The sequence below is a fragment of the Rhinoderma darwinii genome, chromosome 8 (assembly GCF_050947455.1).
Source record: "Rhinoderma darwinii isolate aRhiDar2 chromosome 8, aRhiDar2.hap1, whole genome shotgun sequence".
Taxonomy (NCBI): Eukaryota; Metazoa; Chordata; class Amphibia; order Anura; family Rhinodermatidae; genus Rhinoderma; species Rhinoderma darwinii.
In genome coordinates, this window is record NC_134694.1 from 105,219,616 (window position 1) to 105,280,489 (window position 60,874).

The 60,874-nt window shown below is 41.2% G+C and overlaps 1 protein-coding gene and 1 long non-coding RNA gene across 5 annotated transcripts; both read left to right on the plus strand.

The window, feature by feature from the left end:
* Positions 1-371: 371 nt before the first annotated feature.
* Positions 372-51,815, plus strand: LOC142659714 (cytochrome P450 2F2-like). Of its 4 annotated transcripts, none has more exons than XM_075836122.1 (10): positions 372-427; positions 12,820-12,997; positions 16,818-16,980; positions 18,340-18,489; positions 20,408-20,568; positions 23,778-23,954; positions 24,068-24,209; positions 24,315-24,499; positions 24,581-24,722; positions 25,716-27,555. In XM_075836122.1, exons 2-10 carry the CDS (start codon positions 12,821-12,823, stop codon positions 25,910-25,912), a joined length of 1,494 nt encoding a protein of 497 aa, XP_075692237.1. In that variant the 5' UTR covers positions 372-427; position 12,820; the 3' UTR covers positions 25,913-27,555. The 4 variants fall into 4 exon arrangements, with proteins under 4 accessions (XP_075692237.1, XP_075692236.1, XP_075692235.1 ...); XM_075836121.1 differs by lacking the exon at positions 372-427 and adding an exon at positions 12,189-12,390; XM_075836120.1 differs by lacking the exons at positions 372-427; positions 20,408-20,568; positions 23,778-23,954; ... (2 more) ...; positions 24,581-24,722; positions 25,716-27,555 and adding exons at positions 12,398-12,504; positions 44,655-44,815; positions 48,933-49,109; ... (2 more) ...; positions 49,711-49,852; positions 50,938-51,815.
* On the plus strand, positions 36,313-41,273 carry LOC142659716 (uncharacterized). Its single transcript, XR_012850366.1, has 3 exons — positions 36,313-36,345; positions 40,623-40,826; positions 41,140-41,273. It is a non-coding gene; the product is annotated as an uncharacterized LOC142659716 (long non-coding RNA).
* Positions 51,816-60,874: the final 9,059 nt, after the last annotated feature.

A 60,874-nucleotide genomic window follows, 5' to 3' on the forward strand; every position in this document is an offset into this window, starting at 1 on the left:
CACCGCAGACGTGAACTTAGCCTCAATAGACTGCTTATGAAGCTTAATGTCTGTGTTTAAGATTGGGACTTTTGAAAAACAAAAATTGTAAAAAAAGTTGTCGCACATAAAAAGTCCCAAACATTCTGAGTCCTGATGAACAAATAACCTCAGGTTTAGTTGTCTGTAATTAAATCACATGGAAATAATACTGCACCCAATAAATTGCAGACTAAGTTAAGAGGTGGCCAAGAAATCCGTTGTCAATACAAAATGCCTGGCTTGATATTGTTTTTCTTAAAAATAATTTTGCATCTCATCCAAGTGTTCCTGGCTCTCAGCATATAAATGTGACTCCAAAACCTGAAGATTATTTAAAGCTAAATGTTGTGTGCTCAGAGAACATTCTGAAAAGGAAGGGATTGAGATTCACACCCTGCAGTCTGAAGTAAGTGAGCTGTGATTCTCACCAGTTTATGTTACTTCTATTGAAAGGGTTTATTTTCTTATGATACTGTGGTGTTGGACTTGGTATTATGTGGTTCTTTATCTGCTCTATTATGTGTGTTGAGTGTCTACATGACTGGCTTTATAGAAAATGGGGCCCTGGGTAACAGGCAAAGTAGGACCCCCCTCCTGTTTGCCATTTTAGGACAGATAATCTAGGTGGTATTAGTTGGACCCCGGGTTGCCATCCTCAATGGCACCCTGGTAGATAGGGGCCTGGGCAATCTTTCTATACATGTATTGTGTTTCATGCTCTTGTTTTTCATTATAATTGGATTCACACAGTGGGACAGATTTTCTATTGCAAATTGCACCCAAAAAAGCTGGCATACATGCCGTGTGCTAGATTTGTTATGTGTTGTAGACACTTTTTGCGCCTTACTAGACATATTTCAGAATTGTCTTGAAAAGAGGGCGCGGCTAAGTGAAGCCCTGAAATGAAACTATTTATTAATTGTGCGCCACAATTTTGGTGCAAAATAATGGTCCAAAGTAAGTTAAGCAAGAGTTATTGGAAAAACGTTTCTAACATGTCTATCAGGATGCACTAAATCTCCCAGCGTGCGCCAATGTAATAAATTTGACGTATTTTCTGCCCATCTCTTCTAGGGTTATGCTGTCTTTATTTCGGACAATATTAATAAACTTACCCCAGTGTGTCAGTACTGAGCTTGTTGCAAGCATTTTTTTTAATTTTTTTATTTTTTTACATTTTCCTTTAATATTTGTCCTCTGTTCAGGATTACATTTTGGCATTGCAGAAAAACTGTAAAGGGTGAACCGACAGCGACCACAATGTGCCCTGCACTCCGTCATACATATTAGATAATTAGAACCGATAAAAACAAGGGGACATATATGAAAACACAGAAAAAGGCCATACTTGCAAATGGACACAGCCAGGTCAGAAAATGCTGATGAAGGAGTGAGCAGGTGCTTTAAATAATAATAGCCACTCCCACTGGTCTTGAGGGGAGTGGTGTGTGGTGCATGGGATGTGTAGTAAGAAATAATAAATGAATAGTGTGTGTGTGCAAGTGTAATACTATGAGTGAAATATAGGGGGCAGTAATGAGTAAAGTGCCTCAATAGAAATAAAATGGATAATGGGGTGCAAGTGTGTGAAACATGGAGGGATAGTGTGTACGTCATGAGGCACAACGTGTATAGCCAGGTAGAAGCCTATTTGTGACGCCTTGATAGTTCATAGAGCGGGCTACCCTGCTTGCTATGCCAAACAACAACACACCATGCTCTCCCAGCATCAAAGACCCAGCTGTGTCCAAGAGAAGCGAATATATGTAGTAATGAAAAATACCTGGGGTATTAGTAATCATTTTGGCCAAAAGGACGCAAGCTCGCAATCCACGACAAGGATCCCCAGACTTGCGAGTCCCTAATTCCTTAAATGGAACAGAACGTTCCTGATGTACAAACAGAACCGATAAAAACAAGGGGACATATATGAAAACACAGAAAAAGGCCATACTTGCAAATGGACACAGCCAGGTCAGAAAATGCTGATGAAGGAGTGAGCAGGTGCTTTAAATAATAATAGCCACTCCCACTGGTCTTGAGGGGAGTGGTGTGTGGTGCATGGGATGTGTAGTAAGAAATAATAAATGAATAGTGTGTGTGTGTGCAAGTGTAATACTATGAGTGAAATATAGGGGGCAGTAATGAGTAAAGTGCCTCAATAGAAATAAAATGGATAATGGGGTGCAAGTGTGTGAAACATGGAGGGATAGTGTGTACGTCATGAGGCACAACGTGTATAGCCAGGTAGAAGCCTATTTGTGACGCCTTGATAGTTCATAGAGCGGGCTACCCTGCTTGCTATGCCAAACAACAACACACCATGCTCTCCCAGCATCAAAGACCCAGCTGTGTCCAAGAGAAGCGAATATATGTAGTAATGAAAAATACCTGGGGTATTAGTAATCATTTTGGCCAAAAGGACGCAAGCTCGCAATCCACGACAAGGATCCCCAGACTTGCGAGTCCCTAACTCCTTAAATGGAACAGAACGTTCCTGATGTACAAACAGAACCGATAAAAACAAGGGGACATATATGAAAACACAGAAAAAGGCCATACTTGCAAATGGACACAGCCAGGTCAGAAAATGCTGATGAAGGAGTGAGCAGGTGCTTTAAATAATAATAGCCACTCCCACTGGTCTTGAGGGGAGTGGTGTGTGGTGCATGGGATGTGTAGTAAGAAATAATAAATGAATAGTGTGTGTGTGCAAGTGTAATACTATGAGTGAAATATAGGGGGCAGTAATGAGTAAAGTGCCTCAATAGAAATAAAATGGATAATGGGGTGCAAGTGTGTGAAGCATGGAGGGATAGTGTGTACGTCATGAGGCACAACGTGTATAGCCAGGTAGAAGCCTATTTGTGACGCCTTGATAGTTCATAGAGCGGGCTACCCTGCTTGCTATGCCAAACAACAACACACCATGCTCTCCCAGCATCAAAGACCCAGCTGTGTCCAAGAGAAGCGAATATATGTAGTAATGAAAAATACCTGGGGTATTAGTAATCATTTTGGCCAAAAGGACGCAAGCTCGCAATCCACGACAAGGATCCCCAGACTTGCGAGTCCCTAACTCCTTAAATGGAACAGAACGTTCCTGATGTACAAACAGAACCGATAAAAACAAGGGGACATATATGAAAACACAGAAAAAGGCCATACTTGCAAATGGACACAGCCAGGTCAGAAAATGCTGATGAAGGAGTGAGCAGGTGCTTTAAATAATAATAGCCACTCCCACTGGTCTTGAGGGGAGTGGTGTGTGGTGCATGGGATGTGTAGTAAGAAATAATAAATGAATAGTGTGTGTGTGCAAGTGTAATACTATGAGTGAAATATAGGGGGCAGTAATGAGTAAAGTGCCTCAATAGAAATAAAATGGATAATGGGGTGCAAGTGTGTGAAACATGGAGGGATAGTGTGTACGTCATGAGGCACAACGTGTATAGCCAGGTAGAAGCCTATTTGTGACGCCTTGATAGTTCATAGAGCGGGCTACCCTGCTTGCTATGCCAAACAACAACACACCATGCTCTCCCAGCATCAAAGACCCAGCTGTGTCCAAGAGAAGCGAATATATGTAGTAATGAAAAATACCTGGGGTATTAGTAATCATTTTGGCCAAAAGGACGCAAGCTCGCAATCCAAGACAAGGATCCCCAGACTTGCGAGTCCCTAACTCCTTAAATGGAACAGAACGTTCCTGATGTACAAACAGAACCGATAAAAACAAGGGGACATATATGAAAACACAGAAAAAGGCCATACTTGCAAATGGACACAGCCAGGTCAGAAAATGCTGATGAAGGAGTGAGCAGGTGCTTTAAATAATAATAGCCACTCCCACTGGTCTTGAGGGGAGTGGTGTGTGGTGCATGGGATGTGTAGTAAGAAATAATAAATGAATAGTGTGTGTGTGCAAGTGTAATACTATGAGTGAAATATAGGGGGCAGTAATGAGTAAAGTGCCTCAATAGAAATAAAATGGATAATGGGGTGCAAGTGTGTGAAGCATGGAGGGATAGTGTGTACGTCATGAGGCACAACGTGTATAGCCAGGTAGAAGCCTATTTGTGACGCCTTGATAGTTCATAGAGCGGGCTACCCTGCTTGCTATGCCAAACAACAACACACCATGCTCTCCCAGCATCAAAGACCCAGCTGTGTCCAAGAGAAGCGAATATATGTAGTAATGAAAAATACCTGGGGTATTAGTAATCATTTTGGCCAAAAGGACGCAAGCTCGCAATCCACGACAAGGATCCCCAGACTTGCGAGTCCCTAACTCCTTAAATGGAACAGAACGTTCCTGATGTACAAACAGAACCGATAAAAACAAGGGGACATATATGAAAACACAGAAAAAGGCCATACTTGCAAATGGACACAGCCAGGTCAGAAAATGCTGATGAAGGAGTGAGCAGGTGCTTTAAATAATAATAGCCACTCCCACTGGTCTTGAGGGGAGTGGTGTGTGGTGCATGGGATGTGTAGTAAGAAATAATAAATGAATAGTGTGTGTGTGCAAGTGTAATACTATGAGTGAAATATAGGGGGCAGTAATGAGTAAAGTGCCTCAATAGAAATAAAATGGATAATGGGGTGCAAGTGTGTGAAACATGGAGGGATAGTGTGTACGTCATGAGGCACAACGTGTATAGCCAGGTAGAAGCCTATTTGTGACGCCTTGATAGTTCATAGAGCGGGCTACCCTGCTTGCTATGCCAAACAACAACACACCATGCTCTCCCAGCATCAAAGACCCAGCTGTGTCCAAGAGAAGCGAATATATGTAGTAATGAAAAATACCTGGGGTATTAGTAATCATTTTGGCCAAAAGGACGCAAGCTCGCAATCCACGACAAGGATCCCCAGACTTGCGAGTCCCTAACTCCTTAAATGGAACAGAACGTTCCTGATGTACAAACAGAACCGATAAAAACAAGGGGACATATATGAAAACACAGAAAAAGGCCATACTTGCAAATGGACACAGCCAGGTCAGAAAATGCTGATGAAGGAGTGAGCAGGTGCTTTAAATAATAATAGCCACTCCCACTGGTCTTGAGGGGAGTGGTGTGTGGTGCATGGGATGTGTAGTAAGAAATAATAAATGAATAGTGTGTGTGTGCAAGTGTAATACTATGAGTGAAATATAGGGGGCAGTAATGAGTAAAGTGCCTCAATAGAAATAAAATGGATAATGGGGTGCAAGTGTGTGAAACATGGAGGGATAGTGTGTACGTCATGAGGCACAACGTGTATAGCCAGGTAGAAGCCTATTTGTGACGCCTTGATAGTTCATAGAGCGGGCTACCCTGCTTGCTATGCCAAACAACAACACACCATGCTCTCCCAGCATCAAAGACCCAGCTGTGTCCAAGAGAAGCGAATATATGTAGTAATGAAAAATACCTGGGGTATTAGTAATCATTTTGGCCAAAAGGACGCAAGCTCGCAATCCACGACAAGGATCCCCAGACTTGCGAGTCCCTAACTCCTTAAATGGAACAGAACGTTCCTGATGTACAAACAGAACCGATAAAAACAAGGGGACATATATGAAAACACAGAAAAAGGCCATACTTGCAAATGGACACAGCCAGGTCAGAAAATGCTGATGAAGGAGTGAGCAGGTGCTTTAAATAATAATAGCCACTCCCACTGGTCTTGAGGGGAGTGGTGTGTGGTGCATGGGATGTGTAGTAAGAAATAATAAATGAATAGTGTGTGTGTGCAAGTGTAATACTATGAGTGAAATATAGGGGGCAGTAATGAGTAAAGTGCCTCAATAGAAATAAAATGGATAATGGGGTGCAAGTGTGTGAAACATGGAGGGATAGTGTGTACGTCATGAGGCACAACGTGTATAGCCAGGTAGAAGCCTATTTGTGACGCCTTGATAGTTCATAGAGCGGGCTACCCTGCTTGCTATGCCAAACAACAACACACCATGCTCTCCCAGCATCAAAGACCCAGCTGTGTCCAAGAGAAGCGAATATATGTAGTAATGAAAAATACCTGGGGTATTAGTAATCATTTTGGCCAAAAGGACGCAAGCTCGCAATCCACGACAAGGATCCCCAGACTTGCGAGTCCCTAACTCCTTAAATGGAACAGAACGTTCCTGATGTACAAACAGAACCGATAAAAACAAGGGGACATATATGAAAACACAGAAAAAGGCCATACTTGCAAATGGACACAGCCAGGTCAGAAAATGCTGATGAAGGAGTGAGCAGGTGCTTTAAATAATAATAGCCACTCCCACTGGTCTTGAGGGGAGTGGTGTGTGGTGCATGGGATGTGTAGTAAGAAATAATAAATGAATAGTGTGTGTGTGCAAGTGTAATACTATGAGTGAAATATAGGGGGCAGTAATGAGTAAAGTGCCTCAATAGAAATAAAATGGATAATGGGGTGCAAGTGTGTGAAACATGGAGGGATAGTGTGTACGTCATGAGGCACAACGTGTATAGCCAGGTAGAAGCCTATTTGTGACGCCTTGATAGTTCATAGAGCGGGCTACCCTGCTTGCTATGCCAAACAACAACACACCATGCTCTCCCAGCATCAAAGACCCAGCTGTGTCCAAGAGAAGCGAATGAAATTAGATAATTATCTTGACATTTTTCATTTTGCATATTTTTGGACTATAAGACACTTTTTTTTAATTTGCATTGATAAAAGCATTTTATAGTCCACAAGTCAAGTGAAGCCATTTGTCACAGCTGATCAACATGAATACTTAAAAGACCCTTTGCTTGCCTCCAGCTATTATTACAGGGGTCAAAATTCATAATGGCTGTTGATAGATTAAAGGCTCTTGTGACACCATAGTTGCAAGTTCCAAAGGGACAATGTGAAGGACAGCAGCTTTATCCTGCAGTGTCTTGTGTAGTCATGCTAATCAGTCCCTCTCTATCATGCTACTGAGAAGGACTGACAGCAGGGGGAGCTAGAGAATGCCAGAGGTATTATGTTTCTGGATTGTAAATCTGATTACATGTCTGGGAACATCTATCTATCCATTGGGGCTCACAATCTAAATCCCATTTAAAAAAAATAAATCTAATTTAATCCCTTCAAACTATTGGGCAGTACACTTGAAGAGTTATAGTAGTTGCCCCAGTATTAAATGTAATTGCAATATAATTCAACATTAAAAATTAGTTTTATAACTTACCTTATGTTACAAAAATGCTCCAGTTGTGAGAGATTCCTTTTACTTAATTATAATGGCACCCCCTGGTGTTTACTCTGTTTAGTAATGTACATGTCCTCCCACTGAGCTGAATTAGGGAGGACGCACATGTTCAGTTCCAATCTCTAACTCCCAATAGAAAATGTCTTCTCTGCTTGTCAGCAAAAAAGTATCTTTATAGTAGCTTTTATTCAGAAACACGGCTTGTAGCGTGGATGGAGATTCACACAGTAAGAAACACACAGGACAGCCAGCAGTTTGCTTAGATGGAGAGAGCTGGCATACAACATTGAGCTCTCCCCTCTCCTGCCCCTCTCTCAGGCCCTCTGCACACGTCAGTATTTTGCTTCAGTATTTGGAAGCCAAAACCAGGAGTGGAACATAAACAGAGAAAACCTATAATGGAAAGATTTGCACCTCTTCCGTGTTTTGGACCCACTCCTGGTTTTGGCTTCCAAATACTGAAGCAAAATACTGACCAGAATACTGACGTGTGCATGAGGACTCACTGTGTGTAAGCTGCAGGCTCTCCCTCTTCTTCAGTTATATAGGGCTGGGCTCTCCCTCTAAAAAGACATGTAACAGGGGCATTTATAAAGCTTCTCCTAGAGAGGAGGCAGCGAAACAGAACAATCTATGACAGGCTATGACAGGGAGGGGGAGAAGCTGCAGCAGACTTTATCTACGCCCTGAGCTGCCTTCTTGCAGAGGAATTGGTCCAATGGATGTCTGATTTTGTTTCTTTTTTCATTAATTCTGTGACAACCTCCTTAAGTTTTTATTTACAAAAAAGATTCAGAAGTGTCAGGATTCTGAGTACACATGACGTCCAGGCTGGATGGTCATGTGTATTCATTATCAGGACACTGTAGTAATGTTAGGGCTTGTGTATGAGGCTGCACATAGCGATATATCTGTATCGCTAGTGCAGTGTAAATGAATGGAGAGGAGTGCATGATGCCGATTGGTCAGCGTCATGCACTCCTCTGTACAACGCCCACTTGGTTGAAAGTAAAAGTACGCCCACTTGGGCATTAAGAAAGCTCATTAGCATAAACCAAAATCGCTCCTAACGTTGTGAAAAAAGATCGTTTTTTTAAAATAAAAAGCATTACTGTCACCTACATTACAGCGCCCATCTCCTTATATAGGAGATAGGGCACTTATAATGTGGTGACAGAACCTCTTTAAATCCGGCTGGCCCGTCAGCCTAATGCTAGTTTCTCACCTCACCGTAAACATGCACGCTGGGCTTGGACAAGAATCTATCTTTATTTCATTGGGGAGTGAGACAAGCTGCTGCCTGACGCTACTACAATAGCTGATCCAGAAAGAGATGGTACATGTTGGTATTCCACATGCCTAATCCTTGTTTACACCAACATCTGATTTTGGGGGACAGCCGCATATGGCAGGATCCCTTTGGACTGTCAATTATTTCCCTTTCCAAAACAACTGCTATAGTAAAAACAAACCAAAAAGCAGAATTTAATTTTTACAACTTAAAAAAAAAAGAGAAAATGAAGAATTTTTGTGAAAAAAGCAGCACCTTCTAGCTCAGTCTACAATGAAGACCAGGAAATCTAAGCCTTGCCACATTATTCTACCCTCACCATAAAGATATTTAAGGTGTTCTGTCCCTTTAACAATTGTAATTTTTACTTTTCTTTTAACTACCAGGCTCTTGCTTAATGTTCTAACCCTTTTGACCTGTTGCATAACCAGTGTTGATGTGAGTATTTTTACCTACTTTTGGCAGTGTGGACGAAATCCTAAATCATTTAATAAAGTTTCTCTTTCCTTTAGAAATGTGCCAGAAAATTTTCTCTCTCTCCAGAGGCGTAGCTAGGTTCTCCAGCAGCCGGGGCAAAGATTTAGTTTCCCCCCCCCCCTCGAACTTCTTTTCAGACATTTCCTTCCTCCTCGCAATGCTTGCTTTCTCGCTCAATCAATGAGATGGAATTTTTTGTTTACATTTTTTATTTATTTAACCCCCTGTAGATAGTGCCACACATGCCCCCTTGTAGGTATCACCAGCCCCCTGAAGATAGTGCGCCACACACCCTCCTGTAAATAGCACTACACCCCCTCCCTATACATAGCGCCATTGGAGCTCCCTAGAGGTGCATGGATAGGGATGTCAGGGGCTTCTCCAGGAGCGGAATCCCCGGGAATAGTGCCGGCAAGGCTTTGGCCGGGGATTCCTCCACACCTCCCAACTTTCAAGTATCACAAAGAGGGACAACCGATGTGGCCCACATAGCAACACAGTATAATGCTCTGTAGCTGCCCCACACAGTATAATGCACTCATAGCTTCCCCACACAGTATAAAGCCCCCATAGCTACCACCATACAGTATAAAGCCCACAGAGAGACACCCATACAGTATAATGCCCCTATAGCTGCCCCCATGCAGCATAATGCCCTGATAGCTGCTCCCATACAGCATAATGCCCCTATAGCTGCCCCTATACAGCATAATGCCCCATAGCTGCCCCATACAGTATAATGCCCCCATAGCTGCCCCATACAGTATAATGCCCCCTACCGCTGCTGCCATACAGTAGAATGCTCCACAGCTGCCACATGCAGTTTAATGCACCCATAAAATATGCCACCTTAGATGCCCCCACACAGTATAATTCCCTTTTAGATGCCCCTAGTGCCAGTGCCTACATAGTGCTGCAGTTCACATGTAGATAGTGCCCACTGTACCCATGTAGATAGCGCCAGAGTCCCCTGTAGATAGTGTCCCTATATAGTGCCACAGTGCTCATGTAGTTAGTACCACACCCCCCTTGAAGATAGCGCCACCGTCCCTGTAGATAGCACTACCCCCCTGGAAGATGGTACAAGCTACTCATCTTCACAGCGTAATTTTCTATAAGGTTTTTTCTATTGACCAGCGGCAATAGAGTTTGATAAAGGCCGGATTGTGGCCAAAACTTTACACCTTTTCTCTTATATTGCCTTATTTAAAATAAACCTATTTTGCATATTTCAACTGAAGGAGTGCTTGAGTTTTTCATTGCAAATAGCGCCATTGAGGCTCCCTCTAGGAACGGAATCCCAGGCCGAGCATAGACGGGGATTCGGTTCCTAGATGCTACTGTTCATATATGGACAGTAACGTCAGGGGGTACTCCTGGAGCGTGATTCTGCTTCAGAGGAGTCACTGACATCACTGTCCATATATGGACAGTGATGTCAAGGGCTTTCCCGGGCACAGAGCTTAAAGTAGCGCTGTGCCTGTGGAGTCCTCGGCGAGCGGAGGAGCTCCCTCTGCTCCTCCGCTCAATACTAATGCTGAAGCAGGGAGCTGACTGTTCCTTGCTTCAGCATTAGGTTCAACTGTATCTGCATCCTGAGGAACCAGCTACAGTTTACTGCGGGACATACCCCAGGCCATCAGGGATGGTTGGGAGGTATGATTCCTCTCCAGGAGGAGGAGGAGCCCCTGATGTCACAGTCCATATATGTAATACACAAAAAACAAGAGTGTTTAATCAGCACATTCCAACAAAATAAAAAGAAAAGCGTGTATACAGGTGCAAGAACGCCTGTGACTGCAAACAATACATTACATAAGCAAATGGCGACAGCATCCTGCGAACACCAATGCCACCTAAACACTATATATATATATATATATATATATATATATATATATATATATATAAATATGCATTGCTGCAGAATCTACTTACAATAGTCAGGTTCTTAGCGCACATTTTGATCAAATTGTGTGAGCCCACCTGCCACGACAAGGCAACCTCACTTATAAGGTGGGTCCCTACGCTGCACATACAGTTGACTGTGGGACATACCCCAGGCCATCCGGGACGTTTGGGAGGTATGATTCCTCTCCTGGAGGAGGAGCCCCTGACGTCACTGTCCATATATGGATAGTGTCTCTCTCCCCCTCACTGGCTGGCGTTAGTTCTCTCTTTGCTTTGCTTCTCCTGTCCTACCTCAATTTCTCTCTATTTCATCAGTGGACTTAGATTGCCGCTTTACCTTGTCCTTCCCTCTGTGAAAATTATTTTCTATAAAGTGTCCCCCCAGCCTTAGTTTGCCTTCCCTAAAAACCCCCCTACATACCTTCTAACCAGTTTCCGTTTGATCTCAATCATCACTGCTGCTCTGTTGTTTATATCCCTTAATTACAGCCACCCAGCTCCCACCCTGCACACTGTCACAAACACCCACTAATAATCATCATGCGCCTCTGTGTCTCAATCTATCCCTGTTCGTGGATGCAGCGAGAGGAGCTGGGCAGGCAGTGGGACCAGAGGCAGAGCTCTGAAGAGCTCAGGGTATATCGACCTGGCCCAGTGCCTGCAGATGTAATTGATGATGAACCGTGCCTTGGCTCAGCCGGAAGTGCAGTCTGGGCTGAGGCACGGAACGTCACAGGAAGTAAAAAGTTCACAGCTGACACAGTCACGTGACCGCATTACAGAACAAAGAAACGCTGGCATCGGGAAGTATTTTACAAAATTACTTGTAAGGGGTAACTTAAGGCAAAAAAACCCAAAACAAACTATTCCTGGACAACCCCTTTAACCCCAAACTTGTATCTGTAGGTCACGTCACCTGCGGTGGCTGCAGTAGTACATCATTGAATAGAACAAAAAAAAAATAAAAGAGTATAAAAATAGTACATACAGATGTAGCCGTCTTTATCATGACATGTAACGCATTAAATACGCAGTGGCAAGATCCTTTATCTTGACTTTTTCAATGGCTTTTTAATGACTTTTGTTGTGTGATATCACGTGGCAGCCAGTTAGAGTCAAGATAAAGATGGCTACATCTGTACTATGGTTGTCGAAAGTGACCCAAGTATCATATATGGCTGACATTTGAGAATTTGGGGGTAACCTGGGCCTAGGAAGCAGCTGTGACCCCTTAATACAAATAAATAATTCTGTTGTCTATTCTGCAAGGTGGCTGCTGGTGTAGAGTGTTGTGCCTGATGATCTAGTGGATCCATGTTAACTAGCCTGGAGGTCCTACCTGTCCACAGTGCACCTGACAGTTGTCGATTCATGGAGCTTTAATCCTGCACATTTAATAAGAAAGATGCTTATTGGTTGTGAAGAAGACCATCCATGGGGCCAACGAATAGAAGAGTCAAGACCAGTTGGACTGGTGGTGAGAACATGGGCACAGATCCGTATCCTATAGGTTCAGCAAACATGTGAATTAACTCAAGAATCGTGGAGAGAAGATGGGGACAAACAAGCAACAAGTCCTTCTGTCCAAATGGTTAGAAGTTAGGAGCCCCATATTAATCTTTCCTACGTCCCCCCTCACCTCTATGTACTACCCTCAGGGCAGCTATGTGGAAATTAAATTCCCTGCATCTGCATTTGGAGCCCATTGACAAACCATAGTCCACCACTTACTGTGGTGTAGAGACTATGGATATAACGGTCTGTTGTCTATTTTCGGGCTGCAATATGATCTCTGACTGTCCTTCTATTCAATCAGATTACTCCTATGTAATATTAACGTACATGAGTGTTGTGGAAGTAATGGGGACCTTCTTTATGAATCCTGTATATGAATTTCTGTTCACAGGATGGATTTCTACTCACTGGCTACAGCCGTCTTGGTGATTCTCATAACCATTTGTATGGCGAAGTATATTAAGATATTGTTGGGGAAGTCTAAGCTTCCTCCTGGACCAACTCCTCTTCCCATTATTGGCACTCTTTACAAGATGAACTTCAATGATATTGTGAAGTCACTACTGGATGTGAGTAACGCAGAAAACGAACAGTAACGCTTCCTAAAGGAAATGAGCTGATAACTAGGAAGGAAGGCAACACTTGGATAATGTTCCACGTTGAATATTTTGGCCTATTAGTCTTTGTCAAGCATAAATTAACACATAAGTTCCATTTACTTGGCTACCTGAGTGTTTCCTTCCTTCCTACTCATTTGCTGGGTTTATGGTGGGCAAGACATACTACCGGAGGCACGCATTATTTATATCTCCAATATTGCTTAAACCATTTGCTTTTTGTCTTAAAGGAAATCAGACACAGATTTTGTTAAATGAGTTTTCCCAATACAGGAAATGATAGCATATCGCTGCGATTGCCATCATGTTCTCATCGGCGAGGGCCTGATCACCGATCCTTATAATGAAGAGGCCGCAGCGCTGTTCCAATCACAGATATTTATGTCATATTCACAGGATTTGCCATAAATGTTTGATACATGCAGATGCCTCCTCTGGGTCCCGAACCATGAAAATGGGGACCACTGACACACATCCCACTTGGTGAGGTGGTCGCTGCATCCAGAAGGAGAGTGGGGAGGTGGCGCGTGGCTTTCTCTGTTTAATTCCATGGGAGTTACAAGAAACAGCCGAACAAGCGGGCTATCCTGTGGATATGCCATGAACATCTGTGACAGGAGTGCCCCATTAAACACTTTGGCTCCTTCACTGACTTTTCTCTGCACAGTGATATTCACTTGAAAGGAAATGTGTTGGAGTTCTCTGCACACCAGGATGTCAGGAGCGCTGCTGTAAAGGAGAAATGCTGAAAGGACCATTTTTCCTCTGTTCTCAAAATTGGTGGGGGTCCCAGAGGTTGAACTCTTACCAATCAGAATGTTATGGCATATCCATACCGGTCTTTATACCGATATACCATTCTAGGATGTGAATACCCCTTTAAAATTATGGCATCTATAAGATGCCCAAACAAAGTTAAATTGGTGTCACTAGATCCTAAAAAGTAAACCATTACTATTTCTAGGCCCCCCCCCCCGTTCCTGTGATATGTACCACGCTGAGCTAAGACAGTGTGTGTAAAGCAGCCCTCAGGAGAATCACTGACACCCTTTTGGCTAGCCAGTGACTCATTAGCATATTTGGCACCCAAATAACCGGGGGACATCTCAGAAACCGGGGGAGTCCAGAAGTCAGTAGTAGTAAGGGGAGACTGAAGGTTCACTTTTTAGAATTTATATCAATGAGAGAAACTAGACATGGACCGCACATCCACTGTATACTATGATCAATTGCGGCTAGGCAAAATTATTAAATATGAACGAGAGGTTCTTTGTAACATTTTGATCAAATTGTATGCAAGCCCACTTGCCACTTCACGGCGACCTCTTAAAAGTGGGTCCCTACTCTATCGGTTGCACCACCGCGTGGCGGTCACCGCCACTGCAGCGCCGCTCCTGCAGAGGGAGCAACCCAGAGACCCAAAAGCACCCATGCCATCAGGCCAAGCCAAGCCTCCTTGGCTCTGGGCCACGTCCCCCCACAAGTGCAGCACCACAGCAACAGACACCACCCCACAGCAGCACAACAAGTGAACTGATGGAATAAGCTCACCTTACCATGCGCCCCCAATGGCCAACTGAGAGTACAAGCAGGAGCAGGAACACTTTTTAGAATTTAGATGTGATTGTTATTAGCTTGGCCCTGAGTGTCAGAGACGCACAGGACGAGATTTCAGCTGAGCCGTCAGTTCAGCTGACCTGACGGAATCGGCTTTGACGGAGAGATACAGTTTCTATGGAGAATTGATAGGAAAGGGGAGAGGAGGAAAAGGAGCGTGGAGGGTTAAAAGTCGCCTTCAATTATAATATATTGATACCGACTGGAATAGGAACAGAAAGATTATATTGTGCAATGTCCCCTATTTGTTATTGCCACGTTGTAAAGTAATAATAAATTGTTACAATGTGTAGTTGCGACTTATATCTGATTCAACAAAGTAGAAAATCTATTGGTTACATTCACTACTTGGTGAGATTAAAAGAGGTAGTGCTGCAAAGATAATAAGTATGTGTGAAATTCCTTGCATAGGCACTCCGCAAGAGGTTGTATTCAGATTCTGTGAGCAGCTGCGTATTGCCTGAATGCGTTTTTGGTCTTATTCCAATTAGTTAATTGGTTATACTAAGGTGCAATTCGGACTGTAAATTATGATGATAAGCAATTGGTTTGCTAGTGCGTTTTATATGCAACGCTATTGTTTCAATCCTCATTGGATATGCACCTCGGTCAGCATTGTAAGTTAAATAGTATCTACCATAATCAACTGCCTTCAATCAGGCGGCAGTCTGCACAGATAGACACGCTCTGTTTAAATTGTGAGCATTACTTGATAAATTCAATTATAAGATTTGCTGGTTATTTGCTCCAGCAAATAATCAGGATGTAAGCTTGTCAGAGCCACGGCAGCTCAGTAGCCTGTGATGATATTATCACCACGTTCGTTCGTTCCCCTTGTGTGCGGAGCGAACTGACAGCTCAACACCCTGTAGTGATGTTACCACTACCTCCGTTCATTCCGAGTTTGCAATGGACGAACTAATTGCGGTAAGATTAGATTTTTAAATTTTCTATTACTAATCTTGCCCTCTATAGTCGATAATCTTTCCCTATTACCAGGGTCGGTATAGTCCCGACGCGCGTTTCACTGAACTAAGTCAGCTTCTTCCGGGGGCGGGAGCATTTTGTTTCTGGAGCTACTTAAAGCCCAGAAATTGATTGACATTGAGTATAGCCAATCAATTGCAGGGTGATTTGTTACACTGTTTCTATTGTGAAGGGAACTACGATTGTATCCCTATCAGTAGTTACAAAACTAACTCATTCCATACAGGATTCACCTCAGCGATGTTTTAGTGGATTGACTAAATTCTATTAATATTTGTTTGTATGTCTAAATCATTCGGACATGTTGTGTTGAATCGTATCACTTCTTATACTGTATGTTATTCAATAAATTTGGAAGTAATATGCTACTAAAATATATTCGGGCTTTACTTATTTTATTATTAGACCTACAGAATCTTTATTTTTGTTTTTTATTTTTTATTTTGGATACAGGATACATAGAAGCTGTATCTTATAAAGTAATTTTTTTTAATAAAGTAAATTTAAAAGTTATATTAAGTCCTTCAAAAGGTGTACAGCCCATGTAGATTGCCCTAATGCCACTGAAATTGTCAGGATCTGCAGATATTCTACTGTGTGGTGTCCTCCAGGGGCAAGTGAGGCTCAGGCATCTTGGATTTCAACATGCCTGATATTTTGTAATGCTGGGAGATAAGCTGCTGCCAGACATATTTGGCAGTGGCTTGCCTCCCTTTTCCCTATTGAAATAAACCTGCACGCTTTTTTTTTTTGTCAGACAGAAAGACCTAGTTCACACGGAGGAATTTGCAGGCAGAAAAACTCTGCGCTATTGATTCCGTCATTAAAACGGAAACCTGCCGGAATGGTGACGAACGGAAACCATTAGCAATGTTTCCGTCACCATTCATATCAATGGTGACTGAAACAGAAGCTGTGGTTTCAGTTTGACTTTCCACTGCGGGGTTTTACCCCGACGGAAACCTCCTATGGAACCCCGGAACGGAAAGCCAACGCTGATGTGAACAGGCCCTAACTATGGAACATTATTAAAGTATCTAAGCAGATCATAACTTGTCATGTTACATAGTACGGTTGAAAAAAGACACATGTCCATAATATTCAACCAAGGGATAATGAATGAATGAATTGAATGTTGAATTATTATTTTTTTTTTTTTTTTATCTAGTTGTCTAAAAAATACGGTGACATATTTACAGTATATGAAGGGCACAAACCAGTTGTAGTGCTATGTAGTTATAAAGCCGTCAAGGAAACTGTGATTGACAAAGCAGAAGAGTTCGGTGGTCGAGCCTATTGTGCTTCATTTTTTGACTTTACAAAAGGAGATGGTGAGTATTTAGTCAGGTTTACATGTAAGTATTTGGAATTGACTTATTAGTTTGATACCGGTGCATCGTTCTAGCCTCGCTCTTTTATCACACTTTATAAATGGTAAAACACCTTCTTATTGAGGTTCTAGGGGAATCAAACAAATAGGCATAAAGATGGCCCTAGGCCAATCTGTATTTAAAGTGACAATTCCTTTTTATTAGAATGCTTCACCGACAAGCTGACCACAGTTTGTCCTGCTGCTGGAACAATTACCCTGCAGCACCCCCACAGGAGAAATTAAATATTACACAGTTCTCATTGAAATGTGTGGGCTGTCTATGTAATACAAGAGATCCATCTTTAGTTGCAATTTTTCTAAACCAGACAACTTTTTAAAGCAGTAAATGGCCAAAAAAATAGAGTGAAGGTCGCAAACAAATGATTTGGACCACAGTTAACATATTTTTTTGTATATAACAAATGGTAATAACCATGAATTTTACATATTTTTGACAAAGTAAGACAGATAATGGTTGTTAAATACCTATCTCATATGTTGATGGGCAAAATAACTGCTATTTTGAGGATGCTACTGTTTTTTCGATACTAAAAAATATGCAATTTCAGCGATATTCTTGTTTATCCCAAGCTCTTCATGGGATAATTTAGAAAATATAATTCTTGTTTATGTCCTTACAGCTTATAGTGCTTAGTAAAGACAAAAAGTGGGACAAATACGGCGCTCCCATAGGGTATTAACGTTTTAAATGTGGGTGCAATTGATAAGAGGTGAAACATGAAGGCTCACCTGGTGAGGTCATGCTGGATGGTCAGCACAACTCAACTAAATCACATATCGGGTCGTAGTGGACGTCTATACACCGTGGTTTGCCTCCGGAGGTGACTCTGGGTGTCTGTTCACTGGGAACAGGGATCCTCCCAGTGTCCAACGAATGCAGAGTAGAATGAAGGAAAATAAAATCCTATATGGGGCGCTCCCGTTGGTGATATATGCACAATCACGATAATGGAGAATATGTTTCTTTTTCTTATTTATTCTGAACGAACATATGATTTGACAAACACTAATAAAAATAATTGCTATGCGTTTCAACATAGGACCTAGGTCTTCATCAGGCTTATGAAGACCTAGGTTCTAGGTTGAAACGCGTAGCAATTCTTTTTATTAGTGTTTGTCATATCAAATGTTCGTTCAGAATAAATAAGAAAAATAAACCTATTCTCCATTATTGTGATTGTGCATATATCACCAACGGGAACGCCCCATATAGGATTTTTTTCTTCACTCTACTCTGCTTATAGCTTATAGTAGATGTGCTTTCATATAGAACTCATTATTTTATTGTATTCCACAGAGTTTGCATTCAGTAATGGTGAAAAATGGAAGGAGCTGAGGCGTTTTTCCATGCTAACGCTAGGTAATTTTGGAGTTGGAAAACGTAGCTTTGAAGAAAGGATTCGGGAGGAGGCCTTGTATCTCACTGATGTGCTGAGAAAAACTAATGGTAAATTGTATTAATCCCTTTAATTCACTTTCTTTACTCGTTTCCTCTAGCCTCAACTAATATCTTGTTGGTAAGACATTGAGATTACTTAAATATTAGAGCCTGTTCACATGGAACAATGTTTTTATACTATCAGCTTTGAAAAATGGACCTGATGGACATTTCCATCCTTATGGTACTTGCAGCTGCGGAGGAGAAATCTCGGATGGGTGAAGAGCATCACTCTTGCCTAGCGATAGCTAGTAGGAATTTTTAGGGGTCTATTTTTGGAGGCATTTTGAGAAATGAAGACAATAGAAGAAATTACAAAAATGTTGTCAGTAGATTCACACAATAAGAATTATTAACGTCTTTGGTACCAAGATGATTGATTACTATGGTACGAAGATAATTGCTTACAACTCCATTTTTTTTCTAAACCGAAAGAAGGATGGATGCTGAGAAACAGAACGTAATGAAAAATACAAAAATACTTTATTGACATGAACAATGCGAGACAATAGTAATAAAAAATCCATAGACCAACAGTTAAAAAACGGAAACTCAACTATGTATTTCCCAAATGTGTACAAATAGCTAATTAAATATGAATTAACCCTACAATGAGAATAATGAGTAAAGCTAATAACATGACTATCAAAGACTATGACATAGGTTGGTAAATAGTGATATGAAGTATATGAAAATAGTCAACAAAGATAATCAATTGTACCAAATACACATATGGCCCATCAACGTGCAATATTAAATGAATACACAGACAAAATACTGAGCAACATGCGTAGAGTGGGCATGCAAATGATACAACATGCATTAAAGGGATAAAGGAATGAATTAGAGGAGTTTAATGGAGCATAGCGTACGGATCTAACGTACCAATAGTGAAATACGGGAAGAGCCACAGCTGAGGTCCACACCAGTATTTTGTCTGTGTATTCATTTAATATTGCACGTTGATGGGCCATATGTGTATTTGGTACAATTGATTATCTTTGTTGACTATTTTCATATACTTCATATCACTATTTACAAACCTATGTCATAGTCTTTGATAGTCATGTTATTAGCTTTACTCATTATTCTCATTGTAGGGTTAATTCATCTTTAATTAGCTATTTGTAGACATTTAGGAAATACATAGTTTAGTTTCCGTTTTTTAACTGTTGGTCTATGGATTTTTTATTACTATTGTCTCGCTTTGTTCATGTCAAAGTATTTTTGTATTTTTCATTACGTTCTGTTTCTCAGCATCCATCCTTTTTTCGGTTTAGTATTGAGTTGTGATACTTTTGGGTATAACAACCTTGAATCAACGCATATAACCTCACATATACTCTATTTATCTCTTTGGGCTACATTGATTCATGTTGCTTTTTCGGTTTGGTCCATTTTTTTTTCTGTAGGCTCCCTTTCCTCCATTTGGTGTACTGTCATATAGTGTACAAATAACCATACTAAACAGTGTCAAAGTATATACAGTATATGCCATACATAGTGCCCAAATAACCGTGACAGACGTTGGCCAAATAACACTTCCACAGTTGCTTAAATAAAAATTCTTAACAGTGCCACGACCATACACTTCAGAGAAATAGATTTTACTGTGCCTAAGTAGCAGTGCCACACAACTAAATACCACCATCCAGTGCTCATATAATGCCAACATATAGTGACCAAATAACAGCACCATACATAAAATATTCTATTATCTATGCCCTGCAATGTCTAAATAATACTGCTGTACAATGATAAGATTCGTGGTGCCAGGCCTTATGAACACACGGCTCAGTTACTCTACACAATAATAGACCTTGTTACTCTACACCACTAGGTGCCCTGTTTGGAAACCTAAGACAAGACTCTGATTCTGTTCACCTTGAGCTCTAGCTATTGATTTCATTATTTTTATATGTTTTAGGATCCCCAATAGATCCCAATTACCCTATACTACGTTCCGTGTCAAATGTAGTTTGCTCTGTGGTGTTTGGAGACCGATTTGACTATCAAGATGAACAGTTCCAAAAGGTTGTGAAATGTGTTCAAGACAACTTCCGAATCATGAGCACACGCTGGGGTTTAGTAAGTATGACCTAAGATTCCAATGGAAATATGTACAGAGCCATGTACAAAGAATTTATATTTTCATAGTATGGACCTGTAAAAAATGTGTGTGTCGCCATATTGTGCCTCTGTACATCACTGCATTACAGAGGTACCCTCCCCCCCACAAGCAATGATTCCAAGGGAAAATATTTCTGTAATAGTTATCTGACTATCCACTTTTTTTTCGTTTGGGTTTGATAAGAATCCAAGAGATAAAAAAAACTCTGTATGCCTCAGTATTGACCCAAAGACGTCTATGGGTGCGTTATTACGGCTCCATACAATTTTGAAAACGTGATAATTGTAGACGACTATTGTAATCTCTTATCTGGGCAGGATGTATAGTTTATCTGGATTTTCCTGGTTCATTGTTGCCAGAACTACATTGTAGAGTAGACTGACATTTACATGGGCAGAACAGTAGAAGTGAAGGAGCCGTTTGGGATGTTATATACTATTTATTGTCTGAGGAGAGCTGGGTGACTGTATTGGCTGCTATTAGTGACTATCACCCAGTCTCTATAGTCTAAGAGACCATGGTAACTCAAAAATGGCAGAATGGTTTGTTTAGAGATGTTGCACAAGCCACAGATGGAGGTAAATTAACAGTGGATGTTAGAAGCCGGGATTGGAATAGATGTTGACCATTTCCCAAGACCACCAGGAATCCTGGCAATAACTTTTTTACTACCATAGAAATCTACATTGGCATTAGTCCCTTCACAACCTTAACTCCTTCAATACATTAGACCACCAGGGATGCTGGCATTAAAGGGAATCGGTCAGCAGTTTTGAACCCTCATAGGAGAGAATGTTTTTTTTAATGTTTTTTTTAGTTTATTAACTGAAATGTATAAAAATTCTATAAAACGTTATTAGCTAAAAGGAATTTAAGTCACGAGGGGTAATGAATATGGTCTGTATTATATGATGTGTACAGTTTGATACTGATAGATAACTATTATGCATAAAAGGTTGTATTAATGCACATTTGAGCAATATTAATGTGTTACACTGGTTAACGATTGTGGTCCAGGAATCGGGAACATACATCCAGGACCGTGTGTTGATAAATTTTTTGATTATATATATATATATATATATATATATATATATATATATATATTACATACATACACATACATTTCATTTTTCTTAATTTTTTTCTGCCCTTTTACTTTTACGGACGCAGCGATACCAATTTTGTTAACTTTTTTTTTTTTACATTACTTTAGTGGAAAATGTTTTGTTTTTTTTACTACTAAAAATGTACACATTTCATTAGTCCATCTTTAGATCGCTGGTACAATAGACTGTGATACTAATGTATTGCAATATATTGTCATTTCTACAGGCTTCTGCTGCCACAGGCAGGGCTTAGCAGAGGCAGAGTGAAGGCAGTCCCGGGTGTCAGCTGTGAAACACAGCCGACACCCGCAGTGTATGGAGTGCGCTCGGTGCGTGAGTGCTCTCCATACATTCCCCCCACACTACGAAGTACCAGACACGTCGTTTTGCGGGAGGGGGGTTAAAAACCTGATTACAACAGGGGGGGGGGTGTAAATAAAATTTCCAATATATTTGCAAAACTGAATGAAGTCATGTCTAAATCTAATATAGAAAACTATTATAAGATAATGTAATTATATCTGAAAATTGGACGGAACAATCCTAGAAAACTATGCATCAGATTCCATACGCCTTTAATATACCTTTACAGAAATATGTTGAGGATTTTTCATTACACTGCCCAAAATGCGATTTATTTAAAGCCGATTATTATCATTGTATTTGGGCATGCCCACTTATAAGGAACTTCTGGCAAGATACATGCCACTTGGTTAAAAAAACATGCAGGCTAAATCCAATAGGGAATCCTTGGGTATGTATTCTTCATACTAATCAAACGCAGAATAGCAACATTGAAAACTTATATATTCTAGGAATATAAATTTATACCTAATATTAATGGGAGCGAAGACAACAATCATTAAATCAATGGATATTAAAAGCTCCCACAACATATTCCCACTTAAAAAATATTTTGAGAAAACATGATGGTGGAATTTATTTCTGAAAAAAACCCTCAAAAAAGTAGAGAGATTCCTTAGGAGATGGAAGGAGTTGTTAAAAGAGATGTTCTCCATTGAAGAAATCAATATTATTTTTATATTTCGGTATTAAAAGAACAGAAACTATGTGGATTTGAAGGAGACCAGAGGGAGGGTCAGGATAGGGGTGTTTGTTGTATAATTAAATACACATGGAGATTAGGGAGGTTGAAGAAGAAATCTTGTAATGGCATATTAAAGTGACATTTTCTAATATCTATGCTTGATTTGTTTGTACAATTTATCTTATGTATTTATGTTGAAAACTGAATAAAAAAAACAAAAAACACCTTCACTAGCTTAGATCACCAAGGATTATGGCAGAATCAGTCGCCTTCTCCCTCTGGTAGCTGATGTTATATTGCCTTCTTACCTCCCCTGCAGAAGGAGCCTTCTGGGCTATACTGCCATGCTACTGCAGAGGTTCAGTTTTCTGCCCTGCTTGTCAGGGAAGAAGCAATTTCTATTTAATCACTTGCGATGAACAGAGGATCACTATGCAGAGACATGGCTGTGGGAGAGTGACTACGCATCTGTGTCCGCCAGCACTCTGTTCATTAGGTGGATGGTCACAACCCTATTTAAACACCATACTATTTAAGTAAATGTCATAACTCTTTACTGAATCGTTTCTTTTACCAGCATGTAAATGGAAAACATTGTTTGTTTTTTATTATTTAATTAAATGTATATTTAATGGTGGGACAACCCCTTTTAACTCCTTCATCCATATAGACCCCCTGGATAAAATATTTTAACCACAAGTCACCCTTGACCAAGGATACAAACTTCAACCATTAAAGAAATCTTATACCCCCAACAATACTCTGAATTAACTCTTAAATTAACCTAAGCTTCCAGGAACAAAAAAAAAAATCTATTAACTTCTAAGCTAAGTTTTAGAGTTTTCCTTTGATATATTCAGATGGTATAGCAATGCTGAAATCAGAGCTCTCCTCCTTTTGTCTTAATGGGGTAGAAAAAATCTTTGGGTGTTCCTGATCATTTCACATGTCTGTGTAGTTGTGTAAGACTTGTTTTCGTTTATCTAAACTGGTTTGGTCTTTTTCTTAGCTAAACAACATTTACCCCAATGTCATGAAGTACATACCAGGACCTCACCAGGAAATTATAGAAAACTTTACTTATATAACAGACTTTATAAGGAAGAAGATGGAGAGCAACATGAAGACTTTGGACAGTAATAACCCAAGGGATTTTATAGACTCCTTTCTGATCAAAATGGAGAAGGTACAAAACAAATGTCAAATTACTGTTGTCTATATTTTCTATCACTGTATACACTTTGTCCTCATCTGCATTTTTTCTTTTCATGAACATCTAAATGACTGTTCGAAACACAGGAAGAAAATAATAAAACAACATTTTACAATCCCGATACTTTGGTGATGAGCGCCATGGTCTTGTTCTTTGCTGGGACAGAAACAGTGAGCGCTACCCTGAGATATGTATTTTTACTTCTCATGAAATACCCCAGTGTAGCAGGTACGTAACTTAGATAGGGAATATCTTCTGAGAGAGTGTTTCATATGCTTTACCTTAAGAATGAGAACCTTTAAAGAATTATATACATTCTATATTTTTCCACAGAAAAGGTCTACGGTGAGATAGACAATGTCATCGGCCAACGTCCACCAACTTTTGAAGACAGACTCGATATGCCTTACACAGAAGCTTTTATATGTGAGATTCAGAGATATGGTGATGTAACACCATTGGCTCTTCCACATGAATTGACCATGGATACTCAGATTCGTAATTATAATTTCAAGAAGGTAAACAAAAAATGAAATATTTAAAAAGTATAATACAAAAAGCTTACTCATTAATGTTTCCTAATATTCTCCAAACCACAGGGAACTGCTTTCACCCTAGTACTTACAAGTGTACACAATGACAAGACACAGTTCAATAATCCTGAGAGTTTTGACCCAAACAACTTTTTGGATGAAAATGGGAAACTTATAAAGAACAATGCCCTGTTGCCGTTTTCTGCAGGTGAGGATGAAATTGAACTGGTTGCTAAATTGAGTGGATTATTTGGTTAAAAGACAGCTGCATGTTACTCATCCAGCAGTTGTAAGTGCTGGGTAGAGGGAATGGCTAACCAGTAAAAGTAAGAATGTTTTTGTATATGTTGAAAACATTGTTTAAATTAAGTACCTGATCAACGATAATATTCAAAGCCTTCTTAAATCTAACTGAAAATTACATCATAGGTCCTTGTGACACTATTCTCCATGTAGAATCCTGAAAGAAATAGGGTTAGGTACGTAGGCATGAACTTGAAAAGGGTGTGGAAAGTTTTTGGCTACATTCGTACTTTACAAAGCCTCCCCACTACCACTTTGAAAAAGTCGCAGTACAAAAGCACATTAATAGACATACATTTTGTAATGGTTTTGTCTCACTTGACAAGCCTTTAAAAAAAAAAAAAAAAAAAAAAAAAAGTTCCAGGAAAATATACGAAAAACTATTTTCAATTTAAAACGCCAACATGTTTTCACATGTAAAAATTGGCAAATGCGGATTTTATATATGGTTTTCCCAACTTGGTTATTTCTTTTGGACAACTTCTTCACTAAATGGGGACCCTCTGGTGATCAGCTGATCTCTGTTGATCTGGCAGCTGAATCTCCTAGTGATAAACTGTCTTCACTTTGGGAATGCCTTCACTTTGCCTTTACATGGTATTCATCCTTAATGGAGTTATAACAGATTCCATAAAAAAAAATGATAACATATCCTGATGGATACCTTTGGCTTATAAGGCGATCTGCAAAGTTTCCGTAGAAACATCAAGAATAGCGCTACACACTATGCTGTTCTTGCTGTCAAATATCAAACTATCAGAAACCTGACGGACTGCAAACCCAGTGTATGAGGAGGAGAACATGGAAAACATAGCCCAATCATTTTTCCAGTTTTTACATGCAGCAGAATATATATCACCTATTGTAGATATTGGTCTATGCATTAATTTCCTTACAGGTAGGAGAATATGTCCAGGAAAGAGCTTGGCGGTTATGGAGATTTTCCTTTTTATCACTTCACTACTGCAGAACTTCACAGTCAAGTCACCAGTGCCCCCCGAAAAGATCTCGGTCACACCAGTGGGAGTTGGGCTTGAACATATTCCTCCCAAATATGAGATATGCCTGTTACCCCGTACATGTTCTCAAAAATAAGCTAATATTATAATGTGCATGAATATGAGACATTGTGTGCTTAGCAATATGTTCATGAGTGCAGAAAGTAACTTGGTTGTAGGGAAGAATTGCAATATTTCGATTATTACTCCATAGTATTATTTTCTTATGAAATACTTCAACATCCTGTGTCATTTTATAGGGTTAAAGGGGTTGTTGAGATTAGAAGGACGGGGTCACTTTGTATCCGAAACAGCGCTGCTCTTTTTCATTAAAGGTGTATTCCCATCTGTATAATCATATCTCAAATGCTAGTAAGCCTAAAATGAGCAACTTTACCAAATACCTTGAGTCCCCCTCTCTGTATTTTTCTCTTTGCCTAGGGTTGCGACCATCGCTGCTGTCTTTCAGCAGTGGCCGCCCTTGTGCACTGTTTTCCCTTTCTGCTACTGTAGAAGATGGCCAGTGTCTCGGTACCACGCCGGCCAACACATTTGCAGTGGCTCCCGGCCAACTCTTTCTACTGTAATCAGATCTGTAAGACGGCCCTAGAGCTACAGTGCATGCCCTGGAGCTGTCCACAGATCTGAATACAACTAGAGAGATTTGGTCAGGCCGGGAGCCTACTCTACAGTAGAAGGGGAAAAGAGTGCGCAAGACCGTAGGGGGGGGGGGGGAGTTGAAGTGGTGAATAACGATACAATGCATTGCCTGGTTGAGACGAGGGATCAGCAAGGTTTACTCCTGAGACTGCTAGTATTAGCGTATCTAGCAGCATCGGGAGTGTGCACGGGCACAGAGAAGGCAGCACAGTTGGATTGGCATAAAGCACGCACCGCCCACATTTTCTCCCGCTCAGATAAATGTGCTGCAAGAAAAAAGGATGAAAAAATATTCTTCTGGGGTAATATATTGGATGGCATTATTAAACATAGATTCTAATGTTTATTGAAACTAAGAAACAAAATAATTAAGGCTTTAGGTGGGAATAACCCTTTAATAGGCAGTGATGGGCAAATTTGGTTTCCAACATGATTTCACATAAGTTCAATGTGCAAGCCCAAAAAAGTATTCTGTTCTCTCTCCCTTATGGACTCACTAAATATATCGCATAGGACTGAGAGGCTGCATTAAGAACATATTATTCTCCTTCATTTGAAAATCAGTGGGTCACTGTGCTTGAGAAGAAGTGTAACCGCCTTTGGTGCCCACCAACTGTATACAATAGGGTACAAGATGGAGTTTGATGGACATAATACGGAGTCTAGGTGGCCGGACCATTTGTCTGTATGAAATATGTTCAGGGATGTCATGTGTGGCACGGGATTCTACCATATTCGCAATTATATATGTTACATAAGCGCATAATAATATTTGTATTATTATAGTGGAAATGCTGTTCCCTTGTCTATTTTTGATAATTTTTGTAATGCTATAGCTTATTGTTCATGTACTCAACATAAAGTACTTCACTATCTATTCATTGTGTCACTTTAATGATGGACGTTTCACTATTTGTCTTAACTTTGTGCATCCATTGTACTTTTCACTGAGACGGAGGAGCATGTGAATGGCACGTAGGGCCGTAACTCCAAACTGCGCGCTGCTGGCCACCTATATCACCAGTGCGGCTTTGGTTAGTGCTATATTAGAGAGATCCATTGTACCTTCTTGGTCATCTTGTACCCCTATATACACTTTTTATTACTTTCCGAAAATACACTGTGGGGCCTTAGTTTAGACAAAAAGTTGGTCTCAACTAAGGCCCCATTGTGAATTTTCAGAAAGTATAAAAAATTGTATATAGACAAGACGACCAAGAAGGTACAATGGATCTCTCTATTGTATCTCATTTGGGGAATCAAAGGGTTCTAAAGCACAGGGCACACAATTATGTGGTAGTAACATATGGTTACTACTACTATCCTCACCCATAGGGTGTTGTATGTACATTATAACATGGGCATTGCAATGAAACGATTACCACATAACATTATCAGTCAGGCTTTACATTACCATACAGGCACTAGTGTATCTAGTATTTTATAAGTGGCGCTGTTGTGTGGACACTTCAATGCCACTATAATTTACCCTTTATTATATGGATATTACAGTGTGGGTACCAATTTATTGATCTAATGATAATGGTATATACTATTTACTACTAAATATAGGCATATTCATCAGATTGTACTATGACACAAACTACAAATATAACTATATATACATTTAGTATATTCCTTTTATTGTGAGTTTCAGCACCATGGACAGTAAATGCTGTTCTATAGGATTTGAGGCTTATATTGCTTCTTAAGTTATAAACTTGTTTCCCCTAAATATTAAATGAGTTCAAGTGAATTTAATGAATGATATTTTTTTGCTATCTACATAAATATTGATTATTGACAAAAGTGTAACTCTAAGCTCCTGTGTCCAAATACAAAGTCTGCAATAGGGCTCAACACTTATCATGTGCCATTTATAATACTGGGGTCTTCTTATGAGGCAGAGGGGCCTTTAAAATAAGGGCCTGAGGTGACCCCCTGTAGTTATACCCCTGATTATAGAAACATGTCCTGATTCATATTTCATGTTAAGAAACATTCACCTCCCAGGTGGTCCAGAATTTTAGGCGTCCTCTAATCTTGGAGTCCAAGCCTACTCAAAATTTATAGTAAGGAGGTAAAAATAATGTTTTTTTTTTTTTTTACCAACTTTCTTATTACTAGATATGTAAGAGTGAAGTCACTGATTCTGAGATTTGGTTAACCAACTTTGATCTAAAGTTAATAAATCTTTCAACCTTTGCACAGAAACAAGATATAGCCCTTCTGTAAAACATAAAATGGCCATAGATGTAACATAGCAAGGGGCAGATCCCACCATGTTTTGACATTACTGCAATACTTACTATACTTAGAAAGGATCTTAGCACACATTTTGATCACATTGTGTGAGCCCACCTGGCACCATAAGGCCACCTCATACTGATAAGCCCCTACACTAAACATTACACCTGTACAACAGGATTTACGTCTCTTGGGCCTAGGCCTACAAAATTATTCGGGAAAGATAGGACCCAGCATTATCCTGTTCTAATTATAAATAGCCTTGGACAGATGGGAGGAGTGCACAACCAAGATGGAGGCATTGTACAGCTCCTATGCAGACCTATATGTCTCCATGGTTACAGCCTACAACCAACCAACTCTGGTGTAGTCTGATCCTGCAGTCATGTGTTACTCCCTTCCATCTATTCCCTACTTGTTGATAATAAACACTGTATGGCCAAAAGTCTGGACACTCCTTTTAATAATTGAATTCAGGTGTTTTAGTCATGCTCATTGCAAATAGGTGCATAAAATCAAGCACACAGCCATAGATAAACATTGCTAGTGGGAAGAGGTCATACTGAAGAGACCTGTGACATTAAACGAGGCACTGTCATAGGATGCCACCTTTGCCCAAAAAATTATTTTTGCAGCTCAGGTGGACAGCGATGGGGTCCAATGTGCCCCCGACGTATGCCAACATCTTCATGTCTGTATTCGAGAGCGAATTTGTCTACACTTTATCTTCTATGGGTCACATCCGCTGCTGGTGGAGATATTGACAATATTTGTCATATGGGATTGAGGCTATGTGGCTCTGAAAAGTTTTTGTGTAATTTAATCTAGGATAAATATTTTACGTGTGACAGGTATGAATGACATCTCTATTTGTTGCACTTTCTTTCCAGTGATTTATATACGTCTGATGTTTGGTTGATAAATGTGTAATGTGTCCTCATTGACCGATATAGACTGCGGCGGTATGGTGAGCTGGATTCCTTCTCCTGGATATTTTTGTTATGTTTTGCCAACTAACTCATGCACTATTTTTATATTACCTTAAGATTTTTGTATAAGCATACACCCGTTGAATAATGAACCTATACGAGTTCTACTGTGATTGGATTAATTATACCATGTGATTTTGTACACCTGTGTATTTAAGGGGATTTTTAGACACTGTGGCTTGAGAAAGACCCTTCACACATTATCTATCAAAAAGTTGCTTGTCTTATGCTGATGCTTTGACAATAAAATTACCTTTTTGACTTTACTCCGAAATGTGTGCTGCTGTCTACACCTTTATTCCTTGATGATTGCAACATATTGGATTTGGTTCATCCAATTTTGGACAGCGTGACACTATCTCTTTTACTCGGGACCTATACTGTTTCACTTCATTTTTTTATTTGATATTAAATGGGGCACGGTCATAGGATATCAGTTTGTGACATTTCTGATCTGCTAGAACTGCCCCGGTCACCTGTAAGTGGTAATATTGTGAAGTAGAAGCGTCTACGAGTAACCGCTCAGCAACAAAGTGGTAGACAAGGCAAACTCTCAGAGCGAGGCCGCCAAGTGCTGATCCGCATGGTGTGTAATAATCACCTATCCTCTTAATATAAAGCATCCGCCACTGGACTTCGGAGCAACGTGTTCTCTCTGGTGATGAATCACGTCTCACTATCTGGCAGCCTGATACAGGCATCTGGGTTTGGTGGATGCCGAGACAAAATTACCTATCAGAATTTATAGTACTTTCTGTAACAATTGGTGGAGGTGGGGAAATATAGGATTGTTTTTCAGGAATTGCCCCATTTACAGTTAAAGGTGATGTTAATGTTACAATATAGCAAAACATTTTGGACAATTGCAGCTTCCAACTTTCTGGGAACAGTTTGGGGTTCAGTCCTTGTCTGTTCCAGCATGTCTGTGCACAGTGCACAAAGCAAGTTCCATAAAGACACGGGGTGAGGAGTTTGGTGTCGAAGAACTTGAATTGAATGGCTACACAGAGCCCTGATCTCAACCCCATCAGACAAGTTTCATACGAACCAGAACTCATCCAACATCAGAAGAGTGGAAGCTGTTATAGCCACAAAAGGAGGACAACTTTATATTAATGCCCATGGCTTTGGAATGGGAAGTCCAACAAGCTCATATAGGTGTGATTGTCAGGTGTCCACACACTTTTAGCCAGGTAGTGTACATTAGGTCTCACCTCTCCTCTTTACAGCCATGAGGTAGGACACGCTGTAGGTAACTGCTTTTCTCCTCGGCTGCCGATTACGTAGAGCAGCGGATACCAAAAACAGGTTTTGATAAGACGTTTTTATCTATACTTTAAACTTTGTTTTTAATATGATAAGTTTATTATAGCCTTTTTAGTAGTATTGTAATACACAATATATTCACCACCGTCTGCATTTCTACGGGATGACCACAGGAGGGAACTGTTATACTTAAATATATTTTTTCCCAGCGTTAAGCCTTCTTCACATGTGGCGTTTCTGAACTACGTTTATCGTGTACGTCGTGAAAGCTCCAAAACAGACAACCTTTTCAGCAGAAAATGCAGAATTTTTAGAGGGGGTTTCCTAGTGAACTGCTTCTCATGATGGCGATCTAAGAACCCAAGAGACTTTTTAGTTCACTCTGCCCCATTTTTGTAAAAATGTAGTTCGATGTAATATCAGGATTTGTCGCAATAGAACCGTATTTTTCAGACTATAGAAGACGCACCTGACTATAAGAAGCACCTAGGTTTTAGCCAACAGAAATTAGATTTTTTTTTTCATATTTTACTACTTTTACAAAGAAAAAAACTATTTGTTCTGTTTTACCACATTGAGAGCCATAACTTATATTATCACTTTTTTTCCATTTTTTTTTTTAGCGCTAAGGTGACCAAAAAAAAAGAAAGATTCTGGTGTTTTACATTTTTTTCTATTCCGGTTCAGACTTTTATGGAAGCAGCGATACAAATTTTGTTTTATTTTTCACATTGTGCTTTGGGAAAAATTGGAAAAGGGTTTTATTTTGAACTTTTAATATTTTTTTTTACTCTCCTGAAAATGTATCTAACTATTGTTTTACACATATTATTAGTTCCCCTAGGGGTCTTGAACCACCAGATGTATTGCAGTATACTGCAGTATACTGCAGTATAATGTATTGCAGTATATTGTCATTTTTACAGGCTTTCGCTAAGCCCTGCTTGAGGCAAGGCTTAGCAGAGGCAGGCAGAAGGCAGACCTGGGGGCCTTCATTAGGTGGGACCCGCATATTTCTGACATTTATGACATATCCTCTGGATGTGTCATAAATGTCCATTATGGGAAAAGCCCCTTTAATTAGTTAAACGGCCAGGAACAGCACTACATGCCGATACGTCATCGGTCAGGAAGGAGTTAAGGAAGCGGTCAGGGGGGTCTGGCGCAGCTGGGCCCCTTGACTGCCAACTAGAAGACGCAGGGCCATTTTAGCAAGATTTATTCTTGCTAAAACGTGCGTCTTATATTCCGAAAAATACAGGTAGATTGGTCCCGTGACATGTATGCTCAAGCACAGGAGAATGGTTTTATTTTTCTATTAATTTTTATATATGTTTTAGCCTCTTTTTCTGATCACACCCAGGTAGTAAACTGAAGAGTGGATGAGTTTTACTTATCAAAGACGGGTTATATCGAGAAGAATACCACCAAAGGGAGAAAGAAACAGAGACCAGGACAATGGACAATAAGGGACTTAGGACGTGTGATTGAGTGCTTTAAATATAATACTTAGTATAAAGAGTTAATATGGGCGTTGATTGTTCAATATTTAACCTTGAGGACAAATGTCACATAATATTTACAGGAGGGTGCCCGTGCCGTAGAAACCTGCCGAAAAAATAGACATGTCCTATTTTTTATTTTACGGACATTAACTTCTGTCCACTCCATCCTTCACAATGGGAGCATGGCCCGTAAAAAAAAGCCGGCTCTCCGTGGCTGGCCATGTCCGTAATTACGGGCACGGTCGTGTGCATGAAGCCTAACTGGTAATTCTCTAACACAACAGTCTCTCATGTCACTAGCATCTGTATGTTAGCAAACTATACTATTAGGCCCCGTGCACACGAACGTGCTTTTGTGGCCGCAATTCCCCCGAAAATCCACGGGAGAATTGCGGCCCCATTCATTTCTATGGGGCCATGCACACGACCGTGGTTTTCACTGTCTGTGCATGGCCCGGGAGCTTGGACGGCAGAACACGGCCGTAATAAGGCATGTCCGTTCTTTCTGCGGTCCAGGCTCATTGAAAATAATGGCCGTTGTCATGTGCACGGCCCGAGATTTGCGGGCGGCCCGCGTGTGACACTCCGCTGCCGGCCGACCTGAAAATCACGGCCGTGCACATAGCTACGGTCGTGTGCATGAGGCCTTAGGCTGTGTTCACACGGGGCAAATATGCAGCAATCACGCAAAAACAATTGACATGCTGCGGAATAAAATTCCGCACTGCAGGTCCATTTCTGAGGTTTTTTTTCCGCTCAGTATTTACGCAGCATGTGGATGAGATTTGTTCATTCTCGCGTTTTTTGACTCATTTTTCTCTGCGTTTCTTTGCCGAATTTTTGGAGTAGTTTTTTACCTCTTTTTTCAACAGGCAAAGGAATTCACCATGAGCGTTTTTTCCCCAAAAACGCGTCAAGAAACGCGTCAAAGAACACTGTGGCTGTTTGCGGCGGTATTTTCAGTTTCTTATTGACTTCAATGGGGTTTTTGAGGCGGAAAATGCCTCAAGATAGGTCATGTCGCTTTTTCTTGCCGCAAGCGTTATTTTTCTGTTCGCGGGAAAAAAAAGCCTCCACCTTCCATTGCAATTTCAATGGGAGGCGTTTTCGGACGTGTTTTTACGTGTTTTCCGACGCGCTTTCCCAGTCAAAAACGTGCCAAAAAACTCAGTGTGAACAGGGCCTAAGCTTTCTACTTATAAACACACCCACCATTGGGGTAATCGTGAATACTAGCATATCCCATGGACTAGGCACCTCATTCATTCATTTATCTGAACTTTTTTAAGTCACCATTTTTGTTGATTTTAAAGCATATTCAATAAAAGTTATTCATTAATATTAGTGGATACCCTATTCCAGTGATCAATTTTTTTCACGGTCTATAGAACCAATTTTTTTTTGATAACCAGTGATTATTTCGCCCTACCTCCTCTACACCCTCTGTGTCTACCTCTAATTTCCTTTTAGTTGTGATTCTTTGGACTGTTGGAAAAAAGCATGTTCTAGTCTGAGATTTTGGACTCTTGAGAAGAGGATGTAGGATGTCTGAGGATTGGGATTATTGGGGTGACCGGGAGCATGGTGAGCTGGGAAGGAAGTCCTAAAAAAGAAATGGCTGAATAAGTATTATCTATGGAGGGTCCAGGCCATCAGTATGGGTGGGATTAGTGACTAATCATTGTTCAACATGTGTTGGGCCTAATTAACACGAGCGTGTTCGTTCCGTGATATACGGTCTGCATGTCGGCAGTACTTCCCGGCCCGAACACAGTGCAGGGAGCCGGGCTCCTAGCACCATAGTTATGTACGATGCCAGGAGTCCCAGCCTCGCTGCAGGACAACTGTCCCGTACTGTAATCATGTTTTCAGCACGGGACAGTAGTGCCGTGGGGAGGCAGGGACACCTAGCGGCATACATAGCTATGATGCTAGGAGCCCAGGTCCCTGCACTATGTTCGGTCCGGAAAAATGCAGACGACATGCGGACCGTATATAACGGACCAAACACAGTCGTGTGAATTAGGCCTTAGGCAGTTCAGCATTGATATTGGACTGAGGTACTGTATCTCATGTATGGAGAGCTCAAGCAACGAGGAGGGGATTTGTTGGGAACTAGACACCTTAATCGAGTCATTGAAAAGATTGTGTGGAAGGGAGAGGATTGGGAGGAGATCTGGGTAGGAGATTTGCATGTTTCAGATGGTCATTAAGTTCAGAAGGTTTGAATACATTGGTAGGTACAGAACCAAGTAGATGAGGGATGGGGTGGATGGATTTGTAACCAGGGGATTACGTGTTGGGCAATTGTCAGATGAAGGAAGGAGGGGATAACAATTGGTGGTGTCAGCAATTTTGACTGAATCAAAAGGAGTAGGAATGACTTTAGGTGGATTGGTAGCACTCTTTTTCCTTTTAAAGACTGTGCTTTCCTTAAATGTTCCAGATGTGTGGGTTGTAGTCAGCGGCACCGGCCTCCAAGAGATTTGGGGTATATAAAAAGGTTTGGTGTGCTTCAAAGGGAGGGAGCTAGCTGAAGGAGTCTGAGTCTGAGGAGAGGCCTGGGAGTTGGCTGCTGCTCTCCAGTTCTAGTAAGTGTATAATCGGATCTGTTCCTCTGAAGCTTATTGACTTTTTTGGATACCAAGTCATGCTCAAACTTCTTAAGTCAGTTTTTGGTAGATATTTCTAATTTCAAAAAATCGGGATGGTCATAAAATATTAATAATTGTTCTCTGATCCTATCAATTTCTGTAGTAATGCAGGAACAAGGGTCCATTCTTTTATCACATAGTCCTTTAAGAAAACCTACTGCACATTCGTCCACGTATTCAACCCAATTTTTGCTGAATATTGTGTCAGTGGGGTAGTGGGTATTAAAGGATAGCCTTAAACTCCTCAGTGCGATACTTTCAGAAATCGATAATTGCAGAAAGCGACAGTCAATACTGAGGGAAACTTCATTATATTACTTTACTACAAGGTGAGCATCTGACCTGCTCTCCTGTTATTGCACTTTATTACCAGTGTTTATCTGCACCATGCGGTGCCATGCTTTTCTGTTTATTTTTCTTCAGTCACTCCTTATACGCAAACCCCTTTCAACACCAGACATGACATTTTCTTGAAATTGTGCAGTATCATCTTGCCACTATATGGCGGTATAGCACATAATTTTAGCACATTGGCCTTGCAGTCCATGGATCCAGCCAACATCTGCAGTACATATGAATGACTCTCCTGGGAAGTCTGATTGTTTCCCACACTCCAAAACATTGCTTAGATAAAGTCTCGTTCACATCTGCATTGTAGGCTCCATTATTGTCTCCGGTAAATTCACAGACACCCCGACGGAACCCATTAAAGTCAATGGATTTTGTCAGCTGCCGTGCTTCCGTTATTCCATTGTTCTGCTCCTCTGACGGAATAACCAGATGTGAACATAGCCTTAATTGACTTCTTATGGAGCTGAATGTCTGTTTGTGTTTAAGAATGGGACTTTTAAAAAACAAAAATTGTAAAAAATTTGTCGCACTTAGAAGGTTCCAAACAAATACTCGGAGTCCTCTGATGAACATATAACCTCAGGTTTAGTTGTCTGCAATTAATCACATGCAAATAATACTGAACGAAATAAATCGCAGACTACTTTAAGAGGTCTCCAAGAAGTCAGTTATTAAGAAATGCCTGGCTTAATATTTTATTTTTAGTTTTTTAAAGAATTTTGCATCTCATCCAAGTGTTCCTGGCTGGCAGCATATAGACGTGACTCCAAAAACTGAAGATTATTTAAAGCTAAATGTTGTGTGCTCAGAGAACATTCTGAAAAGGAAGGGATCGAGATTCACACCCTGCAGTCTGAAGTAAGTGAGCTGTGATTCTCTCTGGATGGCATCACCAGTTTATGTTACTTCTATTGAAAGGGTTTATTTTCTTATGATACTGTGGTGTTGGTATTATGTGGTTCTTTCTCTGCTCTATTATGTGTGTTGAGTGTCTACAGGACTGGCTTTATAGAAAATGGGGCCCTGGGTAACAGGCAAAGTAGGACCCCCCCTCCTGTTTGCCATTTTAGGACAGATAATCTAGGTGATATTAGTTGGACCCCGGGGTTGCCATCCTCAATGGCACCCTGGTAGATAGGGGCCTGGGCAATCTTTCTATACATGTATTGTGTTGCATGCTCTTGTTTTTCATTATAATTGGATTCATACACCGGAATAGATTTTCTATGGCAAATTGCACCCAAAAAAGCTGGCATACATGCCGTGTGCTAGATTTGTTGCGTGTTGTAGACACTATTTGCACCTTACTAGAAATTTTTCAGAATTGTCTAGAAAAGAGGGCGCGGCTAAGTGAAGCCCACAGCTGCTATGCTATGTACGGAGCCAACTGCTTCCGGCTCTGTAATGGGCCATAACTGCCGGTGCCTGGAGGCAGCCGGAGCCACTTAATGGTGTGGGGTCCTGGTGTCTTACCCGCAGCGATGATGTACTGATGACCTATCCGGTGGGTAGGTCATCAGTTGTTCAGTAGTGGACAATCCCTTTCATTTGAGTATATGGCAGAGCAGGAGGAGACTTGCATTATTGGAGAACGTTTACTTCCTACCGGCTGACAGGGGGAGCAGATATGTAGGTAAATAGATATGCCATATGCATGGAGACTGAATTTGTCTTCTTTGAAGTTATAACATGTTTTAATGAGCCTCCGGGAGACACAACAGGTACAATAGGTACTCCTGTATTCTAAACAACTGTATGATGCCAGAACTTGGGTGGCACATTTAAACTTTGGATGGGAGTGCATAACATGTTATAACTGTTGGTACACTCAATTCAATATTCCACCTTTATTTTTCGTTATGATATTATATACAAAAAAATACCATACAAGTCACATATTCACACCTACTAGATACCTACATAATCGCATAGAAGGTAGAAAAAAAGTAGCACTTCGAAGAATTCAAGTAGCAAGGTGCTATGCGTCCTTGACCGTCATCCACACAGTCCTTTATTGGATACACAAACAAAGAAATAGGACCTTTTAACACTGAACCCATCAGGTCCGCGGGACTGACGGATTCAGTGAATAGCGAACGATACAGCTGTTCTGTACAGGGAATATAGAACAGTGGTATCTCAAAAAGTAAAACACATTTTTAATTTAAAAAAACTAGTTAAGAAGTTACACTAATCACAGAGACTGATCTATTTATTATAAAAAATAAAAAAAAAGCCCCCAAAGGTGTACATAGACTTTATGCTGTCAGCCTAATGCTAGTTCCTCACCTCAACATTAAAGGCTAGGTACACCATTGAAAGAGATATCTTTTTTAAATAAGGTCAGTCAGCGAACCAGTCGGGTCCGCAGGACTGACGGATTTGGGTTTTAGAGAACGATACAGCTGCTCTGTATACAGGATACAGAGCAGCTGCATCTCAAAAAGTGAAAATAATTTTGAATAAAAACGAATTATAAAGTTGCACCAAACACTGATTCACCTTTTTATTAAAAGCCTCCAACATGCACGCTGGGCTTAGATGAGCATCTATGTTTATTTAATTGGGGAGTGAGACAAGCTGATATCAGACGCTACTACAATAGCTGATCCAGAAAAAGGATTATACGTGTTGGTATTCCACATGCTTAATCCTTGTCTACACCAACATCTGATTTTGGGGGACAGCCCCATATGGCAGGATCCCTTTGGACTGTCGCATATTTCCCTTTCCAAAAAAAAGCTATAGTAAAAAATGTAAAAAACAAGCTTAATTGAATTTTTACAACTTAAAAAAAAAAAGAGAAAATTAAGAATTTTTGTGAAAAAATCAGAACCTCCTTCTTTCTCAGTCTACAATGGTGACCAGGCAATCTAAAGGTATGTTCACACGGCCTATTTTCAGATGTTTTTTTGGGCCGTAAACCCACTGAAAAACAGCTAAAAATATGGGGCTGAATGCCTCCAAACATCTGCCCATTGATTTAAAAAACGGCGTGTAAAAAAACGCCCTGTAAAAAAGAAGTGCATGTCACTTCTTGAGCCGTTTTTGGAGTCGTTTTTCATTGGGTCAATAGAGAAACAGCTCCAAAAACCGCATCAAAAATGATTGATGCTTAAAAAACAGCTGAATATCAGAGGCTGTTTACCCTTGAAAACAGCTCTATATTTTACAGCCGTTTTTTTGTTAAGCGTCTGAACATAGCCTAAGCCTTGCCACATTATTCTACCATTACCGTAAAGATTTTTAAGGTTTTTGTCCCTTTAACAATTGTATTTTTAATTTTCTTTGAACTACCAGGGTCTTGGTTTATGTATCACGTGTTTTAATGTTTTTCACTTGTTGCATAACCAGTGTTGTTGATGTGTGTGTTTTCTGGTTTTAACAGCTCTATATTAACAAGCATTTACCTTCTTTTGGCACCGTGGACTAAATCCTTATATAAATATCGTTTCTGCTTACTTTAGAAATGTGCCAGAAATTGTTATCTCCCCCCCCCTCACTGGCTGGTGTTAGTTTTCCCTTTGCTTTGCCTCTCCTGTCCTACCTCAATTTCTTTCTAATTCATCAGTGGACTTAGGATGACTTAGGGTATGTTCACACGGCCAAATTTCAGACGTATACGAGGCGTATTTTGCCTCGTTTTACGTCTGGAAATACGTCTCAAATACGTCGTCAAACATCTGCCCATTACTTTCTATGGGTAGAACGCTGTATTGTCCACACGACACGTAATTTTACGCGTCGTACGGCAATTACGACGCGTAAAATTACGCCTCGTAAAAAGAAGTGCAGGACACTTCTTTGGACGTTTTTGGAGCTGGTTTCTCATAGACTCCAATGAAAACAGCTCCAAAAACGGACGTAAAAAACGCCGCGAAAACGGCGTGAAAACGCAGCGAAAAATGCGAGTTGCTAAAAAAACGTCTGAAAAGCAGGGTCTGTTTTCCCTTGAAAACAGCTCTGGATTTTCAGACGTTTTTGTTGACTACGTGTGAACATACCCTTACACCTTCCCTCCGTGACATGCATGCTTAAGGGGTTGGCCAGGAATTTTTTTTTTCTAAAGTGTCCCCCCAGCCTTGGTTTGCCTTCCCTAAAACCCTCTACATACCTTCTAATCGTCACTGCAGCTCTTTCTCTTTGCTTACATCCCTTGCTTCTGGTCCTGGCTGTTTTCTGTCATGTAACCCACCATACCCATGATCCCTTGCTGTGGCTGAGAAGACAGCTTACAGTCCTGACCCCTTCCTCCATCTACAGCATGGCACCCAGCTCTTTGCATACTGCCACGCCCCTCTATGTTCCCAGGGTCCCTCCCTGCTCTAATTACAGCCACCCGGCTCCCTCCCTACACACTGTTACAAACACCCACTTATAATCATCATGCTCCTCTGTGTGTCAATCTATCCCTGCTCGTAGATGCCGCAAGAGGAGCCGGGCAGGCAGTGGGACCAAAAGGGGAGTTCTGAAGAGCGCAGGGAACATCCGCCCAGCCCACTGCCTGTAGACGTAATTGATGACGAGCCGTGACTTGTCTCAGCTGGAAGTGCAGTCTGGGCTGAGGCATGGTACGTCACAGGAAGCAAAAAATTCACAGCGGACACAGTCACGTGACCGCATTACAGAACAAAGAAATGCAGGCACCAGGAAGTGCATTACAAAATTACTTGTAAGGGGTAAGGTAAGGCAAAATAAAAATTATTCCTGGCCAACCTTTAACGCCAAACTTATATCTGTAGGTCACGTCACCTGCAGTGGCTGCAATAGACCCTCATTGATGCAACTTGTCAGCATGAACAGAGGTTATAAAATAGTACATACTATAGTTGACGAAAGTGGCCCAAGTATCATATATGGCTGACATTTTGGAGAATTTAGTGGTAACCTGGGACTAGCAGCTGTGACCCCCTTATACATATAAATAATTCTGTTGGCTATTCTGCGAAGTGGCTGCTGGTGTAGAGTGTTGTGCCTGATGATCTAGTGGATCCATGTTAACTAGCCTGGAGGTCCTACCTGTCCAAAGTGCACCTGAAAGTTGTAGATGCATAGTACTTTAATCCTGATCTTTTAATAAGAAAGATGCTTATTAGTTGTCAAGGGTTAACATTAATATATATTGTCTGCAACAGAGAGCAGGACATCCAAGGGCGTACATACCATAGAAGAAGACAATCCATGGGGCCAATGGATGGAGGAGTCCAGATCAGTCGTGCTGATGGTGAGAACCTGGGCACAGATCCCTATTCCATAAGTTCAAGAAACACATGAATTAACCCAAGAATCATGGAGAGAAGATGGGGACAAACAAGCAACAAGTCCTTCTGTCCCAAATGGTTAGAAGTTAGGAGCCTCATATTAATCTTTGCTACGTCCCCCCTCACCTCTATGTACTACCCTCAGGGCAGCTATGTGGAAATTAAATTCCCTGCATCTGCATTTGGAGCCCGTTGACAAACTATAGTCCACCACTTGCTGTGGTGTAGACTATGGATATAACGGTCTGTTGTCTATTTTCTGGCTGCAATATGACCTCTGACTGTCCTTCTATTTAATCAGATTACTCCTATGTAACATTAATGTACCTGAGTGTTGTGGAAGTAATGGGGACCTTCTATATGAATCCTGCATATGAATTTCTGTTCACAGGATGGATTTCTACTCACTGGCTACAGCCGTCTTGGTGATTCTCATAACCATTTGTATGGCGAAGTATACCAAGATATTGTTGGGGAAGTCTAAGCTTCCTCCTGGACCAACTCCTCTTCCCATTATTGGCACTCTTTACAAGATGAACTTCAATGATATTGTGAAGTCACTACTGGATGTGAGTAACGCAGAAAACGACCAGTAACGCTTCCTAAAGGAAATGAGCTGATAACTAGGAAGGAAGGCAACACTTGGATAATGTTCCACGTTGAATATTTTAACCCTATTTTGTCAAGCATATATTAACACATAAATTCCATGTACTTTGCTACTTGAGTGTTTCCTTCCTTCCTACTCATTTGCTGAGTTTATGGTGGGCAAGGCATGTTGAATGAGTTTTCGCAATATAGGAAATTATAGCATATCGCTATGATATGCCATCATGTCCTCATCGGTGAGGGCCTGATCACCGATCCTTATAATGAAGAGGCCAAAGCGCTAGTTAAAGCGGTATTCCAATCACAGTTATTTATGGCATATCCACAGGATTTGCCATAAATGTTTGATACATGTGGATCTCACCTCTGGGACCAGAACCAAAAGAATGGGGTCCCCTAACTCATGTCCCATCTGGTTAGGTGGCCGCTGCCTCCAGGAGGAGAGTGGAGAGGTGGCGCATGACTCTCTCTGTTTAATTCCATGGGAGTTACAGGAAACAGCCGAACAAGCGTGCTAACCTGTGGATATGCCATGAACGTCTGTGGTGGGAATGCCCCTTTAAACACTTTGGGTCCTTCACTGATTTTTCTCTGCACAGTGATATTCACCTGAAAGGAACTTTGTTGGAGTTCTGTGCACACCAGGATGTCAGGAGCGCTGCTGTAAAGGAGAAATACTGAAGGGACCATGGTCCCTTTTTCTCAAAATTAGTGGGGGTCCCAGGAGTTGAACCCTTACGGATCAGAAGATTATGGCATATCCATACCGGTATTTATACTGATATGCCATAACTTTCTAGGATGGGAATACCCCTTTAAATGATGGCATCTATATGATGCCCAATCAAAGTTAAATTGGTGAGTACAATCGTACTCAATAATGGGAGGCTTAAAGAAAACTTTTTTTTGTTTTTGTTTCAAAGTTTTTGTACTATTAAACAACTTTTAAATTTACTTTTATTAAAGAGGACCTGTCATTAGGTCCAAAAATTAAACCATCAATCTCACCTTACCACCGAGGTCTCCTAGAAAACAGAAAACAAGGGGGCCTACAGATAAAACATATGCACTACTGGACTCCATAAGTCAGTGAAAGTAAGGGGAGGCTGATGGTTCACGTTTTAGGACCTAGTGACAGGTCCGCTTTAAGGGCTCATTCAGACGAGTGTGATTCTCGTCTGTGCTGTTCGTTGAAGCAACGCACAGCACACAGATCCATTGATTTAAATGGTGCTATTCACACATGCGTGAGTTTTCATGCAGCGAGTGTCCGCTGATTGAAATTCACTGCATGTCCTATATTGGTGTATTTCACGCACCTGGTCACCCATTGAAGTCTATGGGTGCGTGGAAAGCACGAACAGCACACGCATACATATGTGTTGTCCATGTTTCACGCATCAAATAGAAATGCAGAGAAATAAAAAAAAGTGCTTGCACGTACACGAAAAACGCATGCCACATGCAAAGCACACTGATGCCAATACGCAACGCACACGGGGCATGAAATGTAGAAAAAACGCTCATCTGAATGTAGCCTAAATGGTCTTTTTATTTTTTTTACATTCATTTATTTTGTGTTCACCATGCGGAAAAATAACATTATAGTTTTATAGTTTGGCTCGTTATGAACACGGTGATACCGAATATGTGTACTTTTTTTAATGTTTTTATTTTTTCCTATAATAAAAGACATGATAGAAAAAAAGGCAGTGTTTGTTTTTTTAACTTGAAACCTTTATTTTTATGATTTTATGAAACATTTTCGTTAACTTTTTTTTTTTGTCCCACTAGGGGACTTGAAGGCTTGCACCTCTGATCTTTACTCTAATACATTGCACTACTCATGTAGTGCAATGCATTAGAGCTGTCAGTTATTATTAGCCTCTGGGCGGGGCCTAAAGGGCTCCTATACGTAGCAGACCAGGAGGCGATTGTTTGGCCTCCGGATGCCTCTGGGCGGGACCTAACAGGCTTCCATACATTGCAGACAGGAGGCAACTGTTATGCCTCCGGGCTGCGACAGAAGCCATCGGAATCCCGCGATGACATTGCGGGGCTCCGATCTGCTAGTAAACCCCATGGATGCAGCGCTCTCTTTTGAGCGCTGCATCTAAGGGGTTTGTAAGGGTTGCACATCCAGTGCAATATACAAGCACAGGAACCAGACAGATGGCAGATTTTACACAACTTTACTTCAGAAATGAAAGGAGTATCTGTGGGTTATACAGTGACATTATATCAGTCTCTGCAAATATCCACATGTCACAGTCACAGGCTTCTCCTCAGCTCCCACCTGCCACATCCCTGAGGACAGTCCCAGCAGTTCTCAGCCACTCCTGTAGCTGTCTCAATCTCCACAGTTTTCTCTAAATTCTGCTCTCTTTCCAGACTTTCCATTCAGGTGTCTCTCTTTGGTCTCTCTTTATACTCTCCTCTCATGAGTTTCTCTGCAGTCTCTCTTCCTTCACTCTCTTGTCTGCTCTTCTAGCACAGAGCTCCTCCTCCTGCTCCTCTAGCACAGAGCTCCTCTTCCTGCTCCTCTAGCACAGAGCTCCTCCTCCTGCTCCTCTAGCACAGAGCTCCTCCTCCTGCTCCTCTAGCACACAGCTCCTCCTCCTGCTCCTCTAGCACAGAGCTCCTCTTCCTGCTCCTCTAGCACAGAGCTCCTCCTCCTGCTCCTCTAGCACAGAGCACCTCCTCCTGCTGCTTCTCTTCCTTTCTAGAACTTTCCTCAGTCTCCTATGCTGGGCTTTCTGGGCATGCTCAGTACAACCTGTCAAATTATTTATTAGTAAAAATATTCCTTCTACAAATATAACCAGACAGATAACAGTAATAACAAACTACAGATACAGCATATGAATAGTACAGCAGAATACAGGTTACACAGGCTGCAATCATTTATCCCAGCCATGTCCACCCCTCTTACAGGTTAATCAGCTGGTTCGGAGGCTAGCTCCCGTCGTGTCCATTCAGCAGGATGTAATCTGTAATATACAACTGACACCAGCTGGCAATGGTGCGGGCTCCGCTTCTGAGCCCGCACCAGCAACACAACGTACTAGTATGTTGTGTTGTGTTAAGTCCTCAATGACAGCGACGTAATAGTGCATCGGATGTCATAAAGGAGTTAAAGTAGTATAAATCCTATACCTGAGGCCAAGCTACCCTGCACAACAATAGACCTTGTTACTCTACACCACTAGGTGCCCTGTTTGGAAACCTAAGACAAGACTGGGGCTTCTGTTCCTCTTGTGCTCCAGCTATTGATTTCATTATTTTAATATTTTTTAGGATCCCCAATTGACCCCAATTACCCTTTACTGCGCTCCACGTCAAATGTAATTTGCTCTGTGGTGTTTGGAAACCGATTTGAATATCAAGATGAACAGTTCCAAAAGCTTGTGAAATGTGTTCAAGACAACGTCCGAATCTTGAGCACACGCTGGGGTTTAGTAAGTATAACCGAAAATTCCAAAGGAAATACCGGACTTTTCAGATTTAGGCCTCATGTACACACCAGAGCCATGTACATATAATTTATGGTTTCAAAACTTGGAGCTGCAGGAACTTTGTGTGTCGCCATATTGTGCCTCCGTATATCACTGCATTACAGAGGTACCCCCCCCCCCCACAAGCAATGATTCCAAGGAAAATATTTCCGTAATACTTATTTGATTATCTACTTTTTTTCTTTTGAATTTGATATGAATCCGAGAGATAAAAGAAAACCCTCTGTATGCCTCAGTATTGACCCAAAGACGTCTACGGGTGCGTTATTACGGCTCCATACTAATTTGAAAACGTGATAATTGTAGACGACTATTGTAATCTCTTATCTGGGCAGGAGGTATAGTTTATCTGGATTTTCCTGGTTCATTTTTGCAAGAACTACATTGTAGAGTAGACTGACATTTACATGGGCCGAACAGTAGAAGAGAAGGAGCCGTTTGGGATGTTATATACTATTTATTGTCTGAGGAGAGCTGGGTGACTGTATTGGCTGCTATTAGTGACTATCACCCAGAGATCTTGCACAAGCCACAGATGGAGGTAAATTAACAGTGGATGTTAGCAGCCGGGAATGGATTAGATGTGACCATTCCATATGATTGACCGGACTCGTGTATAAGAGCCTTGGAATCAAGGGTTCCCACCACCACCAGAAACCTCCAGATTGTCTCCTTAACTGGTTGCCGACACAGGACGAGTATGCTCGTCCTGAGCGGCGAGCACTTCGCGCATTAGGACGAGCATACTCGTCCTGTGTGACAGCCGTCCCTGCCGTCTCTGTGTGTGCGATCGAGAGCGGGGCAACGGCTGTAATACACAGCCACGGCCCCGCTCTGACAGCGGAGAGGAGAGAAACATCTTCTCTCCGCTGTTAACCCTTTGAACGCCGCGATGACAGCTGATCGCGGCGTTCAAAGAGAGGGGACTGCACATTGATCGCGTCACAGAATATAACTGTGACGCGATCAAAGCCCACAACTCGTATGGCCAGACAGCCCAGGGTCCAGTGAAGGACCCCAGGGCTGTCTGAACATATTTCCTGTTGTTAGGGCATACTGAGGTATGTCCTAACAACTGCCTGTGTACGATCAGTAACAGGCTAATGTACTGGCATATAGATCTATGCCAGTACATCACAGTTACAAAATCAAAATCAAAATGATAAATCCCTTTATGGGATTAACAAAAAAAGTTAAATGAATGTAAAAAAAAAATAATGGTAAATAAATAAATAAAAAGTCAAAAAAATACAGAGAAACACACATTTTTTATAATAAATAAACTTTTTAAAATATAAGTCCCAAAACATGAAATAATATAGACATATTTGGTATCGCCATGACCGTAACAACGTGTACAACAAATGTATACCATTATTTATGATGATCGGTGTATGGTGTAAAAAAAAAAATATTAAAACTGCTGCGCAACTGCTTTTTTTCTTCATTTTAATCTAATTAAAAATTTATAGAAATTAAACGATAATGTATTTGTACCAAAAAATGGTACGTACATAAAGTACAACTCGTGCCGCAAAAAACAATGTCTCATACAACTATGTCGTACAAAAAATAAAAGCGTTATGAGCGTCGGGATGCAAAGAGGGAAATGTAAAAAAAATTGCTCTGTCCTCAAGGCTAAAATTGGCCGTGTCCTTAAGGGGTTAAATGACCAGGAGAGTGCTCATGAAGCTTTACGATTGGTCATACAGCCAGATCTCTAGGATTATTACACGGCAGAAAGAAGAAGCTGCATGTAATGATCACAATAATAATTTCATTACCTGGGACCACCAGGAATCCTGGCAATAACTTCTTTACTACCATAGAAATCTATGGATGGCATTAGTCCCTTCACAACCTTAACTCCTTCAATACATTAGACCATCAGGGATGCTGGCATTAAAGGGAATCGGTCAGCAGTTTTTAAAACTCATGACAGTGCTTTATACAGGATGCGGAGTGTAGCGTAACTATACTGGTGCTATTGGTCTCCTGATTGGATGCTAGAGCCGTCACTCAGAGCAAAGGGAGGGGCTGGCAGTGTTGAGTGTGGAGAGCCTGGAGCACTTGAACAACTAGGGGCTGCCTCCGAAGCACTTCCGAACGTGATGCTAGAGGGTGTTAAAACTTTGATTTCTCGGTCATACAACTTGCATGACCGACACCACGGTGCAGTTACGCTACACTCCCCACCCTGTATATAGTGCTGTCAGCAGGTTTAAGGGCTGACAGATTCCCTTTAAAACCTTCACTAGCTTAGACCACCAGGGATTATGGCAGAATCAGTCACCTTCCCCCTCTTGTAGCTGATGTTATATTGCCTTCTTACCTCCCCTGCAGAAGGAGCCTTCTGGGCTATACTGCCATGCTACTGCAGAGGTTCAGTGTTCGGCCCTGCTTGCCAGGGAAGAAGCAAATTCTATTTATTGACTTGCGATGAACAGAGGATCACTATGCAGAGACCTGGCTGTGTGAGAGTGACTATGCGTCTGTGTCCGCCAGAACTTCGTTCATTAGGTGGATGGGCACAATCCTATACACTTTCAACACCAGATGACGCCATACTATTTAAGTAAATGTGATAATTCTTCACTGGTCCGTTCTTTTACCAGCATGTAAATGGCAAACATTGTTTATGTTTTATTACTTAATAAAATTTATATTTAATGGTGTGACAACCCCTTTTAACTCCTTCATCCATATAGACCCCTCCTGGATAAAATATTTTAACCACAAGTCACCTTTACAAACTTAAAGAGGCTCTGTCACCAGATTTTGCAACCCCTATCTCCTATTGCAGCAGATCGGCGCAGCAATGTAGATAAGAGTAACGTTTTGTTTTTTTTTTAAACGAGCAGTTATGACCATTTTTATATTTATGCAAATGAGGCTTTCTAAAGTACAACTGGGCGTGTTTAAAGTAAAAGTACAACTGGGCGTGTATTATGTGCGTACATCGGGGCGTTTTTACTTCTTTTACTTGCTGGGCGTTGTGAATGGGAGTGTATGATGCTGAAGAATCGGCATCATCCACTTCTCTTCGTTACCACCCAGCTTCTGGCAGTGCACAGACACAGCGTGTTCTCGAGAGATCACGCTGTGACGTCACTCACTTCCTGCCCCAGGTCCTGCATCGTGTCGGACGAGCGAGGACACATCGGCACCAGAGGCTACAGTTGATTCTGCAGCAGCATCGGCGTTTGCAGGTAAGTCGATGTAGCTACTTACCTGCAAACGCTGATGCTGCTGCAGAATCAACTGTAGCCTCTGGTGCCGATGTGTCCTCGCTCGTCCGACACGATGCAGGACCTGGGGCAGGAAGTGAGTGACGTCACAGCGTGATCTCTCGAGAACACGCTGTGTCTGTGCACTGCCAGAAGCTGGGTGTTAACGAAGAGAAGTGGATGATGCTGATTCGTCAGCATCATACACTCCCATTCACAACACCCAGCTAGTAAAAGAAGTAAAAACGCCCCGATGTACGCACATAATACACGCCCAGTTGTACTTTTACTTTAAACACGCCCAGTTGTACTTTTGTACTTTAGAAAGCCTCATTTGCATAAATATAAAAATGGTCATAACTTGGCCAAAAATGCTCGTTTTAAAAAAAAAAAAAAAGTTACTCTTATCTACATTGCAGCGCCGATCTGCTGTAATAGGAGATAGGGGTTGCAAAATCTGGTGACAGAGCCTCTTTAAACCCTTAAGCCATCTCATACCCCCTGCAATACCAACTAAGTATTAACTAAGATAAGCTGTCAGGAAAAAAAAATCTATTAACTTCTAAGCTAACTTTTAAAGTTTGCCGTTGTTATATTCAGATGGTATAGCAATGCGGAAATCAGTGCTCTCCTCCTTTTGGCACCTACAGCCCCTAGATTAAAAGCGTGAGTGTGCTCCTTACTGTAGAAAGGGGGGGGGGGGGGGGGGGGGCAAAGATTTTGTATTAATGGGGTCCAGAAAATCTTTAGGTGGCCTTGATCATTTTCGCATGTATGTGTGGTTGTGTAAGACTTGTTTTCATTTATCTAAACTGGTTTGGTCTTTCTCTTAGCTGTACAACATTTACCCCAATGTCATGAAGTACATACCAGGACCTCACCATGGAATCATGGAAAACTTTACTTTTATAACAGACTTTATAAGGAAGAAGGTGGAGAACAACATGAAGTCTTTGGACAGTAATAACCCAAGGGATTTTATAGACTCCTTCCTGATCAAAATGGAGAAGGTACAAAACAAATGTCAAATGACTATTACCGAGCAGTATTTTCTATCACTGTATACACTGTCCTCTCATCTGCATTTTTTCTTTTCATGAACATCTAAATGACTGTTCGAAACACAGGAAGAAAATAATAAAACAACATTTTACAATCTGGATACTTTGGTGATGAGCGCCATGCTCTTGCTCTTTGCTGGGACAGAAACAGTGAGCACTACCCTGAAATATGTATTTTTACTTCTCATGAAATACCCCAGTGTAGCAGGTACGTAACTTAGATAGGGAATATCTGAGAGAGTGTTTCATTTGCTTTTTTATATACATTCTATATTTTTCCATAGAAAAGATCTACGGTGAGATAGACAATGTCATCGGCCAACGTCCACCAACTTTTGAGGACAGTATTAATATGCCTTACACAGAAGCTTTTATAAGTGAAATTCAGAGATATGGTGATGTAGCACCATTGGCTCTTCCACATGAATTGACCATGGATACCCAGATTCGTAATTATAATTTCAAGAAGGTAAACAAAAAATTAAATAGTCAAAAAGTATAATACAAAAAGATTACTCATAAATTTTTGCTTATATACTCCAAACCACAGGGAACTGTTTTCACCCTAGTACTTACAAGTGTACTCAATGACAAGACACAGTTCAATAATCCAGAGAGTTTTGACCCAAACAACTTTTTGGATGAAAATGGGAAATTTATAAAGAACAATGCCCTGTTGCAGTTTTCTGCAGGTGAGGATGAAATTGAACTGGTTGCTAAATTGGGTGGATTATTTGGATAAAAGACAGCTGCATGTTACTCATCCAGCAGTTGTAAGTGCTGGGTAGAGGGGATGGCTAACCAGTAAAAGTAAGAATGTTTTTGTATATGTCGAAAACATTGCAAACTATCGATGACCAGCTATGATGAAGAACCCTAGTGGTTTGAAACGCGTAAGTGTCCTCCCGGGATTATTTTAATTTATTTTGTTTTTAGGGATGATGTAATAAACTAGAAATTTTATTATAACGAGTGCTGAATACATCCTTTATCAAACAATACTGCCTGATGATTATGAGAAATTTAATTTAAAGAAAGCTTTTTTGAGTCTAACTGAAAATTACATCATAGGTCCTTTGTGACCTACTCTATTCTCCATGCAAAATCCAGAAAGAAATAGGGTCAGATACGTAGGCATTAACTGGAAATGGATGTGAAAAGTTTTAAGCTACATTCGTACTTGCACTAACACTTTGAAAATGCCACCGAAAAAAAGCACATTAATAGATGTCAATTTTGCAATGGTTTTGTCTCACTTTAAAGAAAAAAAAGTTCTAGGAAAATATCCTAAAAAACTATTTTAATTAAAAACTGCATCATGTTATCACATTTTATATATGGTTTTCCGAACTTGAGGTTATTTCTTCTGGACAACTTCTTCCCTAAATGGAGAAGCTGAATCTCCTAGCGATCAACTGCCCTCACTGTGGCAAACTATGGGTAACCACACGAGTGTGAAATCACTTGATGTTCAATCTTGATGGAGCCATGTGAGATAATTTTTCCAATAAATTCGAACATATCCTGATAGATCCCATTGGCATACAATGTGATCCGTCAGGCTTCCATTGAAATATCAAGTATATCGCTGCAGTCTAAACTATTCTTGCTGTCAGAAATATAAGAGACCTGACAGACTGCAAACCCAGCGCCAGTGTTAACAGGGAGGAGAACATAGAAAACATAGCTCAATCATTTTTCCAGCTTTTACATGCAGCAGAATATATATTACCTATTGTAGATATTGGTCTATGCATTCACTGTCATTTCCTTACAGGTAAGAGAATATGTCCAGGCAAGAGCTTGGCGGTTATGGAGATTTTCCTTTTTATCACTTCACTACTGCAGAACTTCGAAGTCAAGTCACCAGTGCCCCCCGAAAAACTCTCCGTCACTCCAGTGGGAGTTGGGCTTGAACATATTCCTCCCAAATTTGAGATATGTCTGTTACCCCGTACATGTTCTCAAAAATAAGCTAATATTATAATGTGCATGAATCTGAGACATTGTGTGCTTAGCAATATGTTTATGAGTGCAGAAAGTAACTTGGTTGTAGGGAAGAATTGCAATATTTCAATTATTACTCCATAGTATTATTTGTTTATGAAATACTTCAATGTCCTGTGTCATTTTATAAGGTAAAAGAGGTTGTTGAGATTAGGACGTGGTCAGCATGTATCCGAAACAGTGCTGCTCTTGTTCATTAAAGGTGTATTCCCATCTGTATAAATCATATCTCAAATGCTAGTAAACCCAAAATTCGCAACTTTACCAAATACGTTGAATTTTCAAATCTTTACTATTCTCTGGATAATCGTCCCGTGACATGCTGAGTCCCCCTCATTGCATTTCTGTCGTTGTCTAGGGTTGCGACCATCGCTGCAGTCCTTCAGCAGTGGCCCCGCTTGCAAACTGTTTTCTCTTTCTGCTACTTTATGGCCAGGGTCTCGGGAGCGTCTTAGCCGGCACATGTGCAGTGGCTCACGGCCCGGCCAACTCTCTCCAGGTGTAAAAAGATATGTGGGTGGCTCCAGGGCTACTGTGCATGCCCTGGAGCCGTCCACAGATCTGAATACAACTAGAGAGAGAGTTGGTCAGGCCGGGAGCCACCATCTTCTGCAGTAGAAGAAGGGGGAAAGAGTGCGCAAGCACAGCAGACCACACAGGGGGGGGGGGGTGGGTGGTGTTGAAATGGTTAATAACGAGTGGGATAAATCTGTGTAGGGGCAAACAAAGATTGTAAGGAGGACAAGGTAGGATTGTCTCAACCATGCTTACAATGACTGGTTGAAAAAATATACTTCTGGGGATAATATATTGGATTGGATGGCGTGATTAAACATAGATTTTAATGTTTATTGAAACTACAGAATTTTTTTTTAAGGCTTTAGGTGGGAATAACCCTTTAATAGGCCGTAATGTGCAAATTTGGTTTCCAACATGGTGCCCTTCATTTCACATAAGTCCAACATGCAGGTCCAAAAAAAAGTATTCTGTTCTCCCTCCCTTATGGTCACTGTGCTTGAGAAGAAGTGTAACAGCCTTTGGTGCCCACCAACTGTATACAATAGGGTACAAGATGGATTTGATGGACATAATACGGAGTCTAGGTGGCCGGACCATTTGTCTGTATGAAATATGTTCAGGGATGTCATGTGTGGCACGGGATTCTACCTTATTCGCAATTATATATGTTACATAAGCGCACAATAATATTTGTATTATTATAGTGGAAATGTTGTTCCTTTGTCTATTTTTGATAATTTTTGTAATGCTATAGCTTATTGTTCATGCACTCAACATAAAGTACTTCACTATCTATTCATTGTGTCTATTTAATGATGGAAGTTTCACTATTTGGCTATGTTCACACGGGGTCTTTTGCCGAGTTTATTGACGCGGAAACCGCGTCGCAAAACTCGGCAGAAACTCCCCGAGAACGCCTCCCATTGATTTCAATGGGAGGCGTCGGCGTCTTTTTCCCGCGAGCAGTAAAACTGCCTCGCGGGAAAAAGAAGCGACATGCCCTATCTTCGGGCGCTTCCGCCTCCGACCTCCCATTGACTTCAATGGGAGGCAGGAGAAAGCGTGTTTTCTGCCCGCGGCGCTCAATGGCCGCGGGCGAAAAACGGCGCGATCATTGCTATTCACACGGAGTATTTTGGGGGAGGAATATCTGCCTCAAAATTCCGTTTGGAGCTTTGAGGCAGATATTCCTCCCCCAAAATACTCCGTGTGAACATAGCCTTAGTCTTAACTTTGTGCATCCATTGTACTTTTCACTGAGACAGAGGAGCATGTGAACGGCACATTGGGCCGTAACTCCAAACTGCGCGCTGCTGGCCACCTATATCACCAGTGCGGCTTTGGTTAGTGCTATATTAGAGATATCCATTGTACCTTCTTGGTCATCTTGTACCCCTATATACAATTTACAATTTGGGCTTTTTACTATTTACTGTTTTACTTTTTAACATTGTGCATGCATTGTACTTTTCGCTAAGGCCTCCTGCACACAACCGTATCTGTGAGCACGGTCCGAGATTACGGTATGGACAGGCAGCGGAGTGTCATCATGGTCCATGCACACACAAGTTGTGCTTTCATTTCAATGAGCCCAGACCACAATTGCGGACCGTATAATGACATGTCCTATTTTTTTTGTTCTCCGGCCATCGTGCAATGAACAGCCTGTGGAAACCAAGGTCGTGGGCATTGGCCCATGGGATAGCATGTGCTGTGTACTATCTGCAATTGCGGATCTGCAAAAGTATATGGCCACAAAACTATGGTCGTGTGCATAACGCTTAAGAAGGAGGAGCATGTGAACGCCACGATGGTCCGTAAGACTACCTATACCCATGGCCGGCCTCAGGGATGTGCGAGCTGTGCGAGCGCACAGGGCCCTGCCTCCTCCAAGCATGTAGGGGGTGCCACTGGGCTCTGCCTCTACTCTTTGCTATTTTCTTAGTTACACACACGGAGTAAATAAGAGCCGAGGAGCAGAGGAGGAAGCTCCGCCCACAGCCCGTGCTGCACGAAGCCTGTGATCCTGTAAGCATGGAGAGATCGTGAGTGTCCTTGTGTCTCTGTGTATTTCTGTGTGTGTGTACAGTATGAGTCTCTGTGTGTGTGTCTCTGTGTATACAGTATGTGTCTGTGTGTTTGTATGTGTATATGTTACAGTGTGTTTGTGTGTGTGTCTCTGTATGTGTCTCTGTATGTTCAATATGGGTCTGTGTTTGTATGTGTATATGTTACAGTGTGTGTGTCTCTGCATGCGTTTATATCTCTTTTTAAAAGTGTGTGTTCAATATTAAAGTAGAACAGATAAATCAAAGATATCTGTGCTGCCTCCTATATATCCTGCTGTCCCTATATAACCGGCTGCCCCCTATATATCATGCTGCCCCCTACATACCCTCCTGCCACTATATACCCTGCTACCCCTATATACCCTGCTGCCCCTTATATACTCTGCTGCCCCTTATATACCCTGCTGCCCCTTATATAACCTGATACCCCTTATATACTCTGCTGCCCTTATATATATATGCCCGTGTGTGTGTTTTGTATGTGTCTGTGGGTATAGTAATCATCTACAACATTATCTGTACTCAGAGTTATCACTGTGTTATCTGTGGTGTTAAATGGGACTGGAGGTATTGTCTACTACATTATCTGTACTTAGAGAGCTATCATTGTGTTATCTGTGGTGTTACATGGGACTGGGGGTAACGTCTACTACATTATCTGTACTTAGAGAGCTATCATTGTGTTATCTGTGGTGTTACATAGGACTGCAGGCAACATCTACTACATTATCTGTACTCAGTTATTGCTGTGTGTTATCTGTGGTGTTACACTTGGACTGCACATGAAATTTACGATATTATCTGTAGTGTGTGTGTGTGTGTGTGTGTGTGTATATTTACCTGTATGTATATATTCCAGATGTGTGTATGTACACTACTGTTCAAAAGTTTAGGGTCACTTAGAAATTTCCTTATTTTTGAAAGAAAAGCACAGTTTTTTTCAATGAAGATAACATTAAATTAATCAAAAATACACTGTATACATTGTTAATGTGCTAAATGACTATTCTAGCTGCAAACGTCTGGTTTTTAATGCAATATCTACATAGGTGTATAGAGGCCCATTTCCAGCAACCATCACTCCAGTGTTCTAATGGTACATTGTGTTTGCTAACTGTGTTAGAAGGCTAATGGATGATTAGAAAACACTTGAAAACCCTTGTGCAATTATGTTAGCACCGCTGTAAACAGTTTTGCTGTTTAGAGGAGCTATAAAACTGACCTTCCTTTGAGCTAGTTGAGAATCTTGAGCATTACATTTGTGGGTTCGATTAAACTCTCAAAATGGCTAGAAAAAGAGAGCTTTCATGTGAAACGTGACAGTCTATTCTTGTTCTTAGAAATGAAGGCTATTCCATGCGAGAAATTGCCAAGAAACTGAAGATTTCCTACAACGGTGTGTACTACTCCCTTCAGAGGACAGCACAAACAGGCTCTAACCAGAGTAGAAAGAGAAGTGGGAGGCCCCGCTGCACAACTGAGCAACAAGACAAGTACATTAGAGTCTCTAGTTTGAGAAATAGACGCCTCACAGGTCCTCAACTGGCAGCTTCATTAAATAGTACCCGTAAAACGCCAGTGTCAACGTCTACAGTGAAGAGGCGACTCCGGGATGCTGGCCTTCAGGGCAGAGTGGCAAAGAAAAAGCCATATCTTGGACTGGCTAATAAAAGGAAAAGATTAATATGGGCAAAAGCACACAGACATTGGACAGAGGAAGATTGGAAAAAAGTGTTATGGACAGACGAATCGAAGTTTGAGGTGTTTGGATCACACAGAAGAACATTTGTGAACCGCAGAACAACTGAAAAGATGCTGGAAGAGTGCCTGACGCCATCTGTCAAGCATGGTGGAGGTAATGTGATGGTCTGGGGTTGCTTTGGTGCTGGTAAAGTGGGAGATTTGTACAAGGTAAAAGGGATTTTGAATAAGGAAGGCTATCACTCCATTTTGCAACGCCATGCCATACCCTGTGGACAGCGCTTGATTGGAGCCAATTTCATCCTACAACAGGACAATGACCCAAAGCACCTCCAAATGATGCAAGAACTATTTAGGGAAGAAGCAGGCAGCTGGTATTCTATCTGTAATGGAGTGGCCAGCGCAGTCACCAGATCTCAACCCCATAGAGCTGTTGTGGGAGCAGCTTGACCGTATGGTACGCAAGAAGTGCCCATCAAGCCAATCCAACTTGTGGGAGGGGCTTCTGGAAGCATGGGGAGACATTTCTCCCGATTACCTCAGCAAATTAACAGCTAGAATGCCAAAGATCTGTCATGCTGTAATTGCTGTAAATGGAGCATTCTTTGACGAAAGCAAAGTTTGAAGGAGAAAATTATTATTTCAAATAAAAATCATTATTTCTAACCTTGTCAATGTCTTCTCTATATTTTCTAGTCATTTTGCAACTCATTTGATAAATATAAGTGTGAGTTTTCAGGGAAAACACAAAATTGTCTGGGTGACCCGAAACTTTTGAACGGTAGTGTATATTTTCCTAAATGTCTGTCTTCATGTATGTACGGTATATATGATCCAGCGTGTCTATATATGTGGTTAATTTTTGGTTTGTGTAGGGGGCGGCAATAGAGAGTCCCGCACAGAGCGCCATCCAACCTAAGGTCGGCCCTGCCTATACCACCAGTGTGGCTTTGGTTAATGCTACTTAGTTGCTTTTCTTGGGACTTTTTTTGGCCCCTTATACTTTGGCGCAATTGATAGTCCAGGCAGAGCTGCTTTGGACACTGTGAATGACAAGACATCTCCTACTGCAGTTTTTTTTCCCCGACTGTTTAAAAAAAATAAAAATAAAATGCCTCCTATTATCCCACTGTTGGTCTGAACTAAGGCCCTATTGTGTATTTTCAGAAACTATAAAAAAGGGTATATAGGGGTACACGATGATTAAAAAGGTACAATGAATCTCTACTGTATGGACTATGACGATTGAATACTGCAAATGTCTTCTTGTTAGGGAAATTAAAGGGTTCTAAAGCAGAGGGCACACAATTATGTGGTAGTAACATATGGTTATCACCCATGTGGTGCTCTATGGACATTACAACATGGGCATTGCTATGAAACGATTACCACATAACATTATCAGTCTGGCTTTACATTACCATACAGGCACTAGTGTATCTAGTATTTACTAAGTGGAATTGATGTGTGGACACTTCTTAATGCCACTATAATTTACCTATAATTATAAGGGCATTATAGTGTGGGTACCATTTTATTGCACTAACCAATTAAACTACTATATAGTAGTGATTTGGTGCTTATTTTGCTTAACTTATAAACTTGTTTCCACTAAATATTAGATGAGTTCTTCAAGTGAATTAAATAAAATAGTTTTTTTTGCAATTTACATAAATATTGATTATAGACAAAAGCGTAACTTTAAGCTCCGGTGCCCAAATACAAACCCACCATGTTTTTATTTTTATATTTTGTTCTCCGAGTTAATGAATCTATGAACCCTGACATCTATAGAAATAAGTCTATTTTGCTGAATGATAATAATGTCCTCATAACATGTCCTTCACATCATCCGTAGGGATCTGCCAATAGTCTTGGAGGTATCAGGAAAGTCTCTCAACATCTGCTGGGATCCAACAGGTTTGATTTTCTATTGTTTCCACTGGAGCTAAGAGGTTCTGCCGGTCACCTCTCCTCCATTGTGCTATTGAAATACAAACCATCTCCCAGCTGAATATGTATACGCTTGCATGTGTACAATATAATCTACGTATAAGCAAATATACTGTATACAGTGATAACGTCTGGATCTAAACCTGTAGGACAAGTTTTCTTTCTAGGTAAAAAAAAAAGCTGAGCTGGATGAATGATAAAACCTTTATTTTAAGGCAGTTTTACTAATTTTACATGCATGATATTTGACTATATATGACCGATACCTATGAATTTTGATATGTTCATCTTCCTTATGCCACCTGAAGAAAAGCCAGCTATTTTGTCTTAAAATTTAAATCTATTTAAAGCGTAATTGTGTGAAAATTGCATATGTTAGGTATTTTTTTTGTAAAATGTTTATTTCTTCTCTCAACTCTTCTTAAGTAGGCGGTCTCTTGGTGTGATGTCAGAGCTCTGCTGTGTGCTTGGACCAATCAGATGTCTCCCCCTCCTGCTCTTCCTCCCCTCTCACAGCATGCAGTTTAATATACACAATGAGGGAGAGACACTGCAGCTGCATCACCCTCCTCTCTATCTTTAAACTAGACAGTTTTTAGTGACAGGAGGTTTCTGAATATTTACAGAGAAAGGGAAATAAGACTGCTGGAAGATACCCTAATATGATACATTACAATGTTTCACATATTCACTTATATATTTTGTTTTCATTAATCAGTAATATAATGATAGGTATGCTTTGGATATATAACCAGAGGCGGATTGGCCACTGTAATTACTAGGCAGATTACCGGTGTGCTGCTCGTTTATAAGGCATAGTAGGCTGGCTGGCCCGCCCATCCCTCCTCTGTGTGCCGCTCACATTCATTGTGTATGTATCTTTTCTCCGCCTGGCCGGGCACACAAATGTCTTTGCCAGTGTCCGAGCATTGTGTGCGGCAGGCAGCCCTGGCGCTGCAGCGCACACAACGTCCAATTAAAAAAATACAACTCGTCCCGCAAAAAAAGAAGCCCTCATACAGCTAAGTTAGCAGAAAAATAAAAAAAGTTATGCCTTAAGACATGGTGACAAAAAAACAAATAATAAAAAAAAAGAAGTGTTTTTACTGTGTAAAAGTCATAAAACATAAAAAACAAAAACAAAAAAAAATAGATAAATGTGGTATCCCTGCAATCATAAAAACCCTCTGAATAAAGTGGTTATTTATACCACACGAAATGGCGTAAATTTAAGATGCAAAAAGGATGGCAAATAGGCATTTCCTATTCTCCCAGCAAAAAAGTTAAATAAATTATATGTACCCCGAAATGCTGCTACTAAAAAATACAACTTGTCCCGAAAAGTCCTTATACAGCTGTGTCTAGGAAAAAAAAAAAAGTTATAGCTCTTTGAATGAGACGTTGGAAAAACAAAAAAAAAAAAATTGCTTGGTCATGAAGGTTTAAAATATTTTCGGTATTAAGACATACCTCCCAACTTTTAAGAATCACAAAGTGGGAGAGCCGATTCAACTTTTAAGCCTTGGCTCTAATCCCGCCCATACACACCCAGTTCAGTCCACAGAGTATCATGCTCCCATACTGCCTTCCACACAGTATAATGCCCTCTAGCTGCTACCATACTGTATAATGCTTCCGCCATATAGTATAATGCCCCCATAGATGCACCCTACAGTATAAAGCCAACACAGACGCCCACACAAATGCCTTCATACAGTATAATGCCCACACAGATGCTCCCATGCAGTATAAGACCCACACAGATGTCCCCATGAAGTATAATGCCCAAACAAATTCCCCCATACAGCATAATGCCCCATAGCTGCCCCCCATAGCTACCCTCATACAGTATAATGCCCAAAACAGCATAATGCCCACACAGATGCCCCCCATAGCTACCCTCATACAGTATAATGCCCCCATACAGTATTCTGCCCACACAGTATAATGGCCTCTAGTTGCCACCATACAGTATAATGCCCTTTAGCTGCCACCATACAGTATAATGCCCCCATAGACACACCCATACAGTATAAAGCCAACACGATTCCTCCATACAGTGTAATGTCCACACAGATGCTCCCATGCAGTATAACGCCCAAACAAATTCCCCCATGCAGCATAATGCCGCCAAATAGTATAATACCCACACAGATGCCCCATACAGCATAATGCCCCATAGCTGCCACCATACAGCTTCCTCCATACAGTATAATGCCCCCATAGCTGTCCCATACAATATAATGCCCCCTTAGCTGCCCCCAGTGCCCATGTAGATCATGCCACCCCCGTGTAGCTATCCCTACACTCCTCCCCTGTAGATAGGTCCATTTGGACACCCTCTGGTAGCAGAATCTCCAGCCAGAGCGTGGGTCGGTGGTTTCCGCTCCTAGAGCGAACCCCTAACATCACTGTCCATATATGGACAGTGGCGTCAGGGGCTACTCCTGGAGCGGAATCCCCTGCCAGAGAGTTGTCGACGCTCTCCTCTGAACTAAGCCTGAAACAGGGAGCTGATGGTTTCTTGCGTCAGCATCGGGTTGAACTGTATCTGCGTCCTGAGGACATACCCCCGGCCACCCGGGACAGCGGGACACCGCCCGGAATCCGGGACTGTACCACTGTATCCAGATCATTTCAATAACCTAACAAAGCATCTTTTGTTTTTTATAAACATTTTGTAGCCCCAAAGTAGAGGTACAGAGGGCATTAAGAGGGTGGAACCTCTTTTCAGGGACAGGGGTGGAATACAAAAGTGCAGAAACATAGGTGTTTTAATATAACTAGAATCACCTCACCATAGGCTATTCTAGTCTTTGTAAAGGTAGACAAAGCAATGGGATCTATTTTGTCTCATGCAATAGCAAGGAATTCCCTGATACCAATTACCCCTTACATGTTAGCCCTGGGAACTTTCTGTTAAAGGATTAATCTGTGTTACTCACAAAACTGATGTGTGAGCACCACCCACTGGGGTGCTGTGTCAGCTCCTTGTTAATACCATGGAAAGGAAGAAAGCCTTGACCGTACATCACTATGCTATACTTGATCTATTGCGGATTGGCAAAATTAAAAAAACTTACGAACATGAGGATCTTAGTTTACAGTCTAAGCCATCTTGGCTCTGGGCCATGTCCCCCCCACAGACACAGCACCACCGACCACCAGGAGACGGAGAACAAAATAGGTAGAAACTTTTACGCAGTTTGGCCACACGGACTATAAGGAAAGGTGAGCTTCTTCCATCTGTTCACTTTTTTGTGGTGTTGTGTGGCGGTCAGTCTTGCTGTAGTGTTGTGTCTGTAGGGGGTCGTGGCCCAGAGCCCAGAGCCAAGGTGGCTTCGACTGGCAGCATGGGTGCTGTTGGTATCCTGGGTTGCCATGCGATACCGCACTTGATAGAGTAGGGACCCACTTTAAAGAGCTCGCCATGAAGTGACAAGTGGCTTATACAGTTCGTTCAAA

Bases quoted from the DNA above. Each gene is read 5' to 3' on its own strand.
- LOC142659714 (XM_075836120.1), top strand. From the start codon at position 12,467: ATGGGGACAAACAAGCAACAAGTCCTTCTGTCCAAATG. The intron at 16,981-18,339 runs GTGAGTATTTAG...TGTATTCCACAG, and splicing joins TGACTTTACAAAAGGAGATG to AGTTTGCATTCAGTAATGGT. The intron at 49,110-49,226 runs GTACAAAACAAA...TTCGAAACACAG, and splicing joins TCCTGATCAAAATGGAGAAG to GAAGAAAATAATAAAACAAC.